Consider the following 71,062-nt stretch of genomic DNA (forward strand, 5'->3'; position numbering starts at 1 on the left):
CTACAAGTTTGACTATTAAGACTATCTATTAATCTGTAATTTTAAATTATACATTACAATTTTTAATGAGTTGCACAACCACAATACCTTAAACAAAGCAGAAATACATATATATAGTGTAACAAAAATTGTCCTTAAATTTGTATCAATAGACCAAGATCCGTACCAATGCAAAGTAGTCATCTCTATATCATATCCCCCTTTACATGAAAACAAACATTTATAAACAATCATTTTGGGGATTTGGGCATAGTTTTCTCCCAACTGTTTCCTGCTGTTTGTTGGTCAAAGTATTTTTAGGGTTCATGGATACCTTTTGGGGGGTCTTGTTCCATCAAACCACATTAGCCTGGAAGGAATTCACAGTCTCTTATCCTCTATGGAAACAAAAGCAGAACATCTTTTCCAAAGCAACTTATTCTTAAACCCAAATTTTGAAGTTAAGATGCCTTTATGTTGGTTTAACTTAGCAGCCCCTGGAATCAATGTCTCTCTGCAGTCAAAAAATTCAAAGAAAACACAATAATATACATAATCCAGACTCTCTGTGTATATTCCATCTTTATGTGGCTTATTTTCCTTTACTCCTTTAATCTATGGCTGTCTGTACTTTTTTTTTTATATTATTTCTCTCTCCCAAGCCTATGCACACTTTTTTGGGGGGGGATTTTTTGAGACAGGGTTTCTCTGTAGCTTTTGGTTCCTGTCCTGGAACTAGCTCTTGTAGACCAGGCTGGCCTCGAACTCACAGAGATCCGCCTGCCTCTGCCTCCCGAGTTCTGGGATTAAAGGCGTGTGCCACCACCGCCCAGCCTATGCACATTTTTAAAAACACATTGTAACCCATTCAGAGGTTTATTTTGTCTGAATCTGTTTTTACTGCATATCTGTAATCATTTTCTGACCAGGAGCACTGTTTTTTTTTAATGCTAAGTGGGCATGGCTAGGACCAACTCCATGGCTCTGCCTGTTGGCTCCACCCCATCCAACATGGCGGAGATATGTTCACCACCTCTGCTAGCCATGCACACTGCCCCAGTTCTGGGAATGCATGGGTTTATGTCACTGTTAAGCAACTAGTAGCATGCTGCTCACAAACCCCATTTAAGTTCAGGATCTCCCAAAAGAGCCAGAGAGTTCATGCTGCCTGCACAAATCAAGAAGCCATCTCTTAAAGAAGCCATGAAGTTTTTGCTACTAATGCTGAGTCAGGATGCCTTCTCTTAAAGGAGCTTCGTCTCTCTTTGCTGCCAGCAAACAGTCTATCTGAAAAAGTGCAACTACCAAGAAGCTGTGCTTAACTCTGTTCTTTTGTGTCTAGAATTTCTTCCTAAGCTCTCTCTGATTTTATGTGGATGTAGTTGACCCTCGTTGGTGCCATTTTGTAAACAGACACTGATTTTTAATTTCCTGGCTGCCCTGACCCAAATAGTCACACATAAACTATATTAATTACAACACTACAACACTGTTTGACCAATAGCTTGAGTGTATTCCTAGCTTTCTTTCTTTCTTTCTTTCTTTCTTTCTTTCTTTCTTTCTTTCTTTCTTTCTTTCTTCCTTCCTTCCTTCCTTCCTTCCTTCCTTCTTTCTTTCTTTTGATTTTGTTTTTGTTTTTCGAGACAGTGTTTCTCTGTAGCTTTTGAGCCTATCCTGGAACTAGTTCTTGTAGACCAGGCTGGACTTGAACTCACAGAGATCCACCTGCCTCTGCCTCCCAAGTGCTAGGATTATAGGCATGTGCCACCACTGCCTGACTGGTTCCTAGCTAGTTCTTACATCTTAAATGAACCCATTTCTACTAATCTGTGTATCACCATGTGGCTGTGGCCTACTGGTATGGTTCTGGCATCCTTCTCCTTCAGCAGCTACATGGCATCTCCCTGACTCCACCTACTCTTTCCATGTATCTCTGTTCAGATTTCCTGCCTGACTATATTCTGTCCTGACATAGGCCAAGGCAGCTTCTTTATTAACCAATGGTAGTAAAACATATTCACAGCATACAGAGGAGAATCCCACATCAACTACCCACTCCAATCAGTAGGAAGTAGCTTAGAAAGTTACACCCACATTCCCCTCAAATGAATTATGGATGTTTGTCTTTGTTTAGAGATAATGGTCAGGAAAAAAGCTAAACAAAGGAGATTAGATTCAGAGTTCTTGTTTTGAAAAAGAAAAAAAGGGAAAATGCTGTGGGATAATGCTCTTGTACATTGTAAAGATTTGTCACTCATAGTAGTTTGATAAAATACTGATTTGCCAGTAACCAGGCAGGAAGTATAGGTGGGGTGACCAGACTAGGAGAATTCTGGGAAGAGGAAAGGCAGAGGTACAGTTACCAGCTAGACACAGAGAAAGCAAGACAAGAATGCATCACTGAGAAAAGGTATCAAACTACATGGCTAAACATCAACAAGAATTTTGGGTTAATTTAAGAGCTAGTTAACAATAAGCCTGAGTTAATAGGCCAGACAGTTAATAATTAATAAAAAAACTTCTATGTATTTCTTTGGGACTAAATTACTATGGGGCCAGGTAGGACAGAAAATTCTGCTTCCATATTTGGGAAGAGTATAAGAGTAAAATCAACTAACAACAGAGCTTCTTCTCCATTCCCTCCTTGAGCTACAATGGGTGAAGTCTGGTCAATTCCTGTAATGAGGCCAAGGTATCTTTCTTATTTTCCCAATGCAAATACTTAATTTCTTTTTAATGGCCCCAACCTCTTCAGCCATCACACATTTCTTTGGTACCAACTTTACATCTCTCTTTCTTTCATTAGGTTTTTGTTCAAATAGGCTGTCTCCATTTGCTCTTTATGGAATGAAGTAGGTTCTAAAAGTTAATGAAGCAGGCTTTTTTTCTTCTGTGGCATGTTCCTTTTCTGGCTTCTTTTCAGTTGCTAGTTTCTCAGAGGCTGTAACCTTTCCCTCTCTGCTTATTGACATGCGCCCATACCTTTCCCCTTTTGCTCTCTGAAGGCTTCCAGCTGAAGGCCCCTTCTCTGCTCCTTCTGCTGCTGCCACTTCCACCCTCATCACCAGAGTCTGTGATTTCTGACCTGGTGAAAAATGGCGTCCTGTTGTAGTCTTTGTGCCCAGGTCCAGCTTCAATGTGATTCTCAGGTTTTCAGTGGATTCTTCTTCAGGACTCTACAGTGAATCTTCTCACATGGTACGTAGAGGGCTCCTTGGATCTCTGGGCTTTTCAAGATTCTTCTCAGGTCTGTGTTTGTCATCATATACACAAGGACGTTCCCATAACACTTGAGGAGAGCCACTTTGTACGAAATGCTAGGAATTCATCTAACTTCTGGAAAGCCCTGTCCAAATGCAGGACACCACACATGCCCACCAACAGGAAGCTTCACATGTCCGGTTTGCTCACATTAAGCAGAGTAACACCAGGGATGCTTCCGAAGACTTGATGATACCACTGCCTTCATTGTAGATGATGCAAGGTCACCTGTGCTGGCCATGACATCAGTTTCTCCTCTACTCTTGCCAGCTGTCATCCGCAGAGAAACATGGACCTTGATGATGTCATCCCAGGCTTTGTGTTTCTTAAGCAGCAACTCAGCCTCCTTGGTCTTCTTGTAACTTTCAAGCTTTTCTCCAAACACAGAAGACAGTTCAGGGACTTTCTCAACATGACAAACTTTAGCCATCACTGGAAGCTAGGGAGGTTGAGGCAGCCAAGGCAGAGAGTGCATATCATTCTGGGGTTGCATTCACTCTGCAGTGCCAATGAGGCTAGGTTTTGGTTAGTGCAAACATGTGACCTTTGTTCCAAAGGTACCCTGGCCAGAGTGGTGGTTCCCAGAACCTCAACTTCTAGGAATGTGAACCATAGCTCTGCCAGTACTGCCCTAAAGCTTAGTGCTGGTCTTCACAACCTGCCAGTTCATCCATGGCATAGGGCTGTTGTTTTTGCACAAATTGGTGTGAACAATGTTTACAATATGTGTGAAATGGGAGCATGAAACACAGCTGGCAAAGTGACTCACCTTCTCAGACATGGCAGTGAGAGTAAAGGCTATGCCCCACACTTCTTTTTTAAAAAGATTTATTCATTTATTATTTTATGTGTGAGTGCCTGGGTATATGTATGTGCACTGTGTATGTGTGTATACTGTGTATGTGTGTGCACTGTGTATATGTGAGTACCCGGGTGTATGTGTGTGCACTGTGTATGTGTGAGTGCCCGGTGTATGTGTGTGCACTGTATATGTGTGAGTTCCTGGGTGTATGCGTGTGCACTGTGTATGTGTGTATACTGTGTATGTGTGTGCACTGTGTATATGTGAGTGCCGAGGTGTATGTGTGTGCACTGTGTATGTGTGAGTTCCCAGGTGTATGTGGGTACACTGTATACATGTGGGTGCCCAGGTATATGTGTGTGCACTGTGTATGTGTGTGCATTGTGTATGTGTGAGTGCCCGCATGTATGTGAGTGCACTGTGTATGTGTGAGTACCCGGGTGTATGTGTGTGCACTGTGTATGTGTGAGTGCCCGGGTGTATGCGTGTGCACTGTGTATGTACTTGTGTACACGTGTGTGTACTATGTACACGTGAGCGCCTGTGGAAATCAGCAGAAGGTGTCGGATCCTCTGGAACTGGAGTCACAGCTGGCGGTGAGCCAACTGTGCAGTCCTGGGAACTGAACCCGGATCCTCTGCAAGAGCAGCAAATTCTCTTAACAACTGGGCCTTCTCTCAAGCCCCTATATGTGCTTCTTTTCAGGAAATACTGCAAAAAACCTTTCCCCCCTCCTATTTGCTCATAATTCTCACCACTGTAAATGCGTCTAAAAGCAGCTAGTAATATCCATATCTCACCCTGAGGGTTGGGTTGCCTTGAAATTTCCTCCTCCATATTAATTAGACATTTTAATTCAGCCTATTTCAAAATCTCAGAGAACAGATAAAATGTAGACAAACTCATTGCCAAAATGTCACAGGAATGGTCTCTAGTCTAATTCCTAAGCAAGTTGCAATTTCTCACATGCATAGTCTTTTCCGTCTATGTCCTTGTCCACATTCTGGACTTTTGAGCTCCCAGGATCACCCAGCAAACCTGATCACAGCATTCTAAGCCTTTTCTTGCAGACAGGGATGCAGATGGAAAAGACGTGAGAAGTTAGAACTTGTTGGGAATTATACAAGAGGCCATTCCTGTTACATTCAAGCAACGTACCCCCAAGTACCTACTTCCTGCTTCTAGACCTGACCTCAAAGCCTGCTGCGCACCCCAGACTTTAGCACCAACACAGGAGCCTGTGAAGGCATTTCCTACTCAAACTGTAAAGTGTCGTGTAAATGTTTACTCGTTTCGTCACTTTTTGTGGCTGTTGAATATTTACTAGAATGTGCGGCACAATCTGGTGAACAGCCCTTTATTATTTAATATTTACCTGTCCCAACGTTTACTCCTATGAATGCTATTCCTGCAAACAACCCTGTTCCTCCTTAGGAATTATTTATTTAGGATAAACATCTAGAAATGTGGTTTCTAGCCAGAGAATAAGTTGTCTTTCAGAGTTGTTTCTCAAGCACTGATCCAACTTTATTACACCTCTGCTTACCTGTTTTGAGTGCCTCCTGTCTGCAGAACTGAGCTCCCTTCCTTGGCAGTCAGGGCAGGTCCTCCATAATTGCCTGTTCTGTAGGTCTAGGTCATCTCTTCTCATGTGTTCCAACTATATCAGGCAGCTAGCCATCCGTGTGTGTGCATGTGTGTGTGCACACACAGATTGAGAACCGCTGCTCTGTATCTTTCTACTGTATTACCTTGAGACAAGATCTCTCACTGAACTGGAAGTTTACCATTTCTGCTAGCCTGGCCAGTCAGTGAGCTTCCAGCGTCTTCTTGTCTCCACCCTCAGTTCTGGTGTTTCAGGCCTGCACAGCCATGTACTTCCTGGCTACTAGGGGCAATATATAACTCACAGACAACTGAAGCAACACCTTCTATCCCAGCTGAAATTACCTGGAGCAAGTGAGAAGGAACATGGAACACACAACACACCTGCTTAGGAGTTTATTAGAGAGACATGTACAGAACTGGGGAAGTCAGTGTGCAGAGACAGAGAGAGAGAGAGGAAGATGGCGCATCCAGCTTTTAAATGCTGCCTAGCATATGCGCACAGGGGGTTGACTGACTTCGTCATATGCAGATGACGGAGCTCACGCATGCACACAAGGGCTTAGCTGAGTCATATGTGAATGATGCAACCACGCATGCACACAGGGGGTTGACCTGACTACTTCATATGCAGATGACGGAGCTCACACACACAAGACCTTAGCTGAGTCACACTTGGATGATGCAACCATGCATGCATTGTGGGTCATGCAGGGCCCTTTAAGATCCCCAGGGCCATTAGGCACTTCTGCCTGAGGGCTTGTCCGCACATGCGTGGCCCTAGAACCCAGAAGTGTCAGCCTTATTGTGACTGAATCATTATATTCCACCCTTTTATTTATTATAAAAATTTGGGAGCTTGGGGTCTTTAATGGGTGGGAATGGGGTGTCATAAGGTCTCTCATGACTGCTTCCTGCTGGTTTTGTGGGTGTCAGAGAGTTGAGATGCTTGACCATGTCCTGGGGTGGCTGATTACTTTTGTGTTTTTTCCAGGCTCTGTGGAACTGGCTGGCTAGCAGCTTGGACCTTGTAAGATGCTGGAAAGGCAGAAAATTATGACTAGAAAAAAATTAGATCTTGGTGATTAAGGGAGGAGAGTCCCAAGATGGTAGATAGAGGGGTTTTGTGGGGGGGTGAAGGAGGGAATTTCCCAGGTGTTCCTGAGACCAGGAATGATAACGGAAGAATTAAATGATACTTATTCTGGGCGAGTCTGGTCTGTTTAGATATGTCCAATTGGTTCCCTGGAGCTTATGAAAAAAACGTTTGAAAAGAAATAAATTTTAGACATATTAAAAGCTGATGATTATGATGATATAGTATTGGAGTGGAAGACAGTAGGGGGAAGGAAGGAAGAGAAGAGGGAATTATTGAAAAGGGGAATTATTAGACACCCTCAATGTTTTACCTGAAGCAGATCTTAAGGCGCTTGTTCTCTTTAGCATCATGGTATTACCTTAACATCAGGAGACACTGCTGCAGTCAGTGATAAACCTGTTATGTTAAAGTCTGTTTTGTGAGTTTTTGGAGTCTGGGGCTGTGAATGTCTCTAAACTCATTATTATTTCTTACCGCTTGGGCTTTTGACAGTCCTTGTACCTCCGGCTCTGTGTTTAATGATGGTTCCTGTAATAACAGCTTATACAGAGTTTTTGGCACAGGAGAGTTGAGTACGGTGATGAAACTTTATTTTTCTGGAACTGGAGAAAGAGTGGCTGATCTTGGTGCCCTCTGGAACTTAAGGGAACAGGGCCCTGTTTGAGTTACCGTCTATGAGGGGGTATGTTGAGCTGGAAGAGTAAAAGGTTTAAGGTGGGACAGGTGGATCCAATGAGAGTCCCTCGAGCTTGGCAGCTGTGGAAGTTACAAGAATTACTTTAAAGGAGCCCTGCCATTTAGGGGAAGGGGTGAAGGGTGTTGGTCTGGGGGAGAGAATAGTACCTGATCCCCTATTTTAATCGGCGGTGGGCATGAATTGGCACATGGTTGAGGTAATGAGTAGTCGGTAAAATCCCATAATAGGGAGTGAAGATGGGATAACAGTGGAGTAAGCAGGTGATCAGGAATGGGAGAGGTTTTGGGTGAGAGGCTGGGGGTTAAAACCGGCTGCCCATATATGAGTTCAAAGGGCAAGGTGCAGAGGGCTTTTGGGGAGAGCCCTAAGCCTAAGAAGGGCCAGAGGCAAAAGTTTTACCCAGTCAAGATGAAGCTCCTGTGACATTTTAACAAGGACATTCTTTAAGGAACAGTTAGTTCAGTCTACATTCCCTGAAGACTGAGGGTGGTATGGGATATGAAAATGTCAGGGAATATTAAGAACCTTAGATAAAGTTTGAGAGATATGGGAGGTAAACTCTGGGCCATTATCCAATGGAAGAGAAGTTAGGATTCCAAACCGGGGGATAATTTCTCAGAGAAGAACATTGGAAACTGTCTGGGCCCTCCTATTAGTGGTGGGAAACACTTCATTCCACCCAGACATGTCCACCAAAACCAGGAGATATTTAGCTCATCTGACTGTGGGCATATGAGTAAAATGAAGCTGCCAGTCAGTTCCTGGAAGGGAGCCACCTGAGAGACTGGCAGAGGAAAAGACACATTGGAGCTGGGAGGTTGGGAAGCTAGAGGAGGAGGAGGGGAGCTGTTGGCAAGTCTGAGGTAAGGTGAATGGAAGGAGAAAATGAAATGGAAGCTCCGACTTTTGATAAAACATCTCTTCCCATAAGAGGTACTGGGCAGGTTGGCATGACTAAAAATGAATGAATGAGATAAACACCCCTAAAAACACAGTTAAGTGGTGGGGTCTGCTGAGGTAGATAAGGCTGTTCCCCTACCCCAACAACAGGGAAACTAGAAGGAGAGGTAGCCCCCAGAATTCCCTCAGTACCGAGTATGTGGCTCCAGTGTCCAAGAGAAAGGAGATGGGTCATCCTGATTCCATGACGTTTACCCAGGCTCCTCATTACAGATGACAGTTGTGGTCAGGTCAAAAGAGCCCGGGCAGCCTCACTCGTCCATGGCCAGACCTAGAAGGTCAACTTGGGAATTGTCTAGATTCGATGTCTCCATGCCACGATGTTCACGAGGACAATCCACTGCCCAATGTCCTTCCCTATGGCATCTTGGACAAGGTCTTGTGGGACCAAGATGAGGATTAGGGCAGGCTCGGGCCCAGTGACAAGCTCTACCACATTTGAAACATGGGCCTGGTGGTTCTCAAGCCCCAGGGGGCAAGGGAGCAGCACGGACAGCACGGATCAGGTGGTCTGTCACCTCGGCCGGTCAGAGGGCCATGGTTAGCACGTGACAGTGATGATTATGAGCTTTGTCATTCCTCACATGGTACACCTTAAAAGCCAACTCTAAGACTTCTGCCTGTAGGGTCAAAAGGCCTTTCTCCAAACGTCTAAGTTTAGCCTTAATGTCAGGGTAGCACTGAGAAAAAAAATGAGTCACGAGTAACTGTCTGCCTTCCGTGGTTTCTGAATCTAAGTTAGTATATTGTAACAGGGCTTTAGTGAGGCATTTAAAAAATGCAGAAGGATTTTCCTTCGTATCTTGAATGACCTCTGAGAGCTTATTATAGTTTATTGGCTTGAGGGCAGCCTCACAGAGACCTGCCAGAAGGCAAGTCAAAAACTGGTCCCTAGCTAAAATTCCACCTGGGGTGTTATAATCCCAGTGTGGTTCTTACTTGGGGACCACATCTGCCCCCAGGTGGTGTGTTGTATGTGTTTGGTGAACCTCGCCTGCATGTAGTCTGGCCTGTTCCCAAACTCGCCTGTGCTCTCCAGGAAGTAGGTTATTAGATAGGATCATATAGATATCATGAAAGGTTATAAGACTGGGACTTAGAGCTTGGACATAAGGAAACTCCTTCCATTGCCTGTGCGCTGACAGTAGTGAGAGAGCTCCTGTAGAATATCGGGATCAAAGGTGCCGTTAGGTGGCCACTTTAAATGGTTATCTAAATTGTAACAAGGCCATTTTTTGAACAAAGATGGACGAGTGTGGGAATCTGTAAGTAGGGCATTAAGGCCTGGGGTTTCAGGGCCTCTAAAAGGCATCCCAGGAGGAGGCTGGATTGATAGTCTTGGATGGCTCGCTACCATCCAAGAAACTGTGAAAACTCGTGAAAATGACACCACAAGGCTTATAAGGGGGGCATCTCCCCTTTATAGGTGGGGTGTGATGGCAACAAACACTGCAGGACTCATAGATGAGCCTCCTCTATCTACAGGCGGGTGTTAAAGCCTGACTGGCTCCAGCCCGGGCGACTGGGAAGTCAGAGAGGCCAAAGACTGAGCGGTCTCTCATAGTGGTCCAAAGGAAAAGAAAGGAAAAAGAAAAAAGAGAAAGAAAAATCTGAGGGACCCTGGGCTCCCGGTTGTGGGAGGACTAACCCCAGGTCGTCCAAACACGATTTCAACTAAGGGAAGCAATCCAGAGATGAATGTCAGCGAAGGGCTCAACCATAGCCATGAAGGCTGTGGGTTGGGGCTGTCCCCCTACTTCTAGGAACACCAGAAGATTTCCAGGAGCTCAACGGTCAATTCCTCCAGTTCAGAGAAACAGTTAAGCTGACCAGAATGGGGGACTCACCAACTGAAGAGGTGGTGAGCATAGAAGTCACGCTCAGGCAGATGGAACACGTGCTTGTTGTGGAAAAATTACCTTGTTTCAGATCATGATCCTAGGAGAAGGGAGAGCCTCCCAACGAGGAACAACAAACCTGCTTAGGAGTTTATCAGAGGGGAGTGTACAGGCCTAGGAAGTCAGTGTGCAGAGAGAGAGAAAGAGAAGGAGAAGGCCCGTCCAGTTTTTAATGCAGGTGCACAGGGGGTTGACATGACTACGTCATATGCAGATGACGGGGCTCACGCATGCACGCAAGGGCTTAACTGAGTCGTACGTGGATGATGCAACCACGCATGCACACAAGGGCTTAGCTGAGTCACACGTGGATGATGCAACCATGCATGCATGCAAGGGCTTAGCTGAGTCACACCTGGTTGATGCAACCATGCAGGCACATGGGTCATGTGGGGGCCCTTTAACATCCCTGGGGCCATTAGGCACTTCTGCCTGAGGGCTTGTCCGCACATGCATGGCCCTAGAACCCGGAAGTGTCAGCCTTATTGTGGCTGAACCATTACACCAGTGCCATGGTGACTTGCTCTAGGGAAAGCTTATGAATCAAGGAGGGACAGTCAGAACTTCTTAGAACTTCTGCTAAAATCAATGGGCCAGAGAACTCTCGAGATTCACATATATCACTTCCAGCACACTCCATTGAGCAAAGAATTTGGAGCCATTGTTTTAAGTGCTCCGGTTTACCTTCCAGCTCCAACAAAACACACTCATCCTCTCCCAAGACCTCCCCAGATCTCATTCCATTATAGCATTGGCCTCAGGCCTGAGGCCTAGAATTATACCAAATCAGCTCTGCTCCGGGTTGGTTTGGGAAAGATTGCTCTGTCTGAAGCAGGAAGACACATTTTAGTGTCCCTCATATGCTGTTCCACTCAGCACATGATTTTGGGTATCCGCTGCCTGGCAAAAAAAAAAAAAAAAAAAAAAAAAAAAAAGACTTCAGACTTAATGGTCCCAAACCATACCATTAACTGTGCTCATGGGGTCTGTGGTTAGGAAGTTGGGCAGGACATAGATATGTCCATGTGCCATGAAATCTTGGACCTCAGCCTTGAGGACTCAAATGCTTGAGGCCAGGAGCAGCTGAAGTTAGCGTGGCCACGTAAAAGTTGACTTCTTCCTTACGTGGCTGCCACCTTGGTGGGCGTGGCAGGAAGGCTGAACTGCCATTCTTGGTAGAGAATCTGCCGTGGTCTCTCCAACATGGTAGCCCAGGGCACTTGGGCTACTTATAGAATAGATCAAGAGATAAAAGGAAGCAAACAGAAGGTACTAGAGGTATTTTAGTAAGAGAAAGCAAGGGCTGGCTTCTTTTGGAGGAGTTTTTCCCAGAAAAGAGAATGGAGAGGGCTGGGGTGGTGAGCTGGGAAGGAAGCGTCTGATCTGCCTGTGCAGTGTAGGAGGACAGTCCAGGAGTCAGCAAACAGGTTTTCTGGGAGTAGACACTCTTGGGTAGAGATGGATAGTGTATGTGAGCTGGGTCAGGCTGAGGAATGGGCAATGGGAATGAAGGTTCTCTCTGCCATGGGGAGAGGGCTGTGTGGAGTTAGCAGCTGAGAGTGGTCTGGACAGTGGTCCACTCGGCTATGTCCAGCTCCTAAACTCCCTATGCCCATTAAAGGGAGGAGGAGGAGAGGCAGGGGAGAGCCCACGTGATGAAGCTGGAAGGTACCACCGGACGCTGAAGAAAATTAGCAGCATCATTACCTCCCAAGGACATGAGCATGCTTCAGGTCTCTGTAACAAAGCATTCTGTTGTTCTAAGCTACCCAGTTCACGATCACTTGTTAGAGCAGCCTCAGGAAACTGATGAAGACAGCCTGGGCATGAGATGGGGAGGTGGTGGAGGAGCATGACAGACAGTCCAGTGTGCCCTTCCTCCCCACCCGTTCCTGCTCTGTCAGAGGCCTGAGTCAGAGGTCCCCTGGTCCCCTGTACTGTATCTCAGCACTGGTTCTTCCTGGGGTTCCATGCAATCCCTGCTCAACGAAGCAAGGCTGTGAGTTGGAGGCCAGGCTACATGTTCAGACTCTGTACCAAATAGAAAACAAACAAACAAACAAATAGGAAGGAAAGAAGGAGGGGGAGGAGTGTAAGCTGTGTGGCTCTGGGGTGCACAAAACAGCACACACACACACACACACACCGGCAGCTCGAGTTTTATAAATTCAAAACTACTGCTTTGGGGGATGTCTGGATACTCATATTTATTTATTTATTTGTTTTTTTTGAGACAGGGTTTCTCTGTATAACAGCCTTAGCTGTCCTGGAACTAGCTCTCGTAGACCAGGCTGGCCTTGAACTCACAGAGAGACCCCTGCTTCTGCCTCCTGAGTGCTGGGATTAAAGGTGTGTGCCACCACCGCCCGGCTAGAATACTCCATTTTAAGGAAATACTTTTGCTCAAAAAAGGAAGCTGACTCAGCTAGAAGGAAAAGGGCAGGCTCCCCCCGGACCAGGCAAGTTGGGTCGATCTGCAGAAGGCTTCTGGGAAAGGGTGTACTGAGCAGAAGGATTCCTCTCCTTTCCGCATGAAAATAAAGACGGGAATGAAGGGAGCTTCTGCACATCCCGCTGCCGAGTGACGCCACGCAAGCTACAAAGCCAGCTGAGACCACAAGCAAACAGTTCAGGTGTCTTAGTAAATGCTTTTATTATTTCCAATCAGTCACAGGTCCCGAGCAGGTGAGGTCACAGAAGGGCACATGGGAGGGGCCCGGGGGAGCTCGTGGAAGCTGAGGCCCAAAGGGCAGCAGCGTCTGGGTGTGTGGCAGATGTGTCGGGAAAAGCTTAAGGCAGGGGTCCGAGTCCTGCCCCTCGCCACTGTCCCCAGGGACCAATTCCCTCCCTGCCAAGCCGGACTCTGCTTTTCCCCTAACAGCCAGAAGGGGGCAGCAAGGTCCTTGTGTAAAATTTCCAACTTGATTTCCACCCCCCACACACCCCGCACCCCACTCCCACCCCGCCTTTTGAAACTAGGGTGCTTGAGGGATCCTGACTCCTACAGGAGAAAGGGTATGGAATGAAAGAACCAAGATTCTTAATCTCGTGGCTTCCTCGAGCTATATCGAAAGAGCTGCCGTACACGAACCCAGGAATTGGTGTGGGGGAGTGAGGGACTTCACGTGACTATCCTTCCAGGACCTTCTGATCGGTCACGCTGCCTCTCTGTGCCTCTCATCGCAGATGGATTCCTGGCTCCCTCTAACTTTATGAAATCCAACCCACCCCGTCACAGGTCTGGCCCCACCCGAACTAAAAATGTGAGGGGCCAGCGGAGTCCTTCCTCCTTCACAGTTTGCCGCACCTGCCCAGCTTCGATTTCTCATAATCCCGCATTCCTCATAATCCTGCATTCTTGTTCCCGCCCTTCCTCCTGCCAAGACCCACCCAGGTGTTCCTGGGACCCTTCACTGTTCTGTCAGGGGTCAACACCAAGGCTTTCTCTGGCCTTGCTGCCATGGCAGTTCAGCTGCGGGCTGGGTATCAGACTGAAGCTAACCCTGCTGGCAGGCCTCTCTACCTCCATGGCCGAGCCATCTTTGAGATCACTGTGACTCGTGCCTGGGTCACATTATTTATGGCTGAGGGCTTACCCCTCCCCCAGGTGTTTGGAACTTAGCCTTGGAAAAATTTCTCAGTCCTCAAAGTCTCTGCATAGATTATCTCAGAAGAAGAGGGCGTGGACAAGTGGATTCTGGGAAACTGGCCAGTGTGATGTTGGCAGGTCAGTGGGGGAGGGGCTTTGAACCTTTCTAGGACTGAAGCGAGAGATAAGGAGAGGCCCTCAAGGTGAACAACTAGATGACGTCAGTGGAAGTGTCTTGGTGCCTCTCCCTGCCCATCATTGGCACTGGTTGGGGACTTATAGCTAGGGAAACAGAGTCACAGACAAAACACAAGTCTGTGGGCAGTGAGGCCCAATCAGAAGCCAGGAATCCTGCCTCCCAGCTGACTTCCAGGGAGTGAGAACCTCATTTTGGCATCTCAGAGTCAAGGATGGGAGATGGGGGGGGGGCACGACAACAACACCCCCCCCAGAGATGCCAGGCCTTGACAACCCACGTCTATAGTTTACACAAGTCTCAGTCCAGCCCGTCTGAATGGAGCAGCTGTGGCTGACCCCAGGATTACTAGATGACGATGGATTTATCACCAACCCCCTGGCTTTGCCTCTGCAGTGGGGATGTGCTGATCACCATTGCAGGGCCCCTTTCTGGACCCCAGCAGTGGGCACTCATGTCAACTGCCCCACCCCCACCCCATTCTTGGTTCCTTCCTTTCTCAAGGAGTCAAGGAAGAACAAAATTTCAAAGGCTTCTGTAATGTTTCTCAAAGGTGGGGAGGGGCAGGGACAGGAATGGATAGGCTACCTAGTCCCCTTTCTTGGGGGGAAAACAGAGTCCCCTACATCCACAGAGCCTCCTAGCCTCCACCCAGTAACTTTCCACTGGCCTGGAGCTGGCCATGTGCACATGTGGGCTGCATGCTGCCCCAGGTGTGGCCCCTGGTCCCCTCTCCAGCGGGCACTCAGCCAGGACAGGGTGGCTGACGCACACTCTGCCTGAGATCCCAGCCGCCTGAAGGCCGATAAGGGGTTCTGGCCTCATCACATGGGATAGGCTCAAGGGATTGGCCCTGGCTGTGACCATGAGCTGGGCAGCTTCCAAATTACAGAGATATGAAGATAAGGGGGCAAGGGCCCAGGGACTCTGGGCTGAGTGGCCAGGGAAGCTGGGGGAAGGGACATGGAGGCCTCAACTCCTAGGGCCTCAGGAGGCCTGACTGGAGGGACATAAGGCAGGACATAGCAGAAGACAGGGGAAGGCTTAGGAAATGGGTGTGGAAGGGACAGAAAGACAGCCCCTGGTAAGGGCTGGTCCGCAGCTAGAACTACTTTCACCCCACTTCCCCCTCAGGCCTGTGGAAACAAAGATGGGGTGTCAGTCCTGCATTCACACATGCCTGCCCAGTGACTGCAGTTTGACCGATTACCCCGTTCAGTCCTCGCAGCTGGCTGCCTGGGAGCTCAGGACAGGCCCACATTTAGGCACATTCCCCTGTCTGTCCTATGACCCGGGAGGGCAAACTGAGGCAAGCAATGGAAGCATTCCTACTCCTTTTATATTGTCCAGGTCTCTAGAACAAGCCACTGGTCCTAACAGCCGAGAGAGGGACAGCCTGGGACAGCTTCACCCCCACACCCGGTGTCCTGTCCTTACGTTCCAGTCATGTCCCCTCAGTCTTTGCCCTTACAATACGTGGTTGTCCAACCTGAGAGAAGAAGTAAAATCCTAGAGCAGGTTTGGTGGGGTCACAGTTGCAGCCAGGTTTCTGGGGTCTCCTTCCCACCTCTGGGGGAGGGGGGCTTCCTCCCATTCATTCCCTGGGTCTGCAAATCCAGAGGTGCCCTCAACCTTGACTGTCCCATTTGGAGGACGTAATTGGGTGCCAGGGGCACCGTGGGGGAAGGTGTGGCCTCAGGTCTGTAGAGCCCCAAGGATGGCATATGTACAAGCTGCAGAGGGCTGGCTGCAGGAGAGAGCGACCGCTCACAAGCTGGCTGCAGCACGTTTATGTCTGGACTTGCAGGAGCACAGAGGGGTCACAGAACAGGGAAGGGACGTTCTCTGGAGGAACGTAGGGATGGGGAGGCCTCCTCATTCCCTGCTGGTGCCGAAAAGCTGCAGGAAGAAGGTGAAGATATAGATAATGTCTAAATAAATGTTGAGGGCTCCAAAAATATACTCCTCGGGACTCAGCGAGTGGCGACGGTTACCCATTAGCAACTGGGTATCAAATGCCAGGAACTGGAAGAGAGGAAAGAATGAGAAGTCAGATATTCAATCAGGGTGGACACTAAGGGGGCTAAGCTGCTAGTTTTAGGACCTGGTGGTTTAGTAACAGCCCAGAGCTTGGAATCTTCCCAACACCTTCTGCCCCTAATTATATCTAACACCTATTTACTGAGCACCAGTTTTCTTCCAGGCAGAGCTATAGCAGAGGGCACGGTCCCTGCCGGCTGAAGCTAAAGTCTGGGGGTGGGGGGATATTAGAGAGATGAGAGTAACCCCACAGTAATACAAAGTGTTTTCTGGCAGTGCTGAGGGTTAACGGGAGTCTGTCCTTCGGGCAGTTAACCAGGAGTCTGTCCTGGGTGAGTGTGGCTGCCTATGAGGGCTTCCTGAAGCAGGGAGCTTTCTGTTGAGACAGGTTTCATGCGGCTCTCCAGGTCCTGCTCCGTGTCTGAGGATAATGCACAGTACTCCGGGAGCTTGCTGTATGCTTTATGGACATCAGCTCCTTCCAGTCGAAGTGCCCTTACTAGAGGAAACTGAGGCCAGAGATGTTAAATATTTACCCTGCTCCACTCACGTGGGGAAATGGCAAACCTGGGGTTTGAGCAGGCTGGCCCCAGCGCCCACAAACCCAACCATTCCGCTCTGTTGCATTCTGCAGCACGCAGGATTAACATGTCTCTCGATCTTCCAGGGGAACCTTCTGGGCCTAGTGGATGATTCTGCACCAACTGCCTTAGCCACAGCTTTTCTCTGTCCCCAACTACCCCTGCCAGCCCTTTCCACTGCCCGCAGAGATTCTGCCCCTCCCTCAGAGCTTTCCTCTGGCCGCAGAAACCCCTTGCAAGCTGCATATGAAATTAGGCAGGCAGGGACATCTTTTGGAGGATAGAGTCCCCAAAGTCTCCCAGTGTCTAAAAGGGGAAGAACTGAATCCACACGGGCTGAGGTTTTTTTTAAGATTCATTCATGTTCGGCACCTAGCTCCTTCATCACTGAATGCGGAAGGCCTGGGTTCCTCATCCACCATCCCACACACACGTGCACAAATGCACCGGGTGACAAATGCATGCCAGGGACTAAGAGTGGAAACCACAAGGGAGACAAATCTGTGTGCTTTGGCTAGGCTCACTGCCTAATGATGTGGGGGAGAACTAGATAATTACATGGAAGCTGGGGCCCTGCTATAATTAGGGCTGTGGAGTGAGAGCTCCTGACTGCTCAAGAGGACGGTGTCCTGGGAGGGCGACACGTTACCTGGGGTGTGAAGGAGCCGTGGGCATCTCCTAGGCTGGACAAACTTAGGAAGCCCTGGGGACCTGAGGGACCTGTTGTGAACGGTGAGGAAGTACAGTGGGGGCATTGTGGGAAGGCAGGTGACAAGAGGGAGGTCACCTGACCTTGGAGCTTGGATTTGCCCACAGGGAGGCTGAAAGATGTCCGGATCCATTCCCTTCACCCCATCCAAGAACTCCACTCCCAGGACCCAGACTCCTTGGAGTTGTTTTAGATGCAGCCCCCAGGGAGCCCTGGGAGGATTCTTGCCCGCCATGCTAATGCCACACAATACAGGAAGGAAGCAGAGACTCCAGCACATGGTACATGAGATGGGTCATCCCCCCCTGGAAGGTGTGGTGGGCAAGGGTGACTCTGAGCTCTGTCTTGAAGGTCATCTGGCTTGGAGACTGTTCTACCACTTACTCAGTCTGGAGAACAAACACGATGCCGACCCTCTCCTTGGCCTGTGAATCCCTAGCTGTGAGGGAAGATGGGGTGTTTGCCTCCTGAGGCTGTTGTGAGCCTGCGATAACCATGCTGTGTCCCAGACACCTGACCCCCAGCCGGTGCCTAACGAACCGTAGCTGTTACTGGGGCTCTGCTGCCGCGTCTGCAGGAACAGCATCCTCCCAAGATGAGGCGGGTGCTGCTAATGAGACTCAGGTGGCTCCGGCATCACGTCAGGGAGGCAGAGAGATCTGAGGGGACTCTGCACAGTTTCAACAGAAGGAAAATGGGGAGCCGCAGTGAGGGTTGAGGGGGCCCTCTATGCAAGGATCAGGCCTCCGAGCACGGCAGCATTAAGGGTAGGGCCTCCCCGGAACACAGACTGAAGTTGGAAGGCTGAGGTTTGAGTCCTTGCTCCAGGTTTCAAGAGTCAGTTTGGCCATGTGACCTCAGTGCCTTCATTTTACAAAGCAGTATGGCATCGAGGGTCACATCACCCTGACTGTACAGAGGCCTCGACTGCCATTATCCCTCACTATCTTTTTTACTCCAGTCTCCTTGGCAGAATGAGGTTTGGCTTCCTAAGTGAAGTTTCCTCTGCAAAGAGAACAAGCAGGGGGTGGCGGAGGGGGGCTCAGATGCTGCGGGCTGTTTAGTGGGCACAGCTGCCAAGCAGAAGTTAATAAATCGCTGAGCTGGCTTATCAATCAGCAGCGCTTGGTTGATTTCCCAGAGCCTGGTCACCCCTGGGTGAGCTCATGAAATAGAATCTTTCAACCTAGAAGGCTTGGACCTGATCAGATTTGGGGGTGCCCCTCCAAGGAACACCCACGCAGAACAGCTAGCTGGCTGCGGAGAAGGGTGGAATAATAACCGCTCCACCTGCGCCAGGCCCTGGCCCTGGGTGCTCATCTGAATGGTGCTAACCAGGGTGGCTGCCCCAAAGGAGTTACCATCCACTGCTGCAGCCTCATGCAGAGAGCCAACCGGGAGCCTTTTACTTACTTGTGCTTGCTCATATTTACTGAGCACCTACTACGTCCCAGGGAACTTAGAACTGACAGTTTAATGAGAGCAACAAACATCATCCAGAATTCCATTATAAGGGCCAGATAAGGGTACTTGCTATCAAGCCTGGTGGCCTGGACTTGATCCCTAGAACCCACACAGCGGAGAGAAATGACTTCTATGAGTTTTCCTCTAATTTCCACACACACACTGTGGCACACATGTGTACAAACACACACACACAAATAAATATAAAATGATTTTTTAAAAAAACCCCATTATAAGCACACATCGGCTAGCTTCTCCATGGTGACTGAAGCATTGCCAACCTTCTGAGCTGGCAGTGGGTGGCCTTGTTTACAGTTAACATACTAGTTGCAAACTAAGATCAGCTGCTGACACCTGGAAATGTAACTGTTCCTCCTGGAAAGGTTAACTTGTAGCTGAACACGGGGCTCTGCAGGAGCGGTGGAATGGGGCCAGAGGCAGTGCAGAGTTAGAATACGAGTGATGAGTCTGGAATATATGACGGTCCTTGGACATGCTATTACGTTATCTCAGCTCACTGTCCCTGTGTGCACAGGCAGGTGGGCATTCTCACCAGTCAGCCTATGAGGTTAGGGGTCTTAGAGAGAAATTTGGCTTGCTGATGGCCACTTGTCTGGTGCTGGAACCTGATCACACCCCTGTTCTGGTGGAGCTGGGGCAGAGTGGGCTTGGGGGAGGGGAGCCGGACCCTGTCCTAATTCTCCCACTCAGTAGGGCTGCATCTAAACCAGTAGTTCTCACCCTTCTTGATGCTCGACCCTTTAATCCAGTTCCTCATATTCTGGTGACCCCAACCATAACATTATTTTCATTGCTACTTCATAATGTGATTTTGATACATTTAAAGAATCATAATATAAATGTCTGATATGCAGCCCCTTCCAAAGGGATCACAACCCACAGGTTGAGAAACACTGATCTACAGAGACTCTGGCCACATAACTGACTTGACCCTGCTACACTGGGAATTAAGCTTTTATCTGTTGTTTGTCCCTCCCTCAAACATGGCTCAGAGGTGAGGCTGAGGCACTCTGGGAGAGCCACACCATGGTGAGACCATCAGCAGACAAGGGATGAATACAAAAACCTGGGGTTGCAATGTGTTGAGCCAGCAGGTCGGTCCTACAGAAAAGGCACACAGTGCAGGAGCAGAGAGTCCTGGCCATTCTTGGAGGGCGGATTCTCACAGAGCTTTACTGGAAACCACCCAGTCTTGACAGGAGCCAGTTAATGAAACTGACGCCGGAGCCACTTAACAAAGCTGACGCAGCACGGTGGAAATGTTTCTGTTATCTGCTACCATGAGAAGAAAGCAAGCCGCAGAAAAGTCCTTACCACACGGTGCACAAAAGTACACTTGTGACCCAAGAGCCCATAAGCAAGCACGTCTGTAGAATAGTCTAGGAAGAGAGCAACTGCCCATCATGGTCACCACTGGGGAAGACAAGGAGCGTGGTCAAAATGCTTGCTTCATCCATATTTAAGATTTTCAAAAGCCGAAACCCAGGAGTAGAGGTATTCGTTTATTGTGAAGTATAACATATACAGAAAGATTAAAATAGCACAAGATGGGCCTGTGACTGTTTTAAATACTCATGTAAGCCTCTGTGACGAATGTCACATTTCTGTCCCCACTGTTGGGTGACATGCCTGAAGCACAGGGAATATAACCAACTTGCCCTCATCACACAGCCAAGAAGACAGCTCAAGTCTGCTGATACCAAAGTGCCAAGAGAAGCAATGGGGGGTACACTCATGCTGGTGTGTGTGTGCACACGTGCGTGTGTGTGTACTCATGCTGGTGTGTACATAAACATATGTGTGCTATAAGAATGAAGTAAGAGATGCACACAGATCCTTTGCTCAGAGAAGCACGGGCTTCCTAGTTGAATGGCACCGAGGACTGAGCTCCTCTGGTGCTCTGTCTGCTCTTTTAGAATGGGAGGGTGACTTTGGCCTTTGCGATGCCCCCCTACCCACCCACTTTCTCTTTAAGACAGGCTCTTGATATGTAGGCCAGGCTGGCCTCCAAATCTCAGTTCTCCTGCCTCCCAACTCCTGGGTGCTGGCATTAGAAGTGCACCCAGCCGCAGCTGGAGGGCTTTGGATTTGTAAGGAAAGGAGCCGCCGGGGCTTTGGCTCAGCTAATAAAAGAGAGAGAGCTTGAGAACCCGAGTTTGGATCCCCAGCACAAACAGAGAAGCTGCATACGTCATGCATTTGGAATACCAAGTGCCGGGGAGGAAGAGATAGGCAGATTCTCCAGAGTCAGCCTAGCGGGACTTGTGATGATAATTTGTTTGCGATCTAACAAATAAAGCTTGCCTGAAGATCAGAGTGCAGAGCTAAGCCACTAGTTAGCCATAGCGGCCAGGCCGTGGTGGCACACACCTTTAGTCCCAGCACTAGGGAGGTGGAGATGGGAAGGGATATGGCTGGGCGAAGAGAGGAATATAAGACAGGAGCTCAGGATTCAGTCTGAGGTCTTGAAAAGACAGAATTTTGACCCTTTTTGGTCTGAGGAGTCAGTAGAAGTAAAAGGTCTCTCTAATGTCTGGCTCCTTTACTTCTCGGATCTGTCAGCATTTACTCCCATATCTGACTCTGGTTTTTTATTATTAAGACCAATTATAGGAACTGGTGAGCTAGTTCCAAGTTCAGTGAGAGATAGAGAGCAATTAAGATTGTTGTCTGCACTGACTTCTGGTTCCACACTCATGGGAATACACAGACATGCACATGCTCACACGAACACATACAGACATGCACACACACACAGACACACACAGATAAGCACACACTCATACAAACACACACACACAAACACACACAGTCATGCACACACACATACAGACATGCACACACTCACACAAGCACACACAGATAAGCACACACTCATACAAACACACACAGTCACACACAGTCATGCATGAACACACACACACTGCAGACACTCACACAAACACACACAAATAAGCACACACTCATACAAACACACACACAGATATACACACACACAAACACGCACAGTCATGCACACACACATACAGACATGCACACACTCACATAAACACACAGATAAGCACACACTCATACAAACACACACACAGTCATGCACGCACACACACACACACACACACACACATACACTGCATACACACAGAAAAGAAAGAGGCTGTCCTGTCAAGACCTCAGAGCTTCCTGCCTGGCTGCAGGCAGTATGGGGCAGCAGGGGAGTGGGGACAGGCTGCTGAGTGGAGGCCTGGGCTCCATTGGTTGCCTGACACCAAAGGAAAGTCTCTTCTCTGGCTAAGGTTACAGAAGTATCAAAGCCACAAGCTTCGCACCTCCAAGCAAGCCCTTGGAGGAGTAGAGTCTGGCAGGAATTGCAGTCAGTGAGTCTGGCTCAGGAAGCCAGGGAAGCATGGTATGAGTAACCACGGCAGAGGAGGCGAGACTAGAAAGTCGTGCTGGAGAGCACAGGCGGGGAGACCTCAAAGCGTGGCCCTGACCTTGGACAGCCCACTGCTCCTCTCAGGTAACTGGCCACATGCCCTGCCCTTCCTAAGCACTAGACACAGTCAACTCATTTTAAAGTCACAACCCCTAAGGGGTGTGAGGTAGGATTCCCCTCTGCATGAATGTTTTATTACCATTGATTAATAAAGAAGACTTTTGGCCTATGGCAGGGCAGAATATAGCTAAGAGGGAAAACTATCTGAATGCATGGAGAAGGAAGGCAGAATCAGGCAGATGCCAACCTTCCAAGAGGCAAGATGTGAAGTAACAAATCATGAGCCTTGTGATAAAATATAAAATAAAAGAATGGGTTAATTTAATATGTAAGAGCTAGCTAGGAATATGCCTGAGCCGTTGACCAAATAGTGTTATAATAATACAGTTTTGTGTGGTTATTCCTGTCTGAGTGTCTGGGAAATGAAAGCACAGTCTTCATTTACACGGGTGGGTTCTATCACTGATCCCACTTAGAGAAACCAAAGCAGAAAGATGTTTCCTGATGGGAGTGGCTTGCACAGCTAGAACTTGATATAGAAGCATTCCAAACATGATGCCCTGGCTCCCAAGCCCTGCCCTAACATGAGAACGACAGTAAAGGCCGCCATGTACCAAGTGCTAAGATTCTCTTTATCTCCATTGCAAATGACCTTCACAATAGACTTGTGAACGTATGGGAAATTAGTTCCATTGTATAGATGAAGCAAGTGAGGCCCAGAAAGATCCAAGGGACAAGCCTGCCAAAGGTCACACTAGGGTAAAGATGAATAAGGCCCGGATGTGATTTGGTGGGGATGTCCTAGCCAGCAGAAGGGCTTCCTCTCTGCATTCCTGTTGTCCCTGCCCATTATGTTTCTGCTTGGTTCTGCGGTGGACAGCCGCATGCTGGACCAAAAGTTGGAATTCCTCTCTCCGTGCCCTGCCCTGCATAGCTGGTGGGTGTAGTGAGTTCTCTTGCCTGCTTCTGCACAGTCTCCGAGTCACCCTGATCCCTCCCCTTGGGGACAGGGTTTCCTTTCTCCTCTGCCTGGCAGGCTGCCTCCTGACCACTCAGGTGTCAGGAGGTGTTGGTGGGAGGATTAGAGTCTTAGGAGGGGAGACTGTGGCATCAGTGACCAGGAAGTAGATCTTAGGATGACCAGTTCACCACACCCTCCCCCTGCCTCAGACCCAGCCACCAGCTTCACATGGCTTGGGGGAAACAGCATCTCCTGTGGCAGAGGAAGGGTTACAGAATGGAAAGTCCTCACGTAGTCTTGAGGCTCATATGACCCCTAGGAACAAGAGAATGTGTTTGACAACCGTGGCCCGTGGGGCTGGTTTTCACTGTGCATTGTTGCCTTGGTTTGAGGAAGACTTGGCCTATACTATGGCCCTCACTAGATGACAACCAAGTGAGAGGCAGAGCAGGGACAGGGGACTAGAAGATTCCCTTAAACTTCCAAGGTGCTCGGGGTTCCTTAAACTGTGTCAGAGAGCCCAGAATCTCTGTAGGGCTGGATGGAATTAGAACTTCCTCCAGGGGCGACAGGCTAAGAGGGTCACTCTAGGTCTGTAGCCCTCAGTTCTGTTTCCCTGCCTTGTAATGGGCAGGGCTGAATCAGGAGGACTGTGATACTTAGGCTGTGTGTGCATATGTGTGTGTGTGTATGAGTGTGCGCACATGTGTCATGTGTGTGAATGAATGTGTACATGTGTGAGTGTGAACACATGAGAGAGTATGAGTATGTGTGAGTGTGTGTGCAAGTGTGTGCATGTGTGTGTGAATATGCATGTGTATGTGGTGTGTATGAATGTGTGAGAGTCGTGTGTGTGTGTGTGTGTGTGTGTGTGTACATATCCTCTCTCTGGGCCTCAGGAGGGACTAAGAACAGATGACTTAGCATAATAGTCAGGGGTCAGCACCCAGACCTGGGGGCCTAGCACCCCATCAGAAAACTTCCCTCCACTCTGTCAGGCCTCACAGCCTGCAGTCTTGACACAGCACCAGTGTCAACTGGTCTCCCAACCTCTGGCCCATCCACCTGACTATTTGCTGATTTTTCCGAAGTGTGTGGCCTGCCATTTTTCAAGTCTGCTCTCAGTGGCTCCCAAGGTCCTTGAGCAGGCTGCACTGGGTCAGAAGGCAAAGTTCTCTTCCTAGTGCTCCCGAGTTCTTATGGCCCTCGTCTAATTTCTTCCCTGGATTTCTGGGACTTGGCTTCCTGCTTTGGGTGGCTGGGACGTCTAAGCTACCCCAAAGACGGTCGGGTAATGTTAAAGCAGCTTTTTCGGGTGTGGGACCCTGGAGGAGCAGCTGTTGTGTGGGACAGACTAGCCAGACCTCTGGCCCCGCCCTACACAGTTTCTGTCCAGCCCCACAGCCCTGCCCCATCACCCCAGCCTGGCCCATGAGTTTACCTCTCCAGAGGGTACTAGTGGAGAAAAAATGGCAGAGCCACTCAGAGCCAACACCTTTCCTCTGACTCATCCACTTCTACAGGCATTTCAGCCCCGGCATCCAGAAAGGGGCAGAGGTAGGGGTCAAGAGGCAAGCTCGAGGCTTCCTGACAATGCACCACAGCTGGACATGGGAGAGACCTAGAAAGGCCTGCTTCTCGAGGCTGGACCAGAGCCCCGTGAGGCCGTGGCTTCCAAGCTGGGTGGCCCTAGTCTGAAAGATGGATTTCTCAGAGTGGGATCTGAGGATTTTGGGAGACTCATTGTGGTCTCAGTCTCTGTAAGGCCCAGGCTGGTGGGAATAGGGAGGGAAGGCCCTGCCAAGGGTTCAGGGCCTCATCTGACTCTTTTCTTTATCCCTCTCTCATATATCCTTCATCAGGCCAGGGGGTGCTGTGTGCCCCTTGTCTTGCCTGACTGCAGAGCAGAGAAAGCATCCATTGTGTGCTCCAGCTAGAGGGGCACAGATCCCACAACAGGTGATTCTGGAAGAAGTCGGCAGGTGCCAGCACTGGATGCCAGGCAGGGTCAGTCCTGGACGCCAGGCAGGGGCCAGCACTGGACACTAGGCAGGGTCCAGCCCTGGACGCTAGGCAGGGGCTTAATGAGAAGGCACAAGATCTCCTTCAGGGGCAGCTGCTGATTTTGGAATGCATCGTGGCATCCAAAGGCCTGTCTTCCCTTCCCTTCCCTAAGCAGAAGGGCCGACCCACATCCTCTCTCAACTACTCTTTATGTAACCTTCAAGATGATCACAGCCGAGGCTTTGGATGAGTTGATTGAATGAGACATTGTGGGGGTCACTGGGCACCAAAGTTCCTCCTCCTCTCTGTGACTCAGGGAGACACCCAGGCCAGCTATGCAACTGGGCCACCCCAGCACCTCAGACGTGCCCCGCCCCCACCTCGGTCCCCAGGCACCCATTCGCCCCACAAACATCTGTGGGTGTCTGCTGTATATTATACCACCCCAGGTACCAGGGCTACATCAATGAACAAACCAGAGTGGTGGGTGAACCCCACTCTCAAGGAGTTTAAATTTCCCTTGAGTCAGAAAACTATAAAATTAGAAAAACAAATCAGAAAAATCCAGAATGTGTCCGAGGAAGACATGGACGGGCTAGCGAGGGTTAGGCATCCAGGGGGAGGGAGCAGAGCGTGAGTATGGGGGTGCACTGTGCTGTGAAGGGGACAAAATATGGGAGGAGTGGAAACTGGGAGTCTCAGGGGACAGAGGAGCAGGTCAGGTGTGGAGCCCCGGGTGTGGAAGGAGCCTGCTGTGCCTAGGCAGCAAGGGACCCAATGGATGCAGCAAAGTGGGGGAGGAGGAGGTCCAAGGTGGGGGGGGACCTGTGGGAAGCATCTGGCTGCTGGATGCCAAGGGTGGGGTGTGTGTGGAGGTTCCCACCCTGCCTGCTAGCTGGACCACCGATGTGGGCACAGGCGGGGATGCTGCAGGGGCATTGCATTGAGCCTGGTGGGAAGCAATTGTGTCTCTGCTGGGAAAAAAGGGCACTGGGGCTTGGCAGAGGACTTGAGCTCTAGATAAGGGATTCAGCCATGAGACCTGGAGCTGAGTCTGATGTGTAAGGGAAAGGAGTAGAGTTGTCAAGGAGTTTGTCCTGAGTGAGACAATGAGAGAGGATGCGGGAAGAACCTAGAGGCAGGGGCACCCAGGAAAAAGAAGCCGCTTGCACATGTTATAGGATGAAGGGTCTGTTAGATTGCGAAGGGCATGCTGTGGCGGCAACTGAACATTCCAGTCCGGAACTCAGACACTAGGGCTGACAGGTGCAAATTTACAGTCGTCAGCATAAAGCACAATATTCAAAGCACGGAGGTTGACTGGGCTCCTGAGGGAAGGAGGCAGAAAGAGAAGACTCAGAGACCCAGCACAGGACGTGGTGGGGCCTGCTAAACAAAAACCGGAAGCAGGAGGCGTGGAGGATGCTTCTGGGGGACTGAACAATGAGTCAGATTCTGCTGAGCTGGGCCCCGAGGGCTGAGGCTGCTGCTGCTGGCTTTGGCCCCATGGAGTTTGCTGATGAACTGGATGGCAGAGTTCTCCAGAGTGCTCAGTGGGCTAGGGATGAGCTCGGTGGTAGACCTCACACTTAGCATGTACAAAGCCCTGGCTTCAGTCCAAGAGAGAGCGGGAGCAGACAGATAGAGGAAGGGAGGGAGCGGGGTGGGGAGTGTGACGGGCAGCCAGGAGGCATGTTGTAGGAGAGGAGCTTAGATTCTTAAAGAGCTTTTGCTACATGTGAGGAACAGAGAATGATCAAGGGCTTTATGGTGATGGGGGTCAAGAGTATTCTGGGGTTTTTATTTTTCTTTAGATAAGAGAAATTACAGCGTGTTTCCATGCTGACACAACAGTCTAGTAGAGAAATCAGCACATGAATGATACTCATGAAGATGAAGATGATAATGAGGGGAGGGAAAAGGACACCTCTCCCCAGGTGACCACAGAGGCAAGGGACACCAGTTTCAGGATACCTCAGCCCTGGGCCTGGACCTGTCTTTTCCTGGCCATGAGATTCTGCCAGTCCCACAACTTAACCCTCAGGGCCTCCAATGAGCAAGGCAGCTCTTAGAAGACCAGCCTTGTTTCCTCCCCTGGATTGTGGTACAGACACAATGAGGCAATAGGTGTGAAAGTGTTCTACAGGGCACCATGGGTGGGACAGGTGCTGGGATTATTTTTATCATTCTAACAACACAAGAGATTATTAAACAGATTAAAGGCTTAGTACCTTCCACCCAGCCCTATCTGTATGCATAGCCTCCTCATACAGCTTCCACGCTTGCTGCCACCTGATCCTCAGGAAGCAACGTGCATGCCCTGGCCTTCCACAGATGCCCACTATTCTCCAGCTGCGTCAGCTTCCTTGCCCTGGTTTGATTCCTCGCCTGTCCCTAGCCATGGCCGCTCTCCGAGGCCTCCTGATGCTACTGCCTGGGTTTGTGGCCCCGATTTTGCCTTCTTGCCGTCCTCCCATTTCCTTTTCCAGAACTGACCTGGAAGGAGGAATGCTCCTCCAGGTGCTGGAGTGGGCATCACTGGTTACCCTGGGTAACCATTAGCTGGTTACCCAGGGTAACCAGACATCCCACTTTATTTAGGAGTTAGGGTTTCCAAGAAGTAGGATTTCCAGTGGAGGCACTGGGAATGGCACTAACTAGGCACAGCACCCCTGAGTCTTGATCTCAGAGCTGGTCTTTACTGTAGAGGTTAACCCAGAACGTCTGATGTGGAAGTTACTTGACTTCACTTTGCAGTGCTTTCAACCTCAAACTCTCTCTAAAGAACCAAGGATGACTTTAAAGTTCTGATCCTCCTGCCTCGGCTTCCCAAATGCTAGGATTACAGGTGTGTGCCACCATGATGGGTGGATGGAAGAGGAATTTTTTTTTTTTTTTGAGACAGGGATTCTCTATGTAACAGCCCTCGCTGTTCTAGAACTCGCTCTGTAGACCAGGTTGGCTTCGAACTCACAGAGATCCACCTGCCTCTGCCTCTGGGATTAAAAGTGAGCACCAACACCCCCTGGCAGAAGAAGCAATTCAAGGTTGTCTATCTCCCTGGGATGTATTGGAATTCTTGAGTCTTGAATTGGTGACTAAACTGGGAACTCTGGCCATTTAGCAGAGCAGAGAGGGAGGAAGTCTGACTGCCGTGGCACTGGCAACCCATGTCTCTTCAGATGGCTTCCCATGAAGATGTTATGGACACCAGCTTGTCTCTTGGGTGATCCTGGGGCACATGCTCAGGTGCTCAGGGCCTACCTGACCAAAGGGTATGTTGGGTTGTCTTGAGCGGATAGGTTTTGGTCATGTTATCTGGGCACCTGCTTCTAGGCGCGTCCCACCTGGCCGCTGCCTTTCATGGGCCTCTCGAGCCAGATGTCCGAGTTCTCAGCCTTGTCCTACCACTTTCTAGGATGCCGGGATGGCCTTGGGACGTTACCTGACACCACTGAACTTCCTCTCTGTTGTGATTGCAGAGGGGTGAAACCTATCTGCTAGGTGCGGCGTGAGAATCAAGAACGAAAGAGGGGCGGCCGGCTGAAAGTGAGGGCTCCCCTCTTAGCTGAGCCCTGGGCGTGCACGCCCATAATACCAGTGCTCAGCGGGCTGAGAGACAGGAAGACCGCAAGTTCAAGGCCAATTTATTTTGTCTGTATGTTTTTTGGTTTTTCAACACAGGATTTCTGTGTGTAATGGCTTTGATCTGTCTTGGAACTCATTTTGTAGACCAGGCTAGCCTAAAACTCACAGAGATCTCCCTACCTCTGTCTCCCCAGTGCTGGGATTAAAGGCATGCATCACTACCACTTAGTGAGATCAATTTGTTTTAAAAAGGCAAATAGGTGCCGGGTGGTGGTGTCGCATGCCTTTAATCCCAGCACTTGGGAGGCAGAGGCAGGTGGATCTCTGTGATTTCGAGACCAGCCTGGTCTACAAGAGCTAGTTCCAGGACAGGCTCCAAAACCACAGAGAAACCCTGTCTCGAAAAACCAAAAAAAAAAAAAAAAAAAAAGGCAAGTAGGTATATAAATGCACCAATAAATAAATTAGCTATTACTGTGAAGTGACTTTGGTGAGACCAGCAAAGAACAAGTTCCCTCTAATGAAGCCTTTCACCAGGTATGTGAATCTTCCCAGACTGCCCTAGGACCGTACTAACTTAGTCTATATAGTAGGATATCCCCGACAAACAGTAGGCTATCCCCCACATACAGTAGGCTATCCCTGACACACAGTAGGCTATCCCCGACACACAGTAGGCTATCCCCAACACACAGTAGGATATCCCCGACATATAATAGGCTATCCCCGACACACAGTAGGCTATCCCTGACATACAGTAGGCTATCCCCAACACACAGTAGGCTATTCCTGACATACAGTAGGCTATCCCCGACACACAGTAGGCTATCCCCAACACACAGTAGGATGTCCCCTGACACACAGTAGGCTATCCCCGACACACAGTAGGCTATCCCCAACACACAGTAGGCTATCCCCGACACACAGTAGGCTATCCCCAACACACAGTAGGCTATCCCCAACACACAGTAGGCTATCCCCGACACACAGTAGACTATCCCCGACATACAGTAGGCTATCCCCGACACACAGTAGGCTATCCCCGACACACAGTAGACTATCCCCGACACACAGTAGGCTATCCCCGACACACAGTAGGATGTCCCCCGACACACAGTAGGCTATCCCCGACACACAGTAGGCTATCCCCGACACACAGTAGACTACCCCCGACATACAGTAGGCTATCCCCGACACACAGTAGGCTATCCCTGACACACAGTAGGATGTCCCCCGACACACAGTAGGCTATCCCCAAGCTCTGCCCCTCCTCTCAGTCCTGCTCTGGTCAGCAGCTTTGACCCTGCTGCTCTCATTCTACTCAGAAAGCAGGTCTTGGACACCAAACCCACCCTCAGATTCTGCAGAAAGGTTCCAAGACAGACTGTGAGGAAAACATGGAGTGAAAGATTCATAGATCTGAGAAGGTGCCCCAGAAGCTGGGCCAAACTCACCAATGTAAACACGCCTGCTCCTAGCACGGCATAGACGGCGTGGAGCCAGGGGACCTGTAGGCACAGGAAGGACGGGTTTAGCGTGTGGAAAGGGCAACTGGCAGAAGGGCCAGAGGTTGGGGGGAAGGCTCAGTCCTGAGGATGGGACAATGGGGTAACTTCCTCCAGGATCCAGAGGGGCTTGTGATTCTCTGGGTATTCACAGTGTAAAACAGAGAAACCCCTGAGTAATCATGGGGAGACCTGCAGGGAGTCCCCACAGACCTGACATTTTTTCCTTCGCAACAATGCTCCAGGCTCAGGCTGGCCAAAAGTGACTCATCCTATCTGACTGTGGTCCTCTCAGCCTGGGTCTGGCTCTAGGCTTCCCCTACTGTCCCCATCCATCCTTGCTCTATCTGGGGTCTGCCTGTTCCTCTCATGCAGAGTTCTCTGTCCCTGCCCTGGGAGCAAGGGCTCAGGTGGAAAGTCAGCTGAACTCGGCGGGGGCAGGGACAGGTGTGGAGGCACCTGGAGTCTCTGCCAGATGGGCATGAAGGGCCTGGCGGCTGGAATAATACCCTCCCAAGCTTGTGCTCCCCTTGACTGTGCAGGCCAACTCCACATCTATAAGGTGCCGTGTTAGCCCTGCCCTCTGTGGAGCTCATCCAGAAAACTTTCCGGAAGATCCCTGAAAACAAAGGCCTCCCATCAGCTCGGTGTGGGTCAATAAAGGTTCTTTGAAGTTCTGGGCCCCTTCCTGTAGCCCCATCCCCATCTTAGATACATAGAGGCCTCCAGGCCAGCTCCGGTCCCCTCCCTTCGTCAACAGGATCCTGAGAAGAGCCAAAGAAATGCCAAAATCAATCTTAACATCCTAGACTGGGTGCCAACCACCCGGAGGCTAGGGCTGGGTGAGGAAAGCCATCTCAGCTTAGCACACAAGAGGTGATGGGAGGTCGGGTACCAAATGTGGCTGGAGAAACTGCCACTGAGACCCCAATAGACCCAATGCTTTCTTTCCTGTGTTCTCAGGACTCAAACCACCTGCCTTGTCCCCAGTCTGTCCCCTAACATCGATGGCTTCAGCTCCTGCACAGCACACACAGGCCAGATGCCAGCGAAAGGGGGTGGTCTGCGAGCTGGGGGTGGAAAGTCTGTCCCTGCCTCACTCCCCTCCACCTGGTCAGTCAGATTCTGCCTCTTTGGGCTTGCTGGTTCCCCAGGAGGTCCCCTGAGCCTGGTGACCTCTGGAGCCCCAATGTATCTTTCTCAGCTATGGTCCCTCTCCTCCTCCCCTCTACCTGCAGGGGAGGATAGGGAAAGTGAAGCCGGATGCAGCCCGTGGAGCTGGGCAGGTGCCCAGGTCTGCCAAGAAAAGCCTCCTTGTTTGCTTGCGTATGCTGCCAACACACCTAGGGCAGGTGCCAGGAGGGCTGGGCAGGGTGGCAGGCTGTGGGGCTTTGGCCCTGGGTCTTCCCTGAAGGGCTAGAAGAGCATGGCACCCTGGGCATCGGGCCATCCCCACCCTCTCCTTGGGCCCGTAGGTGGGAGACTCACGTATTGGAAGGGCAGGAGGATGGCCAGGAGGAGTCCACTGAAGAAAAGGGTCATGAGCAGCACAAACAGCACACCCTGGCAGGAGGTGAAGTCAAACTGCAGGACACAGGGGGGCGTCAGCACTGACCCGCCAATTCTGCACTCCCCCACAACCCAGTACATCCCTCTTCCAGGAGGCATCCCCAGACCCGGTTCAACCCTCTGCTTCTCCTCAGCCCCACGTGGATCCCTGACCCACGCGCCCTCCCCTGCCCACGCGCCCCAGGGCTGACCTTGGTCTGGAAGCTGAAGATGGTGACCGAGAGGCAGACTAGGGCCGTGATTCCCAGACACAGCAGCACAGAAGTAGTGTTGTAGTAACTGAGGACAGGCACCGGGTCAGTGGGATTCCCGACTCCCTACCCCTCATCAGGACCTCCCACTCTCAACTTTCCCAGGCTTCTCTGTTCATGGGCACCCATCAGTGGACTGAGGGTCGGTGTCTGAGGGCAGTTTACAGGTAATGACAGTACCAGGACCCTGGGGTTTTAAAGTCACAGTGTGGGTATCACCATCTTACCCTCCACCATCCCTCACCCCAACTCTACCCACTTGCTAGGGTCTTAGAGTCACTGGCCGTGTAGTGCCTAAGGCACTCTTGGCCAAAGTGGCCTGTCTGCTCGAGTTCCTCCCCCATCCAATGGTTCCCCAGAAAGATGTTATTGGGGGTGTTCCCTTCAGGTATGGCTGGACTCTGGCTGCATGCCTGCCTAGGACGCCCTTGCCCCTTTTACCTGGATAACATCCCAGTGAGATAGGCCATGGACAGGGTCTGAAAGAGAGCAGGGTGAAGGAGTGCTCCTGCAGGGTGAAGGAGTGCTCCTACAGGGTGAAGGAGTGCTCCTGCGTGGTGAAGGCGTGCTCCTGCAGCATTAAGGAGAGCTCCTGCAGGGTGAAGGAGTGCTCCTGCGTGGTGAAGGAGTGCTCCTGCAGGGTGAAGGAGTGCTCCTGCAGGGTGAAGGAGTGCTCCTGCAGGGTGAAGGAGTGCTCCTACATGGTGAAGGAGTGCTCCTGCAGGGTGAAGGAGAGCTCCTGCAGGGTGAAGGAGTGCTCCTGCAGGGTGAAGGAGTGCTCCTGCAGGGTGAAGGAGTGCTCCTGCAGGGTGAAGGAGTGCTCCTACAGGGTGAAGGAGAGCTCCTACAGGGTGAAGGAGTGCTCCTACAGGGTGAAGGAGAGCTCCTGCAGGGTGAAGGAGTGCTCCTACAGGGTGAAGGAGTGCTCCTGCAGCGTGAAGGAGAGCTCCTGCAGGGTGAAGGAGTGCTCCTGCGTGGTGAAGGAGTGCTCCTGCAGGGTGAAGGAGTGCTCCTGCAGGGTGAAGGAGTGCTCCTACATGGTGAAGGAGAGCTCCTGCAGGGTGAAGGAGTGCTCCTGCAGGGTGAAGGAGTGCTCCTGCAGCGTGAAGGAGAGCTCCTGCAGGGTGAAGGAGTGCTCCTGCGTGGTGAAGGAGTGCTCCTGCAGGGTGAAGGAGAGCTCCTGCAGGGTGAAGGAGTGCTCCTACAGGGTGAAGGAGAGCTCCTGCAGGGTGAAGTGCTCCTACAGGGTGAAGGAGTGCTCCTGCATGTGGACATGGGGTCTGGGCACTCTCAGGCTCCTAGCCAGCTCGCAGGCACTCCAGCCAGCTGTCCCTTTATCTCTTAGGCAGCCTTGTTCTCCCCATGAGAATCCCAACTCTTCATTATCCTAATTCTGGTTGGAAGTCCCACCCAATCTTCCCAGGACAAGAGTCTGGGCACATAAGAGGGAGGGCTTCATTCCATTCGGAAAGGAAGGGTGGAGTGTTCTGGTAGGATAGGGGTTTGACACCTCTGTTCCACCAAGAACCTCATATTGATATCCCCAATCAAGACTCTCTGGCCTTCGCCCCCCATGCTGCCCTTGTCCTTCCTCTGTCCCCACTCAGCATCTGTCCCCAGCTCACCCCAGTCACTTACAAAGATGGCCAGCAGAATCAGGTTCCAAGGGAAATGTCTCCTGCAAGGCAAACCATGGGCCTCAGAGGACATTCCAGCCTGCGGGGCCCTGGGCACACAGTGGAACCTCTCCCTTCATTCAAACCCTCGTAGGCCCCCATTATCCCATCTACCTCAGAGACATGAAGTCAAGGGCAGAGGGCCTATATGACTGCAGTTCAGAGAGGAATGAGGCCCTCTCGGGGACCGCACAGCCCCCTGGTGGAAGGCAGGGCTCAGAGCAGATTTTTAAGGCCCTAAATAACAGTCCCTCAGTTATAATCATACCTGGGTCCAGAGCAGCAAGCCAGAGTAAGGTAGGTTGCAAAGAACACGGCACTATGAGAGAGAGAGAGAGAGAGAGAGAGAGAGAGAGAGAGAGAGAGAGAGAGAGAGAGAGGTGAACAAATCTCTCAGGTCTCTCCTGGGGCCTCTGCCTAGTCCCAGATGATCCTACTCGACCCTCCCTCCCCAAACTGCACCAGGCAGGAGGGCAAGAGCAGAGGGGAGGGCATGGACTTCTCGGACTGTGCAATGGGCAGGACTGTAGCCCACTTCCCAAAGGAGACATGGTAGCTGGTGGGACAAGCAGTCCACTTCCAGCACATTTAAACTTGGGAGCCACAGCCTGCTGTTTCTCACTGCTCAACCCAAGTGGCCTCAGAGACCTTTGCTGCTGTTTGTGTGTTTTCTGAGGCAGAGTCTCACTATGTAGTCCAGGCTAGCCTTGAACTCTCAGCGATCCTCCTACTTTAGCCTTTAGTGTTCTGACACTGCAGACTTGCATCGCCCCACCTGGCTAAGAAACCTTAGAAAGTTCATCCCCAGTCAGGCAGTGGTGGCTCACACCTTTAATCCCAGCACTCGGGAGGCAGAGGCAGGCGGATCTCTGTGAGTTCATGGCCAGCCTGATCTATAAGAGCTAGTTCCAGGACAGGCTCCAAAGCTACAGAGAAACTCTCTGTTTTGTCTTGAAAAACAAAACAAACAACAAAAAAGAAAGTTCATTCTCCAGGGCCTGAATAGATCTCTCAGTCACACACAGGGACTGGGGGGTGGGGGTAACTCAGTGGGAAAAGGGAGTGGCCATGTCTTAAAAGCATGAGAACCTGTCTTGAGTCCCTAGAACCCAGGAGAAAATGCTGGGCATGGTGGCATGCTCTTGGAATCCCAGCGCTTGGAGAGGCAAAGAGAGGAGGCTTTTTGGGGCACAGCTTCATAGCCAGCCAGTCTAGCCTCACTGGGAAGCTCCAGGCCAATGAGACACTCTGTTTCAAAGGAGTTGGATGGCTTTCCTGAGGACGACACCCAAAATTGGCTTCCAGCCTTCATAGGCACATGGACACATGCACACCATACCAATCCATGGACACACATGTGCGCACCCATACGCATTACAAAAAAAAAAGTTCATGCCAGGCATCGTTGTGTGGTGACGCAATCCCAGCTCTCAGGAGGTACGGGCGGGCAAGAGGATCAGGGACTCAGTGTCATCCTGATCTAATTATGGAGTCTGAGGCCATCCCACTCCATGTGAGGTCCTGCTTCCAAAATAGTAGGCAAATATAAACCAAACTAAATTCTACCATAGAATATATTTTGTGTGCTGGGCAGATTTTTATTTGTTATTTGTTTATAGTTTCTGAGACAAGATCTCACTGTGTCCCTCTGGAGCCTGGAACCTACACGTAGGCCAGGGGAACAGGGTTTGATGTTTGTTTGTCTTGACAGTGTTTAGTAATTATTGACATGATCCTTCCTTCTTTATGAACCCCGTTCTCCTTTACAGAGGAGGCCGGCGACTTGTCCAAGGTCACGAAGCTGTCCTGTTGCTGCAGGACTGAGACCTCGGTACTCCAGTCGCAGGTAGCGACCTTCCAACCGCAGCCACACACTGCCTCTCTCATCGCCTGCCACCTGCAGCCATCCTGGTAGCTGCTTCTTATTGCTCTACCCTACCGGGCGGTGGCCTCAGCATGGCTTGGCCTGCCAGCACCTGGCAGAGTGGGAAGTGGGAAGTGGCTAGAGGGGATTGGCTGCTCAGAGTTTTCTGGAAAGCAAGGGGCAAAGACCAGACATGGAAGATAGAGACTAAGTTCTGAAGACAGTTTGCCCATCAGTGCATGGCCTCCACCCTCAGCAGGCCTTCAGTGTGGCCCTGCAGCCCTTTCTTTCCCCATCCCTGAGCATCTCACCCGCCCTCCATAACAGCAATTCCAAACAGCCTCCTCCTTCCTCAGACCTCCCAGGCTGCCTCGCTCTCTGCTATGTTCCAGAAAGATCTGAGATAATGAGGTGCGGCTCCTGTGGCTTCTGGCCCATCACCTGAAAACCTCACGTGGCGCTACCAGACTTCCTGTCCTTCATCCCCACGACCTGGGTTTTGGGTCCCGGGCCCTGAAAAGCCCAGTGACGGCTTACTTTAACACTCCTGGAGGGTCACCTCTTCTCCCACATCAACCTCCTCGGACTCTGTTGCCTTCCTCAGCATCTCCCCTGTTTCTAGCTCCAGCTACTCTGCACCCTCTGTGTCCTCCTCTCAGCGTCTCTTCTCCATCTCCTCAGCTTGCCCAACCACCTGGCCTCGGCCCCACATAATGGGAGCTGGCTTGATCACATCAGGGTGACCTTGTTGAGTTCAGTTGTCACTCGCTGGTCCTTACATTACCTGACTTCTCAAGGTCTGGTCACTCCTATTGCTTCCCTGCTTCCACAGTGACACCCTTCTGGGTTCCCTCCTTCCTTCCTGGCCACTCCTCCTCATTACGGAGCCTGTAAAGGAACTGGTTTCTTCAAGGCAGACTCCTCTCCTGTCCTGCTCTCCCCAGGTAGGCGCGCTCACCCCAAGGATGAGCCCATACCTTAGGATGGGTTCTCACTGCCCCTTCTCAGCACTAGACTGGGCAGCCAAGTAGATGTTCCAGTCGCAGTGGCTCTTCAGAAACGCATCAAGTTCAATGGCCTAGGGCTGAGCTCTGCATTCTCTCTGCCCCTGAACGCCCCCTGCACAGGACATCATGCAACCGGCAAGCCGCCCAGTCAGAGGCTTCGGCATCATTGTTGGCGCTCACCCTGCCACACCCAATTAATTACCTGGATCTGCGTAGCCTCCCACTCAGACCTCACTCTTCGCTCCATCTCTCCCGCCTCCCTTTGAAGTTGGGTCACCTCTTTCTCTTCTCTCCCTGGCTGGGACTGTGCCTTCCTGCCTTCAGCCCAGCCTTCTACCAGGACACTACAGGCTGATCCGGTCACACGTTTTCCCCGGGAGACTTGGCCGCAGCACAGTCTGCCCACCGCTGGCTCCACTCCTCTGCTGTCACCACACTGCCCTTCTCATCACAGCCTGTTCTGCACCCTCAAAACATGCCCACTCTCCGCTGGCAGGATGGAGACTCCCTCTTCCGCCTGGCTTCTTCTGTAGCATAGACACAGCTGACTGTGCCTGTTCCCCTGCACCCTCCCCCGCACCCCCGCATCCCTGCACCCCTGCATCCCCCGCACCCCTGCATCCCTGCACCCCCGCTCCCCTGCACCCCTTCTCCCCTGCACCCCTGCATCCCTGCCTGCAACCCTGCACCCCTGCATCCCTGCCTGCACCCCTGCATCCCTGCCTGCACCCCTGCCTGCACCCCTGCCTGCACCCCTGCTTGCACCCCTGCACCCCTGCTCCCCTGCACCCCTGCCTCAGCTAGCTCAGCTCACAAGGCCCCTATTCCCCTGTAGCACCTGCAGGCCAGCTTGCAATTTACTTCTTTTTCCTGCCATTTAACCTGGAGCCTGACACCCAGTAGACACTCTTAAAATATTTCTGGGTGCCATGGAAAAGCCAAATGGAAGCAATAACCAAAACAGGCAGTGCAGGAATGAAAGCCTACGACCTGCAGATTCCTCTGCAACTGGATGCCAGGTGCCACAGCTGGGCCCACCCCGTACACATGGGACAGGAGAAGCCTCCTATCCCTGGTGAAAAGTGCCCTGCTCTTTATGGTCCCACTGAGTCACTGCTCAGTCACTTCAACAACGATGACAAAAACAGAACATTTGACTGTGTGTCTCCTGTCACTCTGGCCAGACTGGAAGCTTCCCGAGGGCAAGAGGCACATGTCCTTTTCGCAGTGCAACCTAGATCCTCAGCCCTGAAGATGGGCATGAGAGGGAAGGACGGAGAGACTCAGGATTCCAACCATGGTGCAGCTTTGGAGCTGGAGTCTGGTCTGGTACTGGAAGTCCTGTCCTGTCCCTGCTACGAGTCTGTGGCCACGGAGAAGGGTTTAATAGCCAGTCCCAATCCCCGGCCGTGCAGAATAGGAAGACTACTCCCCAGCTCTGGGAGACCTGGTGGGAGGGTGCAGATGACGCACTTAGTGCGGGCTTGGCACCGGGCTGGACTCGTGGATGGGAGCTGCTTACTGTCATTAGAAGCTGGCTGACTGACAGTTTGACTGACAGCTTCCTCGAGCCACCCCCTCCTCAGGCCTAGCCTTACACTTCTCCTCCTCTGCCCGCTCTTCTCTCACCATCTGCTCTGCCACAGACACCATGCTCATGGGAGCAATCAGACAATAAGGCAAGAACCCAGTGAAGAGAGGATAGGGACCTTGAGAAAGCCAATGCGACTGGGGCAGGAGAGGGCGGGGTTGTGTGAGCGAGAACACTGGTTTAGTGTCAGGATTGGCCATCCCAGCTGACTTGCCCTCGCTCGCCCCCGGGGCTAGGGTCAGCGGACTGCAGTGGGCAAGCCATGTGGCCGCTAAGCAGTTCTCACTTTCTACCTGGCTCTGATGCCCAAGAAGCAGCTCCTCTCTGCCTCAATTTCCTCATCTGTGAAATGGAGATTGTAACAGCACCTGCTTGGCAGGGTTATTAAAAGGAGGGTTGAAAACTATATGCCAAACGCTTGGCATGGTGCCTCGTGCATAGAAAAGAGCTGTTTTATTCTCACTGTTATGCAGGTTGTTCTAGCAGGAAGAGATAAACAAGAGAGCCCTCAGGGAGCATTTGATACGCTGGGCTGGTGTGAGAACCAATAGGATGCAGGAGAGTGGAGGGTGTGGAGGGCAGGCCAGATCCTCAGGGAGGCGTATGCAGGAAGAAGAGACATACTGGTGGGGGGGGGCAGCAGCATCAGGGCTTTGCTGCTTCCCAGGAGAGCCCAGTCCATGCCCCTTCCCACCTCTCCCCTGCTCCCACCTCAGGGTATCACAGGAGAGCACAATCCATGCCCTTCCCTCCTCTCCCCTGCTCCCATCTCAGGGTATCACAGGAGAACACAGTCCATGCCCTTCCTTCCTCTCCCCTGCTCCCACCTCAGGGTATCACAGGAGAGCGCAGTCCACGCCCCTTCCCACCTCTCCCCTGCTCCCACCTCAGGGTATCACAGGAGAGCACAATCCATGCCCTTCCCTCCTCTCCCCTGCTCCCACCTCAAGGTATCACAAGAGAGCACAGTCCATGCCCTTCCCTCCTCTCCCCTGCTCCCACCTCAGGGTATCACTACTCTCCACTTGGGACACCATTTCAAGACCAGACACTCACCCTCCCTCCCCACTTCCTCCTCAGTGTGGTGCCATGTACTCCAAGCTGTTCCCGCCACTACACACAGAGTCCCAAAGACTCATAGAAGAGGGGTCCAGCACACAACTCCCAAGGTCTCGGGGTCCCCAAGCCTTCCAGACAATGCTGACGTGCTGGGAGCCATGCCAACCTGCTGTGTGGGCTGGCCAAGGTGGCAGGCCCTGGGGCCTCATTAGCTGTGCGCACAGTGCCTCCCAACGCCTCAGACTCAGCACTCCCTCCTGGGACACCGACTGCCCCTCTGTCCTGTGCCTGAGGAAAGGCTCCGTGTATAAATGTCTTAACCTCCAGAATCCTGAGAAGTTTCCTCACTGAGAGTCCACTGCCCGCTGTGCCAACTCTAAGCCCGACTTTAAGACCACTCTAGGCTCTGGTGGTTCCTAGGGCTTTGCTGAGCTCAGCTCTGCACTTGGTCCCTATGGAAGAACAGGCTGGGCCGGTCAGTGTGCAACTCCTCTGCCATGCTCTCTCTCGACGCTTAGCCCACAAGGGCCACACTGCTCTGAGACGGCCTTCCTCTGTCTGCCAGTCCAGCCCCTAATGTGCGGACACACTCCAGTGCTGTCGCCGTCGTGTTTTCTGCTCCAGCCTCTCCTCACTTGCAGCCGTGGTGCACGGTGGTCTGCCCCCACCGCCTCTGACAGCGCCTCTGCGAGCTCCTTGGCATGGCTTACTACCTTCCCCCACAGGCAGAGGCCTCCTGCCCACGCGTCCCCGTGCAGGGCTGGCTCACACCGAAGGCCAACAGGGACCATGGAGAGAGCAATTCTCTGAGTCTACGGTGGTTCTGGTTCGGTAGTATCCAAAATTATTCCTTAGATATCAGAAAGGAGGGTCCAAACCACCTAAATCCCCAGCCTCCTCCTTAAGGAACACGGTATAGGACCAGCAGAAGCCAAGTAGCTGGAGGGCAGAAGAGAGACTGCCGAGCAGAGGGATTAAGAACGCAAGCCTTAACTTGAACCCAGCTCCATCGCTGACTAGCTGTGTGACCTTGGGCAAATTACCCAACCTCTCTGAGCCTTAAGGTTTTCTGAGGTAATCATACCCAGTAGATTTGAGAATCAAATGCAATACTGTACATCAAGCACACGAAACAATGCCCAGCCCTTAATTAGGTATTCTTTAAGTGGTGGCTCTTATGATTAATAATTTCATAAGCATTAATAACAATGTTACTAAGAGTACCAACATTGTCATTAGAGAAGGTCAAGGTGTTCCGGTCCCTTCCCTCATAGGGTCAAGTTATTGAAGCTCTCCATCCAGGTCCTAGTCCCACCCTAGACAACCTATGTCCTGTCAGATTTGAACACCTCGAAGGTGGCCCCTGAGGGGCTGGGGGTCTTTGAAGGCCTCCCCCTGGGGTATGGATCCATCAATGGAGCACAGCATGCCTAGGAAGATGTCTGGGGGCATACTCACTAGGATGCCCAGTACCAGCCTGGGTTGGCCTGGACATAGTCCTTCACGACGTCACTGTAGAGAAAGGCGAGCGGAGTCAGAGACTGGCCCAGGTCTGTTTGTGTTCAGTGTCTGTATCTGCCCCACATGGACTCAGAGAGAGGAAGGAGGACTGGCTGGGTGACTGTGGAATGCAACCAAGTGACACCTCACAGGGCCCACCCGGCACTGGGGGACTTCTCGCATGGTGTACGCCCAACATTCCTCCCCAGTGTGAGGGTGTCCACCGGCCCTCATCTATCCGGGTGGACATCCCAAGAGAGGCTACATGGGGTCCCCCTGCCCTGAGTCTGCCCATGGTCCTCCTGGAAGGTGTCAGCCCACAGCGCCAACTCACCAGAAGGTAAAGAGAGCCACAACAGCCAAGGTCACCAGCAGCTGGACCAACAGGATGGTATAGACCTGGGGGAGGGGATGATCATGTGGGGGGATCCCGAGAGACCCCAGTTCCCAGGGACTCATTTGAGTCTAGACCTACCTATCAGACACTTTCACCCTCCTTCATAGGGGTCACTGGGCAGATTGAGGCAACTGGGGGACAATAAAGGCACCAGATCCTCAGGTGCAGCTGATCAAGGAGCCCAGGGGACATGGAGCAAGGGCTCTGGGTGAAACCTCGGAAGAGCATGCCAGGAGGAGCCACGGGCTTGAGTGGCATGAGAGAGGGAAAGGTCACCCTACAGACAGAGGCTGGGCCAAGAGCCTTCCAGGGGTCCAGTACAGGGTGCCAAACCCTTCACCCCACCCCACCCCCACCCCAGAGCACGGGAGAGGTGGTTACCTTTCTGATGAAGAGCCGGCGAACTTTCTGGTCATCCCAGCTGAAGGTGGTGAAGAGCTCATGGTTTCCTGTGGGGAAAGCTTCGTAGCTGGAGCTGCTGCCTGGGTAGCGGGGTGGAGGGTGTGAGTTCCCAGCCCGCCCAGCTCAGGCTTCTGATGCCTTTCTCTCCAGCTCCACTGGCCCCCACCCTGCCCACCCCACAGCTGTCTTCCTGATCACTTCTTGCTCTCCCTGCTGTGACCCCAGGAATGAGCTATCGCCTGTCCTCTCCCTCACCGTGGTTGGGGCTCTAGGGAGCTAAGATCAGCCGTATGCACGTCCCTTTCCCTCTAATGTCTCTGTTCCCCTTCCTGGACACTTCAGCTCCTGTGCATCAAAAGGGGACACCCAGTCCTCCTGGCCAGTGTCTGACGATCCCGACTCTGGCTGTTCTAGGACCCACAGGCTGGGATCAAAGGCCTGGTGGAGGAGCTAGGCTTGCTGGCGCTCAATTGCACACCAGAGTCAATGGGGGCTGACTTGTGGGGAAAGAGGCAAAGGAAATGGGCAGGGGTGCAGGCCTAGACCCAAAACTCTGGCTTTTGCAGGAATAAAGATCCGACAGCCAATCAGAGCCACAGGCGGGTCTGCCAATCCATGGGACAATCTGCATCACCCAAGCCATCATCAGCTTGCTCTGAGTCTCCTGGTGTGGGCAACAGGCCCACTTCACAGGGACCAAATTAAATAAAATGGAAAGCTGTGTGTTCTGTGCCTGATGGGGACCACACTGCCTTCACCTTGTCTGCTGTCCCCATCAGGTCTGGCTATCTTTCCCTTTCCCCAGCAACAGCTTCTGCCTTGGTCTCTCAAAGATGGCCACACCGCTGCTCTGTTGGAGCTCTTCAATGGCTCCTCTTCCGCACCTTGCTCAGGTTCGAGGCCTTTTTTTGTTTTGTTTTTTTGTTTTGAGAAGTGGTCTGAAGCAGACCAGGCTGGTCTTGAACTCAAGACGTGGCCGAGGGCGACCTTGAACTTCTAATTCTCCCATTCCCATCTCCTGAGCGCCAGGTACATACACCACCATGTCAGGCAAGCTTAAGTTCCTTTAACAATGCCGGGGTGAGTGGAGTCCGCCAGCCATGCCTCGCCGGCCACGACAGTTCTCCCTTCCTCTCTCTCAGATGAATCTGTTCAGTTACCTGCCTTCGTGCCCTGGACCCTGCCCACTCGGAGCTTTCTGAGTGCCATTCATTGTTCTGTCTCCTCACGTGCTAACTCAGGACCCTCTCTTCCCTGGCTGGCAGGCCAGACATAAGTCACCAACATCTTCACCGACAGTGACAGTTCTGGGATCCCAGCAGAAGTGCCTTGGGTGTCTGGCTGAGCAGACTGCAAGGACATTGTCAGGGGCTGTGAGGAGGGACCCCTACGTCCTCAGCCCCACGCTAGTGACGACTGACTGCCCCTCCTTAGTCATGGGAGCTGAAGTGTCCAGGGAGGGGAATAGGGACACAAGAAGGAAGGGGGATTTGTAGGGTGGAGCTTGGTTCCCCAGAGCCCCAATCATTGTGGAGGGAGAGGATGGGAGATAGATTATTCCTGAGATCAGAGCAGAGAGAGCAAGAAGCGACCAGGGAGTCAGATGAGTGGTGGGCAGGGGTTGGCAAGCATGGGCAGGGGTGGGCCAAAGGCAGTGTTTGACAGTGGGCCTGGAGAGAAAGACTTCAGAAGCCTTGAGAGCCCAAAATAGGTAGGGTAGGGGGCTACCCAACTCTCTTGAGGCAGGCATGAAATGAGGGTCACCGCGGGGAGGTGGAGTCATGGACAGACTGCTTCCTCTGGAAGGAGCGCCCACCTGACATTTCCCAGGATACACTAGGAGATGTTTGTCACCTTCTGACTGCAAGCATGGGCCTCCCTTCCACCATAGCTTCTTAGAGGATTTTCCTTAGTAAAGTGTCCACCCCAGCAACCAGGGCAGGGGAAATGAGAGTAGGGAATCCCCGCCACACCTTCATTGACCTTCCAGTAGGTCACGTTGGAGTGGGGCGGCTGGGCTCTGGACCAAGGGGTATTCTTGGAAGAGGCATGGACCATGGTGGCCACTTGCTCCTTACGAGCAGGGGCTCTGTGGGCAGAGGCTGTGCCAGGGCATTGTTCTCAGAGACCTTCTAGAACTTTGCAAGCAGTGGGGGAGGGGCAGCAGGGGAGCTGCCACAAACCCTGAAAGGTCTGAAAAAGTAAATTAAAAAAAAATGTTATTTATGGGCAGTGGTGGCGCACGCCTTTAATCCCAGCACTTGGGAGGCAGAGGCAGGCGGATCTCTGTGAGTTCGAGACCAGCCTGGTCTACAAGAGCTAGTTTCAGGACAGGCTCCAAAACCACAGAGAAACCCTGTCTCGAAAAACCAAAAAAAAAAAAAAAATGTTATTTATTATTACACGCAAGTGCATGTGTGACTGTATGCATACATGTGTGCATGCGTTTATAATTTGGGTGTACAATGCTATGAAGCATATGTGGAGGTCAGAGGTCAACTTCCAGGCATTAGTTCTCTCCTTCCACCATCTCCCCTGGAATCCTGGGATGGCACTTAGGTCGTGAGTTTTTTGGTGGCATGGTACATTTACCTGGCGAGCCATCTCACTAGCATGGGGCTGAGGACTTAGGGATCCCTCCTCATAGCCCATGGCAAAGCCCTTGCAAACTGCTCAGCCAGACAGCCAAGACGCTACTGCTGGGATCCCAGAACTTATTGGCGAAGATGTTGGTGACTTAGGTCTGGCCAGCCATGTGGGCTAACTCCCACACACCTACCCTTTACTGTGCCTGCCCCCTAGAAAACCTGGAGAAAGGACGGGAAGATAATAACATTGGTTGGGAGGGGAGTCCCCACCCCCTAACCTCTGAGAACCCTAGGCCTTATAGAGGCTTGGCCCCGCTGAGTTTTCAGGCCAGACACAATATGAACACTGTACCCCACTGGGGCACTGGCACCGCCAAGGTCATGGCCGCGGCATGGCCTTACACTACCTTTCTGCCCTCTCCTCTCTCCCAATCCCGGGACCGTGTCCCTTCCTTTACGAGGGTCTATTTAGACAGGAACTTGGCTTTTGCCCCTTATCCATCTACTCCAATTGACTTAGCTCAGTGGTTTGTGGAGCTGAGAGCGCCCCGCCTGGACACTCCTTCTCTTCTCTCTTAGCGTTCTCTTTGACCAACCCTCAGGAGAACGCTCCAAAGCCTCCTACAACAGTGTGCTGCACAACCACACCATAAAAGTGGGGTCTGGGCGACTTCCTCCTACCCAGCACCCAGCACTCCGTCCACCCCTCCAGCCTCTGGTGGCTGAGAGACTTACTGGGGTCCACATAGGCCCAGCTTGGATGGAGGGGCACAGCCGTGGGGGCTTGGGGGAAGGTCCCTGACTTCAGCCCATCTCCAGAGGTGGCCTCCTCATAGGAGGGCGGCGCCGAGGGCACTGCTGGAACCTCCTTCTTCTCGCCATTTGTCTTCTGCTGCCCCTCAGTCCCGGGGGCCTTGTTAGCCACAGAGAGCTGTAGAGTAGACACGGAGAGAGATCATACAGGTGGTACGGTCCCTAGGGACAGTCCCTGGATTCCTGGAATCTGCCTTGGTGTTCTTCCAAACTGTGCTAAGGAGTGGAACAGACGAGACCCACCCTCGAGTTCAGAGCCACAGAACTGAGCTCAGGAGGTGTGGGGAAAGATAAGACAGGAAACAGAAAATTCACGAGAGTGTCATGGCGGTCACAGGGCCACCTGGGGAAAGCACTGGCCTCTATGTCCTACAGTTGCCTTGTGCTCCTGGACGTCCTGACCCACACAGGAGACCTACTACTGAACAAAGGGTTCTCCCATTTTATTGTCTTCCTAATTTGCTCACTCTGTTCAACCAGTTTTATTTTACAGCATCATTGTTTTGATGTTGTTTGCTTGTTTTTGAGACAGGGTCTCCCTATGTAGCCCTGGCTGTCCTAGAACTCACTCTGTGAACAGAGATCCACCCGCTTCCACCTCCCAAGTTCTGGGATTAAAGCTGGATGCCATCATGCCCAGCTCTTTGGCCAATTTCAGAATAAGGAAACCCAGACGCAGAAAGAGAGACATGCAAAGTCCCAGGTGTCAGAGTGGCACCAGGGCTGCGGGGCTCAGGCTCCATCCCAGGGCACAGGTGCTTCCTAGTGGGCTAGAAATACTGGAGGGCGGGGTGGGGGGAGCCTGGGGGAAGAGGGAGAGCAGGCCCCACAGAAACAGCCGTCCCCAGCCAGAACAGAAGAGCAGTGTCATCCTCGCTGGAGGGCTGAAGAAGACATCTGCTTTAGACGCTTCCTTCCTACGAGACAAGCTCAGGGCGATCAGGAACTCCAGGCTTGCTCCCTGCCCACAGTGGACATGATAGATTGGCGTGGCAATGGCAGCTGTGAGGGTGTTTCTCACACTGGGACGGGGGGTGAAGACAGAAACCAACGAAAGGCTTGGCCTCAGGAGGCACCAGTCTGTCTGGCTGCAGAGGCCCCTGCTTATGGATTGCTGAGGTAGACGGGTGGCCCTTGCAGGGAGACAACCGAGGAGGCCCCTGACTTCAGTCCCTCTACAGCCCACTGGGCTTCACCCCAACTCCTAAAATATCCTGTGGTGGTGCTAGGAGCAAGGGGCTGAGGAACGGAGGCACCTGTGCCACCAGAAGAGAAAGCGTAGCCGTGGGGTGTGGTGGAAGAGGCTCCACTTCCCCGTGCTCAGATCAGGGTCTCCTGCCTCAGGAAATGGAACCTGGAGCCCAGGCTCGCTACCCCCTTCAGTACAAAGACTGAAGGGGCCACATCTAATGAAGCTGCCTTAGCCGCTACCCTTCCACTCAGACCCCAGAACCTCTGGGACCCCACCAACTCTCAAATAAGGCATTCCCAAGTGACATCTGGCCAATGGCAGGAAGTGGTATCACTCAATGACATCATTTTGAGGCCTTTGAGAAGCTTGAACACAGGAGGGTCTGTGGGTCCGGGGAGATATGCCATTAGTTCTGAGGCTGGTACCAGAGGAAAAAAGTGGGGTGTAGAAAGGGCCTCCTCCTGTTTTCCCTGACCAATCCTTAGCACCTCTGAACAGAGGGCTAGAGGGATCTCCCCCTTCACCCTTGGCACTGGTGGTTGTGTAATTCCACAGGCTGTTGATGTTACATAAGCCTCCTGCACTACTCAAGGCTCTGCCCAGTCCTTCCCATGTAATTCAGTCCTAAATTTGGTGTATATGTGTGTGTATTGTGCATTCTGTGTGTGTGTGCATGTGTATGCATGTGTGTGAATGTGGGTGGGCAGGGAAGGATACATTTTTATTCTATCTAGTCCCCATGTCTGGCCAAAACAAAAACAAAAATCAGAGCATCCTGCTGTAGGGTTGCCATAGTAACGCCCAACCAAAGGGGATGTATACTGATATCCAGAGTGGAATAATCAAGGGAGCTGAGAGGTGGTGTTGGGGGGGGTGGGTGAAAGATGACCCTAAAGCACTGAAGGTAAACACATAGGCATTGCCCCTCAAGACTCACCCTGGCCGCCAAGCAGAACTGATTCTCTCTCTCTCTCTCTCTCTCTCTCTCTCTCTCTCTCTCTCTCTCTCTCTCTCTCTCTCTCCTTTCCCTTCTTCCTTCCCTCCCTCCCCCCACTCTGACTCCTAACAGGGCCTAGGGCACCTGTGAACGGTTGTGATGCCCCAGCAAGGGGTGGGAGACAGTGAGGAGAACCTGGGCATTGGGAAAAGTCCTAGGCCCATTCTTTGAAATGGGCTGTTTGGTCCTCTGGCATCAGCAAAGACCGCAAGGACCTTTGCACTGGAGCCCGCAGAGGATGCTTAAAGTGGTCCAGAAAGCTTTCTCAGAAGGGCAGGGAGGCAGGGGTCCAGAGAGCAGAGGATGGTGCAGGCGGCAGGGACATGCCCCTACCTTTCCCTGGGTCATGATGTCGTCTCTCAAGGAAGGGGTCCTTGAAGTAGGGGTGGTCGCTTGGGTCACCGCAGCCTGCTTGCGTCTCTTCCTTCCTCCGCGTGGATTCTAGCAACATCCACTGCAGCCCGGCCAGGCTTACCGGAGCGTACCATCCGCACACAGGGGGAGGGGGAGGGCCTGGGAGGATGCTGCTTATGGACGCAGGAGACTGCAGACTTGAGATCCCAGGCGAGACATGCGGTTTTTACCTCCTCTGCTTCCTCCCACATGCTTCAGCCACCCAGGGGACCGGGGATCATTGCAGTGTGGAGCAGCAGGTGGATGGATGGGCCCGCGGGGGTGGGAAGAGGCACCAGGACTCCTGACACCCGACCAGCTGATGCTGTCTACCAATACACAGAGCTAGCAAAGTGCCTCTCTCTGAACAAACAGTCACCAGCCTCAGCCTTGCTCCCCCTCCCTGTCTGGATGGCCTGGATTTGTCCCCGGCTCCAGCACATCTTCTATTTCATCGTTGCCCAGAGAGAGAGAAAGTTTACGTGACTGGTCTACTCTGCTTCCTACCAGGGACCCTGGCCTTTGCCAGCCCCCTGCCAGCTCCCCTTGATCTGATTTTCCCCTCTGTAAAATGGAAGCAATAGCGCCCCCATCCCTTGTATAACAGGCCTGTCGGGGATGCAGTTTTGTCTCTTCCATCCTTGAGACAGGTATTTCTGGAGACTTAGTTCTATATCAAAGCCTCTTTCTGTTCTACTCTGTCCATGCCTTCTCTCAGCCTCCATCCCTCCGATTCCGCCCTCTCCCGGATCCAGAGCCCATCCACTCACCTCCTTCTTCAGATTTGTCTTTTGGGCTCAATCAACACCAATTCCTTTTTTTTTTTCAGTTTCCCCAATGCCCCTGGTGAGATTCACAATCTCAAGTCTCAACTTAGTCACCTAGTCACCTACTGTCTGTGTGACCTTGGCAAAAGCCCTTACCCTCTCTGAGCTGAAGCCCCTCCCTGTGAAACGGAGGCTAAGAGCAGGACCGATCCTCCATTGTCTGTAAGCCCTAGGGTAATGGTGGCAAGAGCCTACTGAACACAGGAAGTTCTGCCAGTGTGGGGGGTGTGAGAAGCTGAGGAATCGTTGACTACACCGGCTCCTGTCTCCCAGAGTCCCAGGCCTGGCATTGAGAGCAGGATGCAGGAAGGATTGGAATCTCGTAGAAGATGGGAAATAAATCTTGGAGAGAAGGCATGGCCAACTGCTTTCTGCTCTCCATCGGCTCACCCCCTGACCCAGCAACCCCAGCCCTCCTCCACCAAGTGGTCCTGGCTCCTAGCACTGCTGCTCAAGGTGACCCGGTACCCTCCCTCTCTGCGTTGGCATTGCCCTCTCCTTGTTACCCAGTTTCTGGGCACCCTAATGCAGCTGCTGTCTCTGTGTGCTGTGGGATTCCTTGTCTGTCTGGTATTAATCGTACTGTAGCAGGTTTTTTGTTTTGTTTTGTTTTGTTTTTGAATCGCAGGTGTGTGAAATGTGGTCCGTGGATTGTTGTTATCAATATTTCTCGGACAGCTGTATGCTGCGGAGCCTGGTTTCATGCGGGTCTTGCTGTGTTCTTGCCTGGGCATCCCACCTGCTCTTCATGCCCCATGCATGCCGCGTCAGCCATGCAGGCTGTGTTCTTTGATCAGAACAAACGCACTGAGCTCAGGGCCTTTGCACTTCCTGGGCCTGCCAACCAGGGCACAGTGAGGTCCGTTCCTCGCTGGTTTCACTGCTGCTGTGGTATGGTCTTAGTGTGGAGGTCGCCCATCTTACAGTCACAAGGTCCCACCAGGCACACTGGGCTGTCCCTTTATTTCTGATCCGCGTTACTTTTTCCAGCGGCAATGGGCACCTCATATTTACATTTTTTTGTTTATTTCTTCCTCCCTCACCTCTGTCTCCCACTAGAATATCTGTTACAGAGAGGAGTAATTTGGAGGTGTTTTATGTTGCTATGTACTTGAGGGTTAAAACAGTGTTGGCACACTTACAGGATGTGAACATTTGGGAACTAGAGCAAGTGGTCCATGAATACTCAAGGCAGTGAGGATTCTTATGCAAAATCCTTATATTCCTCTGATGTTTTGCCATCATCGGTACAAGTGGCACTGGCATTGTGTGCACCCTGGCATCTGATGGCCAGAGCATAGGCCAGACACAGATCCTGCACGCCTACTTCAAAGCCGCATGACAAGCAAGGACTCCTCCCAGAGTCTCAACTTCCTCACTGTTAAGAAAAGGGAGCAGTGTTAGCGTTGCTTTCAGAGCCCACAGGGAGACTGCGCTACGGTGCTTGGAAAGGTTGACGGGACTACCCAGCATGCAATGAGCCCTAGGTGGTAGCTATTGCTATGGCCTTACGGCTCCCACCAGAGGTGTTTAGTGAAGCCATTAGCTTCCACTCTCAGGCAGCTCAACGGCAATCCATCAGACACTCGTTCCTCATGCTTCTGTCCTTTTCAGTGTGAGATACTCTGGAAGGGTCCCCAGCAGCCAGCCTTCCTGCAAGGAGCCTTCCATCCCATTCAGATCCCCAGCCCTCGCTGAGCAGGAAGCCAGTAATGCAACACAAGCAAGACAGGACAGCTAAGAGAAACTAGCCTGGGAAAAACGGGGGTCAGCCAGGGAGGATCTGGGGCCCCATCCTTGAATCCCCAACCTGGTGGATGGTTGTTCTAATACTTGTTGGAGGTGGGAGTGTAGGGGGAATTGCAAGGTTTTTGAGATGGGTAATGACATGTTCAAAGACAGGTTTCACAGAGACGAAACTGGGGTCGTGGTTTATGTTGTTAGAGCATTGTCTTCAACAAGGAAGGGAGCAGGTTTGGTTGGAAACAGTAAGTGGTAGGAGTGAGAAGGGGAAAGATGAAGGCGCAGAGCTGAGTGCAGATGGAGGCTCAGCCTTGAACTAGAGCAGACCATAGCCCTGGGCAAGATACATTTGTTTGGTCTTCCTTTTCCTCATTTGTGCATGGAAGACTGTGAGAACTAAGAAAGTTAGGGTTGGTGAAGCAGTCTTGATGGAGCCGTGTTTCCAACACATCCCTGTAAGGGTTGGGAACGGAAAAGCAGGTTCTCTAAGACTAGAAAGGGTCTGAACAGGGTTGTCGGGACTCGGAAAGAGGCTAAGTATAAAGGGGGAGGGGACTTCAGAGGGATGGAGACCTGGAGGCTGAGGCTCTGGGGACTGGCCCACCGTTAGCTGGAGAAGGAGTTGTTCTCAGGAGATCCACAGACCAGCTGGAGCCTCTCAGAGGCAGGAGAGTGGTCCTGGCAGGATCTCCTCCTATGCAGCCTGGGAGATGCCATGCACTGTGTGTGCCATGGCTTCCTGTCCTGAAGCCCAGTCCTGGGCTGTCAGACTAGGCTGGACCTAAGTAGACTCTGGCTGAATAGCATGTGTATGGTAGCTGCATCTCAGAACATACACGGACGTCCTTGGAGACAGGGACAAGGGAAGAAAAAGGTGAGCAGGCAGAGGCATCAGCTGAGGCAGGAGAGGGGAGACAGAGGCAGGCATTCCCCTTCCCCAAGCCCTCCAGCAGGCTAACTGGGTGAGACAGGACACTGGGCTCTTCCAGGGCAGAAGGTGTGAGCTTGGCCACTTCTCTCCTCCTTCTAGGTTCTGCTCCGCTTTCTGCTCAGGTTGTCAGAGGCCAGTGCTAGAGAAGGGAGGAGATGTAGGTGTGGTCAGAAGCCACTTCTCACTTTACAGACATGGAAGTACCAGGTCAAGAGGTTGAGTGACAAGACTCAATGGGGGACCAGCCAGGGTGAGGAGAGTGAGTTCTCAGCCCTGGGACCCTCAACCCAAGGCACTGGCAGGGGTCCACACATAGCCAGGAACGTATAAAGAGAGGCAGGAAGGCTTCACATTTTGTTGGGTAGTATAACTACCCAGCACCACATCCTTGTCAGGTCTGCACACCGCTGGCTCCCTTCGCCACCCCCGTTGGTGAAGAGAGAGCTTGTGGCCTTCCCTTTCTCTCCTTCTTCTCTTTGTCTTCCTTCTTTCCTTTGCCTTGTTCTTTGAGGCAGAAAGTTTTCTGTGTATTCCAACCCCACCCCTCTGGTTTTTGAGGCCAGAGAGAGGGACCAGGGAACCCCACTGACTCACAGTAACAGGCCACAGGACAGGGATGGTCCAGCAGCTCAGGAAGGATGCTGTGGGGACAGGCCCCCATATGTATGGCTACTCCCCACAAATGCCGAAGCTCGCTATTCCCCGCAACTTCTGCTGGGGACCCCTCCCCAACATCCCTAAGGAAGAACAGATGCTCCCGTGCTATCAGCCAGCCAGGGCTCCTCTTTGGAGAGTGTAGTTCAGCAGTAGAGCAATTGACTATACAGCCCCTCCTGCCGGTGTGTCCATTTCTATCTCCCCACCCCTCGTCTTAAGACACACTGTACCTCCCCAGACACAGTCTGTAAAGCAAGGGATGCTGAACGTCCAGGCCTCAGCAAGCAGTGACACCCTCACTCCACTGCGGGGACTGCTTGCAAGAGGTGGGCCCACACTCCTGTCTCTGACACTCTTTCTGCTCCATGCCTAGGAGTTACTGGGATTTTGGCAGGGGGGAGGTCAACCAGGAGGTGGGGCTGGAGCAGGCCGTCTCTGAAGCAGGAGTGGGGTCTCCAGGCTCTGCCCACAACCTGGTGCCCTGTTCACACTGCTCTACTAGCTCTTAGCCTGGATCACGTCCATTGCAAAGTAGAATAATGGAACATCTGAGAGGTTTCCAGCAACCCGTGTCCTAGTCCAGACTTAGCCACTGGTAAAAGGCTTGACAGCCGCCTCTTTCCTCTGGGTCTTGGCCCAAGCCCTGCCCAGTTCCTGGAATGGTTGAGTTCCCGTTCCATCATGCATGTTGCATTGTGTACCTTCTGCTTGTCTGCCAGATGGAATGTGCTGGAAAGGTACAGTCTCTGCTCTGTCCCTAGTACCTGATGGAGTTCAATAATGAAGAATATAGGTGTTGAAATCAGATCAACATGGGTGTGAATTCTTGTTCCTCACTTACCCAGTGAATGACCTTAGATGACCTCTCTGAGCTTGCTTCCTTCTCTGTAACGTAGATGATCATCAATTAACTTAGGCTAAGCTCAAACTCAAGGCAATCCTCCTGCCTCAGACTCCCAAGTGTTGAGATTGAAGGTAGGTACCACCACACCCAGCTTCCAGAAACTATCAATGGAGACCTAATGCATGTCAGGAACTGAGATATGCACAGGACTCGCTTGGTAGGAAGCTGCATCTCTGTCACAGGTGCTGATTAGGAGGATTCGAGAAGACCTGTGGGTAGGGCTCGATGCAGTGCCTACAACATGGCACGCTTATCAAACATCCATTCATAGCCATTCGTCAAGGACCCTCAATGCTCTGGCACCATGCCATGTGTTGAGGAGAAGGAGGTGTGGGACACCTGCTCACCCCTCCCCAGGGACCCACAGTCAAATGTCCCTTATTATGTGTCAGGGGACCTTCATCGGTGTTTGGAAACTTAGAACCAGCACCTAGCACTTCATGCTACAAATACAATAAAACTCTAGAGCATCAGGCCTAGCAGGGAAGGCTGTCTGCGCATCATTGATGCCGGCCAATGGTGCGATGTCAGGTGATTTGGAAGAAAGAGAGGTCATGACAGGCTGGAAGCTCAGAAAGATTAGTTATCATTATGAGATGATAAGACCTGACTGCTGAAGACACGGTACACTTTGGTCGCAGAACATGGAGAAACCAAGCTGGAACTGGCCTGAGAACTTCCTGCTGTTGAGCTTCATAGTGCCAGAAGAGGGAAAAAGTCACTGGTGACATCACACGGCAGTGAATCCTGTATGCTACATTACTGACCTGCCAGCCAAGACGCGACCCTGGTGTAATAGTGGCATGGAGGCTACTGGAGGAACCATCTCCCTTCTGAGTGGATTTGAGACCGGCTCCACAGGAGAGAATTCGCTTTTGGTACTGTCAACTTGGTCAAAAGCTCAGGAGGTCGTAGGACCCCAGGGGAACCCACTACTAAGGTTTTGCTAAATGGTCCTGTTGTCAAACTACCTTTTAAACATTTATGGTTGCACCTGTAGGTTAGCACTGCTCTCAGCCTTGGCCCCAGAGGCTCCTCTCCACAGTGGGCAGAGACTGACACAGAGATGCTAACTGGTTACAGTGCTGAGAGTGAGTGAGTCCCAGCACTAAATGGGACCCCCGCCACCAGGGCTAGGAAGCACCGTGGAAGGGGGGTGAGAGAATGTCAGAGCTGGAGATGGGGAGACGTGCCGTGAATGAAAGGCTTTCTTCCAGATGTGCCGTGGCCACTGGACTCGTGAGTTCACTGCAGCTATGGTCAACTGCACAAAACTAAACCAGGGAGTGAGAGAGAGAGAGAAGCCATGAGGCAAAGGCCTGATGACAATGACTGGTTTTTGGTCTGCATATCAAAACACGGAGGGAGACTCAACAGACTGAACCAGGTATGGCAGCAGAAGGGAGGGAAGGGAGGGCAGCCTCCCAGGGACCAGAATGGCATTCAATATGGGGAGGGAGGAAGGAAAACACAAGGCACAGCTTCGAGCTGACTTCCAGAAGAAAGAGGGCAGGGGAGGCAGGAGGCTACCCATCTGCTCTGTCCACAGGCACGGACACCTAAGAGGTTCATTTCCTGGGTCAACGAGACAGCTCAGCAGGTAGAGATACTTGCCGTGCAGGCCAGATGACCTGAGTTCGATCCCCAGAATCTACTGTAGCCTGGTTGTTCTTACCCAAAGAAGTCAGGGTGAGTTCTTTATGAATTTGAAGCTTCTATTGAGCCATAGAGACCCAGACAGGAGAGTGTACTCCTGTGACTATAAGTCTAGAGGCCCCGCGCTGAGTGAGAAGGGGGTTTGTAAAGGTAAAACCACAAGTTTGGTCCATCCCATTGAGGTAGCTGTAATGGCTGTTAGCAAGCGTGACAGGATACAAACTTTAATAGAACAGGGCAAGTTGTGTCCCCGCGGTGCTTCTGTTTGATCGTGGAGCAGATAGCCTTGTGGTTACTGAAGCGGAATCACTCAAGTTAGCAGAAGTTCCTTAGATATTGTACACGAGGGTTAGGCTGACCTCAGTTTTAGCCTGAGATCAGATCAGGATTTAGGAAATATGTTTTTCTCTCTTCATGACCTCCTCAGCCTGTATGCACACCACACACACACACACACACACACACACACACGCACGCGCACACACGCACGCACGCACACAATCATCATCATAATAAAAGGCAGGGGAAGAAGAAGAGGAAGAAATTCATTTCTTCGGGTAAGCATTTCGATTCCAAGAGGCATCTACTACAAGAAAAACCACCTTCAGAGAACTACGTGGAAGGTTGGTTCTGGTACAAAAAGGCAGTGCCTAAGAACAACGAAAATCTAGGCTCAAATAGGGGCCAGGGCCTTCCACCTGCCAGACCTGTGCGTGGTCTTGACTGTGAAGAGCATTCATCGTGTATACAGCAACTTGGCTGGGAGGATGGCCTGGTCACTGGGAAGAGGTAGGTAGCTGCTGGTGTGGCCCTCATGCCTGCCCCCCCTTTTAGCAAGTTTTTCAACCCCCCTGCTGTTCCCATGGGAGGTGGGAGATGCCAGGGCCGCCAGGCATACCTTGGCCTAGCATTTTTTGTGGGTTCCCTGGGAGCTTGCATATATTCACTCAACTAAATGTATCCAGCCCATGGGCCTTATGGTGACGGACCTGGACTCATCCTGAGACCTCTGCCTAGAGCAAAAGAACAAGGACAGCTTAGGTGGAAGGGGGTGGTTTAGGAAAGCCTTCAGAGCCCTGTGAGATACACAGACAGTGGGGCGAGTCCGATAGCAGAGGCACCAAGATGAGCGGAGCCCTCTTCATCCTGTAGGCTGGAGAGGACTTTGGAAGTTATAAGGAGGGCCTGAAGCGCAAGGTGGGCTCTCTGGCTGAGGGACAGAGAAGATACTGAGCAAACCACTGATGCCTGCAAGGCAGGGCTGACTGGGGCCTGGGCCTGTAGTGCACAGCGAAGATAAAGGTGCACAACTTATTTCCTAATGGCTAGGACATGGTGACCGAAGGAAGCCCTTCAGTCCCTGAGGAGACAGGAGGAAGGCTGAGGAGACATCCTTGGTGGTGAGGGACCTTGTTTCCTTTCCAGGGCCTCCACTATGCAGTTGTATGATGCAACTAGGTCCACGGAGGTAAGAGCAGCCAACACACACCAAGTGCCCCACGTGAACTCGGCTTACGTCAAGTGCACTGTAACAAACGTCGTCTGCCATCTCCCAATCGTGGGAAGCCTCTGCTAATCTCCATCTTAGACTGGAAGCTCAGCCTTACAGAGGTTTAGTGCCTTTTCAGGGCTTCTGCCTTTGGAAGAGGCTGGAGCAAGTTTTCCAGGCCCAGTACCCAGAAGCAAGGGCTCTGAGGACCACCCACTGCGCAGTCACATCCGGGAGTCTGAGGTTCCTGAGGTTAAGTGGAGCTAATGACAGATCCTTCCCGAGCCAAGAGACTCCCGTGCGGTGTGACAGGCCATAGGCGCGAGCAAGGACAGCATTTCCCCACTTCCGAGTGAAGAGCAGCAGCGAGCGAGCCTCATAAATATTTCATTGGTGTCTTCGTAGTGTGTGACATTTGCTCGCAGTGTGAGGACTGTGAAGTGGGGAGAGAGCTCAGGGCTTGTCTCAAGTGTCTGATCAGAACATTTAAATAAAAAAAAAAAACCTCTGGAACAGCTGACAGTCGCTGGCATGAGACAGATTTATAGGCTTTTTCTGGTTCAAGGCCAGATGCCTCAGTTCAGGGTCCCATTTTACAAATGAGGCCACAGCTAATGTCCTTCATCCCCGGGTTTCCCCACCTGTTAGCTCACGCTCAAGCACTAGGCTGAGTATTTTGTCACTAGGAGCCCCAAGAGGACTATAGTATAGTGTGGTGTGGTGTGGTATGGTGTGGTGTGCTTAGAGAGAGAAGAGAGAGAGAGAGAAACTCTGGTAGAATCGAGGGCAAAATGACCAGAGCATGTGAATCCAGAAAACAGCCTCCCAGAGTAAGCACCAACCAACCCAGGCAGAGCAAGGACGCTCCTGCAGGAAAGGGTGGCTCTCAAGGTGTCTGTCTACCAGTGAAGCCTTGTGGTTTGGCTGTTTCCAAAGGGAAGAGAGTGGCTTAACTTAGTCATCAAGAAACATTTATACATCAGTTAAAAAATAAAATGAAGAGGACAAGGAAAGAGCTCAGCAGGTGACAGCATGAGACCTGAGGTCTGTCCTCTGGCAGGCACGCGGAAAGCCAGGCATTACTGCTCATGCCTGTGACCCCAACATGAAGGGGCAGAGATGAAGACCTGAGATCTGTCCTCTGACAGGCACGTGGAAAGCCAGGCATTGCTGCTCATGCCTGTGACCCCAACATGGAGGGGCAGAGATGAAGACCTGAGGTCAGCCCTCGGGCAGGCACGTGGAAAGCCAGGCATTGCTGCTCATGCCTGTGACCCCAACATGGAGGGGCAGAGATGAAGACCTGAGATCTGTCCTCTGACAGGCACGTGGAAAGCCAGGCATTGCTGCTCATGCCTGTGACCCCAACATGGAGGGGCAGAGATGAAGACCTGAGGTCAGCCCTCGGGCAGGCACGTGGAAAGCCAGGCATTGCTGCTCATGCCTGTGACCCCAACATAGAGGGGCAGAGATGAAGACCTGAGGTCAGCCCTCTGGCAGGCATGCAGAAAGCCAGGCATTGCTGCTCATGCCTGTGACCCCAACATGGAGGGGCAGAGATGAAGACCTGAGGTCTGTCCTCTGGCAGGCACGCGGAAAGCCAGGCATTGCTGCTCATGCCTGTGACCCCAACATGGAGGGGCAGAGATGAAGACCTGAGGTCAGCCCTCTGGCAGGCACGCAGAAAGCCAGGCAATGCTGCTCATGCCTGTGACCCCAACATGGAGGGGCAGAGATGAGCGGATTCTTAGAACTCATTAGCCAGCCAGCCAACAAAAACAGGGGTTTCCACAAGAGACCCCTTCTCAAGGCAGTAAGACTGAGTGTTATGTAGACCAAGACACTTGATATCCTACTCTATATGTGAACCCGTGAGTGCTTACACACGCACATGCACACGCCACACACACACACTAGCCATACAGCACACACAAAAACAAATAAATAAATCTAATTTAATAATTTATAAGGAGGAGACAAGACTACAGAGCCCTAAGGCAGTCAACTCAGTTGGAGCCTGGGCCTGTAGCTGGCCTGTCACCCAGACTTCGGTGACAGACACGGTGCCAAGTCTCAAGTGAATGTCAAAATGCAAACCCACTCTCAAGATGTTGGGTGATGATAAATTGTGATGTGGAAGTACAAGTCAAATAAACCCTCTCCTCCCACCCCACCCCCAAAAAGATGTTGGGGAGGAGCCAGCCGGATGGCTCAGTGGGCAAACGTGCTTGGACACAACGCCGATGACCTGTCTTCAGTCTCAGAACCCACTTAGAAGAGGTGGAGGGTGGCTGGCATCTCTAACCCGGCACTCCTACAGAGATGGGAGACGGAGACAGGAGAATTAACTGGGGCGCTCACCTCCATAGTGCAGTGGCATAAATAATAGGAGTACCTGCCACAAAAAAATGTGGAAGAAGGGAAACTAACTCCCCTGACGTGGTCTTCTGGCCTCAACATACACTGTGACATGGGTGCACACACACACACATACATACACACTCACACACATACACACACATACACATACATACACACACATACACACACACTCTCACACACACTGTCACACACACATACACATACACACACACACACACACAAATTAAACAACATTTAAAAAAATCCCGGGGAGGAGACAAGTAGGTCCATTCAAATTCAGTTCTAGGCAGCTTGGAGCATGCCATAGCAGGACAGAGGAGAAGGCAGGCTAAGCCTTAGGAGCCCTTGGGACTGAGCACTTTGAAGGCAAGGCAGAAATTAAAAACCAAGTATTAATATAGATGACTTTTTCCAATTAGTAAGTAATGAATACATACTCATAATTTTAAGAGTTTTAAATGGGCTGGAGGCGCAGTTCAGCGCCGGGACATTTGTACAGCGTGTACAAGGCCCTGGCCAAGGCGGTGCATTTTTAAAAGAGAAAACGTGAGGCTAGCCCAAAGTGAGGTAGCTGCAGCTGTGACATGTACACTGTGTTAAAGACACTGAAAAGCAAGCACAGATCACTTTATTTATAGCTTTTTATATTGATTGAATGTTGAAGGGGTAATATTTCAGGTATTCTGAGCTAAATCAAATATATTACCAAAATTGATTTTACTTGTTTTTTTTTTTTTTAAGTATTTTCAATGTGGTTATTAAAGCAGTCGAAATCACATGTGTGCATTTGTGTTTCATACTGTGCTTCTCTCTGTGGAGCAGGGTTGATCTAAACGGCACCAATTCCCCGGTTCTCATTCGTTTTAGGGTAAACTCACAGGGAGACACAGGGACACTCGTGGTCTGTCATACGCTAGAATAAATCTGTACAGACCAGGCCAGGGTCAGGGGACGTGGGATGGAAGCTAGCACATAGCCGTGTCTGAGGTGGCCTCTGAAAGAAATGGTAATGCGTCTGGTATGTTCTTTTCTGCCCTCACACTCTCAGTTCATGCGGCTGCCTCCCCGGGGCTCTGAGCAACCCAAAAACCAAGGCTATGTTTCGTTCATTGTAGTATCTGCAGAGCCAAACATGGCTCCTGTCACGGATCTTAGAAACACTCACACAATCAGTGATGAGGTGAGGGATGTGAGGAAAAAGACAGAGAAAATGTGGACAGCAAAGAATGAAGTGCTGCCAGGCTAGGTAGACCCGGGTGGCTCCAAGTTCCCTGTATTTGGAGATTCGAATCCTTGAATCTTTTCAGTTATAATCACCCAGAAGCAAGGAGGCCAAACTCTGCACGCACAAATATACCCCTGATACCGGGCAGCGGCACATGCCTTAATCCCAGCACTCGGGTGACAGAGCAGGTGGATCTCTGTGAATTTGAGACCAACCTGGTCTACAGAGTGAGTTCCAGAACAGCCAGGACTACGTAGAGAAACCCTGTCTCAGAAAACCAAAGTAATAAAAATAAATAAACAAACAAACAAATATACCACTGAAAGACTGAGGGCCAGTAGTGAGAAGGCCTGACCTCACAGCGTCTAGTTCTCCCCTCTCTGCCTTCACCTGTGAAATGAATGTCCTATCCCTGCAGATGGCCTCTGAGCATCACCCTGGGTCTTTTGTGCCTGGCCTTCCATGAATGCACACACACTTTGGAGAATATGAAGCAGGCGTGCCAGGATCAGGTCAGGGTGGTGAAGGCTGTGCCGGCAGAGAAAACCTTCAGGAACCTCAGCCTGGCACACTCAGCATCCTCTCTGAGCCTGGGCCCCACCCTTGGCCAGCTGACAGGCCAGCAGCTCTCAGCAGTGTCCTCGAGTACCTTGACTCTCGAGGTGGGGTCCTACTGGCAAGTTCCCATGGTCCCCACCCTCAGCAAGCCTTTTCTTGTCATCGGCAGAGAGATTGTCCAGCAGCCACCCACAGGCTGAGGAGTTTCCTTCTTAGGGACCTTCACTCAGCTAAAGTCAGACGTTTGACTATGCTGCAGAGAGAATTTCCAGAGAGGCAGACTGAACCAGAGGGGGTGGGCTTATTAAGTATCTAGAGGAATAAAATTTGGGGATGGGAAAGAAGAGCTTGGTAAAATCTCAAGGATACAAGTGTTCTGTCAGTCTGAGAGAGTAGATATCAACAAGGGTCCCTCTTCTTTCTCTTGTCTCTTAATCTCCTGTCTTTTTAATGCTGCTTATTCTTGCCCAGGAGTGGGATGGGCAGGGGTGCCAAGGATCAGGAGGGCATGTGAGCGCAGGTGGCTCGCCAGAGCAACTCCCATGGTGGGAGTACCTCACAGCCTGCTGTGGTATGGTAGCTCAGGACTCCAAAGATGGACCGACCCTGGCTTAAGGTCTCAGCAAAACCACTAGTCAGTCACCGCCTTGGGCAAATCAGCTGACGTCTTCAGACTTTAGTTTCCTTCATTTTAAAATGGGCACGAGTGGCTCGTGGGGTGAAAGTGCTTCCTCTCCAAGCCTGATGCCTGGAACCCTGTAAAGTGGAGGTCAATGGCACACGTCTGTAATCCCAGCGCTCCTACGGGATGTGGGGATGTGGGGCAGAGACAGGAGACTCACCAGGGAAGCCTGGATCCAGTTAGCCTAAACCGCCAAGGACGGCAGAAACAACAGACCCTTCCCCAGTAAGGGGGAAGAGAGAACCAGCTCTCAAAAGATGTCTTCTGACCCACTCTCTCTCAAAAAAAATAAAATAAAACAGGCACCTGCCAATAGGCAAAGTCTTCCGCCCAGGGTGGCTGTGTAAATCGATGACATAAAACAGGTCATATTCTTAGAACAGACCAAGCTTCTGTGACACTCAGAATTGATCATTTTCTCTTAAGAAAATTCTTTTAATTTTTTTTTTTTTTACTAAAAAATTGTATTTTGCCAGGTGTGGTGATGCATATCTTTAACGCCAGCACTCAGGGGGCAGAGCGGTCAGATCTCTACAACTCTGAAGTCAGCCTGGTCTACATAGAATTCCAGGATACCCAGGGTATGTAGAGAGACTTTATCTGCTGGGTGGTGGTGGCACACGTCTTTAATCCCAGCACTCGGGAGGCAGAGGCAGGCGGATCTCTGTGAGTTTAAGGTCAACCTGGTCAACAAGAGCTAGTTCTAGGACAGGCTCCAAAAAACCTGTCTCAAGACAAGAAACCCTGTCTCAAAAACAAAAAACAAACAAACAAACAGAACATCAAAAAAGAGAGACTTTATCACAAATAAGTATATAGAAAATTTCTATGCACACAAACAAATAATGTTTATTTATGTGCTTGTCAGAGTGTATTTGTGTGTGTGAATGCCAAGTGTGTAGAAGTGCTTCCTGAGTCAAGGTTGACTGGCCAATGAGCCCCAGGAGTCTGCCTGTCTTCACCTCCACAGTGCTGGGGTTCCAAGTATGTTCTGTCATGCCTGGCTTATGTGTGGAAGCTAGAAATTCAACCAACGAGTTCACATGGCTGTCTCCCCAGCCCCAAAACAGGACTTCAAAAGGGCGGGCACATTTTGCATCCACTGTCAGACCCTAAATAAACAATAATTTAACACCAAACATCAAACGGCTTTTCTAATTTTCTGTTTCTTAGATAATTTGTTTAAATAATTCAGATAAAGTCTGCACATTGCTAATGTTTGGTGTCTCCCCATCTTTTGTTCATTATACCCCCTTCTTTCTCTTTTGTCCCCTTTACAATGTATCCATTGAGGCTGGAGATCCTCCTGCCTGGATCTCTCTACTGGACCTTTATGGGATTCTCAGCTTTGAGATGAGCTATGGCGTCCTCCATCAGCCAACAAGAAAGTGGCCCAGGACATGACCGGGTCAGGGGACACTCGTCAGTCCTCCAGAGTTTATAGCTGAAATACTTTCTACAACAGAAACTGCTGCTAACCCAGTGGTTCTCACTCAACCTGTGGGTCGCAACCCCTTTGGGATGCCCTAGGAGGGTCACCTAAGACTATCAGAAAACACAGATATTTATATTACAACTCATAGCAGTAACACAATTACAGTTTTTGCTACAGTTGCATACAGTAGCAACGAAGATAATTTTAGGGTTGGGGTCCCCACAGCATGAGGAACTGTTTTAAAGGGTCACAGCGTTGATATGAATTCACTTTTGTAAACAACACACGAAGACAGACTAGGTCCTCACTTCCCTGCGTGCAGTTTCAAACCATGAGCAGATTTTCCACAGCCTCTGGATTCATCCTTGGTTCTTCTCAAGAATTCATGGGCTTAAGTGCTTGAAGTGTTTTAACTCATGGCTGTTAGACTTACGGCATTTAAAAAAGAATTTTTTTCCTAAGAGTCAGACATGATCGTGTAAGCCTGTAATGCCAGGAGGAGGTGGAGGAGGAAAATCAGAAATTCAAGGTCATCCTGGACTCTTAAGGCATTCAAAAGCAGCCTGGGCAGCCCGTTGTTTGGACAGACGGACAGACAGATAGACACCAGACACCTGACATTTAATCCTATTTGTGCTTTAAGATGGGAGCTGGTATCCTCCCAGTGTAGAGATGAGGAAGAAGCAGGGGCTTCAGTGGCGGCATGCTTTATCCCGGTCACACTCACCCCGTGAGCGTGATGAGAGCAGTGGTGGCCACTCGTGTGCCTACTGCATACCCAGCTCCATGCCTGACCCCGCAGCCCACGCTCTGCCAGGGCCCCACGGGCCCAGCTTTGCTGTGTTACTGATGGTTGCAGAAGGGCCCACCAAGAGAACCCGGGATGGGCTCCTCAGAATGGTGCACCGGCAGGCAGCACAAGGCGGAGGCTGCCGGGCTCCTGCGGCTGCAGCCTCTCCTCCTCGCACCCCCTCACTTGCTCCAGTTCCGTCTTCTAGCTTTGACCACCATCACTGCCGAGAACACTGATTCTATTGAGATTCACTACCTCCCGTGACGGCTCACCCTACCGGCTGGTCACTAAAACTGGGATCAAGAGAGTGGACTCTGCTTTCTCAGAGGTACCCGCCAGCCCCTTGGCAGCATCAGCACTGTCAGCCCCGCGGCTCTCCTGTACGTCCGCGCACCTTCGCCTGGGGCCCTGGGAGAGGGGTGGTCATTTTGCTGATGAGGAAATGAACGCAAATGAACAACCTCTCTCCTGAGGTCCCTCAGCCGGAGGTGGCGGCAAGATCTGGCCTGCTGCAGAACGCCACAGCAGGCACAGACAAGGAAACAGGGTGATGCTGGAGTCTCAGGGCAGCAGGGAGGGGGACCCTGCTCAGGAACAATCTGTGCAAAGGTGTGAGATGTGACATGGTGTGAGGCTCAAGCTGGTGACTAACTCTGCCTACAAGGAAGGGTGTGGACAGAGGCGTGGCAGTAGGTACAGGAAGGGACTGGGGTCAAGAGGGAGGAGTTTGGGTTTCCGGCCTAGGAGCTATAGAGCTTTGTCCTTGGGTAGAGGGTGGCACAGGGCTGTCTGGAAAGTAGGCTGATGAGGGCCGTGTGATTCGGGCCTATGGTTTACAAGGAATTTCCAGAGCTCCTTGGTGGAATTCTCTGGCTTCCCTGTGTGGCAGCCTGCTTTATACTCAGGAAACAGACCTCAAGTGGCCACGATACTGGCTTAGCTCAGTAAACAATGCAACCTCAGGACATAACTCCAAAACTCCAAGCTTTGGGAAAGTTGAAGGATATTTGACTTCTCCCTCGCCCAGCCCTGCATGGCTCCTCTTTGTTGGCGGTTGGGAGAGAAGAACAACCCCGGGTTCTCAGCTAAGCAGGGACAAGAAGTGTCAGCAGGGTTCAAGCTCTGTCCTAGGCCCTAGGCTGGGGTGGGTTGGGGTGTGGTGTAAAACAATGGGGTGCTGCCTTTGATAGCTAAGGCTCTGATATAAGGTCCTCCAGGCTGGACCCGCGACGCCTCGGCACCTTCCCCAAGACCTAGAAAGGGCTTCCGGTGCAAAGAACTCAGAATACTGGAGCAGCCCTTCCTTAGACAATGACCTTGCACAGGACAGGCTCACAGGAGCTCCAGCCAGTTCCTGAGTGAGGGGCCTCTGCCTGGAGAGCCTGGAGAATGTCTCAGGTCGATTCCAGAGGAAATGTGGCTGGCAAGAACAGGCTCCAGAGAAAAGTTGAGAACACACTGCCTAGAAATGAGATTAGCAAGACGCTTCTACACTCAGTTCAAGAAGTTCAGTGTTTGTCAAGCACCTACTCGGCCAGGTGCAATGCTACAGGCTGGGGTATGGTCAGCAAACAGAAAGACAAAAACAAATGAAATCTCTAGTGTTAGAGGTGCTGTAGGAAGAAGGAGGTTGGGGCGAGGCGGTGAGGAGTGCGGGTGAGGGCAGCTAAGGAGACAGGGGCTTTGCAGGGCGGGCCTGAGGAGGGAACTGGGAGGAGGACACAGGGGGAGGGGAGGGATGCTCTCAAGGGAGCTGCTACTGCTAACTAACGTCAAGTGTGCCGAGCTGGGGTGAGTGCTCTCGGGTCAGCCTGAGAGCAGGAACCTCCTACCTGCTGCTGTTCCCAGACTGCCCTGAAGAACTTGACCTTGAGCTTGACCCCCACCTTCTTCCTGACCCCTCCCCCACTCATGGGGACCCACCCAGCACAGTACATGTCAGAGCAACCCATGCCAAAACAATGTTATTTGTATAGGTTCACATCTCACTGCCTTAATCCTTGGTGTCTTCCACCTCTCTTTGGCTGTGGTCCCACCCAAGTATCTGCCCGCCCTTCCTGATTCCTTCCTTGGGCCCCAGGTATTTGTAACTTAGAGGAAAGGGAGCACAGCAGCTAGAGAACATGTGACCAGTGTCTGCCCCAGTGCCCCAGGGGAGCGGTAGCTCAGAGTGGGGTCCCAGGAAGACAGCTGTGAGCCACCTTCCCTGGAATAGGGTTCCTCTCTGAACTCTTCCTGGGAATTCGAGGTGAACAAGAGCATCCTTGGCCTAGGGCTCCAGGCCTGGGAGATAGGTGGAAAGAGGAGCAGAGCTCAGTAGGCAGGGAAGTAAATTCAAACCCAGGCAGTTCTACCACAAATACGTGGTCTCATTTGGAATCTTCGGGGCTGGCATTCGGAAGACAAAGAGATGTGTCCCTTCCCCTCACCAAGGTTACAGAGCTCAGATGGCTACTGCGAGCCAGGTGGGGACTCTGCAGATCACTTTAACTGTCTTTGGGATCTTGATTCTACATGCTAAGTGGATGCCTATGGTAAGTGGGGGTCATCATAAGGACACTGTTGACTGGGGGCTCCCTAGAGACAGACGCCACCAGCTTCCTACAAGGCTGCCCCTACTGTCCCTCACCATAGGATGCCCCCTCAACAGCACCCACACAGTCCCTTCTTCTGTGCCACACACACCACCAGGGCACACCGGTCAAGAGCTTGATGCTTCTAGTGTGACGCCATCACAAAGGGCACACACAGCTGGTGTAATGGCCACCTAAAATGCTTCACAAACACACACTGGCACTTTGACTGTGATGGCAATCGAACAAACATCCAGGATACAATTAAACTTGAATTTCAGACAAACAGATTTAAAAACAACAACAACTGCATGTTCTAGTTTAACTCTCTGAAATTTTATCCGGTATCGTATTGATGGCATTATAGATTGGCTGGGGATGGCAGGGCTGTGGGGCTGGAAACGGCTCCTCCGAGGCGACTGTCTATGTTGAACGACCAGAGCATGAGATGTGTCAAGATCCCCGCTGGGGCTGTGGGATCATTAGCACACGTGTTAAGCTGATGTATCCAGCAGACATAAGCCTTCTTCCCTGCAGGGCTCCCGGCCATCACCAGGCTCTACAGCGTGCTGCTGGGAGTCAGTCAGCTCCCAGGAGCACAGCAGATGTTCAGAGGATAATGAGAATCTGCTTCTTGTGTGCTGACTGGGCAAGAGCCATGCTAGGTGCTCTGAGATTATGACCAGTTATATGGCTGGGATGCCAACGCAGGTTGGTTTGATCCCCCAAAACCAAGATCTCTTTTCATTGCATCATGCCACGGCTTGTTCAAATCCCAGGATCGACGACAGTGAGAGCAAACATGGGTGTCTTATTTAGGGTGTTTATTGCTGTGAAGAGACACCAGCAACTCTTATAAAGAAAACGTTTAGTTGAGGTAGTGGCTTACAGATTCAGATGTTTAGTCCATAATCATCACAGTGGGGAGCATGGTGGGAAGCATGGAGGCGTGCAGGCAGACATGATACTGCTTCCTCTTGATCAGAAGGCAACAAGTGTCACACTGAGGGTAGCTTGAGCAAAAGAGACCTCAAAGAGCCCGCTCCCACAGTGACACACTTCCTCCAACAAGGCCACACCTACTTCAACTAGGGCACACCCCCTAATAGTGCCACTCCCTTTGGAGATCATTTTCTTACAAACCACCACAATGGAGTATCCTCAAATGAGCTTCTGCTACTTCCTCAGCATGGCTTCCTTTGTCATGGAAGTCATCCTGCCAGCGCTCACGGGGAGACTGGCAGCTAAGCATCCTGCCAAAGTCACGCAGGTTAAGTGGCAAGACAGAGATTTGAACCCAGGCCCGGCCCACTTCAAAGGCTGATTTTGCCGCCTTTGTACATCCACCTTGTGTGGGTGTGTGGGAGGTGCACACATGCCATGAGCCACAGTCCTCCTCCATCTATGAGGCGGGGCTGCCCAGTGCACAGCTCCCACCCTCCAGGGCTTGCTCTCTTGGGTGGATTTGGGGTTCTGGAGTCTATACTTAGACAGAGTTAGCTTTCTCAGGTGTGGAGTAACCTGCCCACTGTCCCTGTCATCAGCTTCCCTTGGGCTTTAGCTACCCTTCACAGTGTAAGGGCAGGCAGTCTGCAGGTCCCTGGGCCTTGTACAGTGGAGGGTAGCCATGGTTAGTAGGTAGGACAAGGCTGGCAAGGGACTAATAAATATCTTCCCTGCAGATCCCTTGGTCCTACAGATTCTCTGTCATCTCTAGGATTGAACTGTATGCAGCCTGAAGGGCCTGAGATAATACCATCTACTCTTGTCTCCATATACACAGATGAGAAGACCCAGAGACAAAAGGACCAGAATGCTCACTCAGCAGGAGCTGGGACCTTCTCCATCTGTCGCCCCCACCTTCCAGTGGGTGGGCATCAAACCTCACATATCACAGCACAAAGACACTGGAAGAAAGTTAGGGCAAGGGCTGGAGAGCTACACAGAAGGATTCGGATACTTCCGTTTAACTCAGTGGGCAAAGGCAGTGGTCCACAATCTCTGGAGCCAAAACAAAGACTGAAGTGGAATAAAGCCCATACAAGTTCAAAAGGAAGTATAGACAAATTGATTTATAATTTTGGAGCAGGAAGTTTTTAAAAATTATAGATGTATAAGTTAAGCTCTCTCCAAAACTTCCAGTGTTGAGTCCTTATTGGAAGCATTGTAAAATTAGTCCTCTATTGAGTTCTTGTAAGTTTTGTCTGCTTGTTTGGTTTTGCCTTTGTTTTTTTTTTTTTTTTTTTTTAATTTTTTTTATATATTTATTTATTATGTATACAATATTCTGTCTGTGTGTATGACTGCAGGCCAGAAGAGGGCACCAGACCTCATTACAGATGGTTGTGAGCCACCATGTGGTTGCTGGGAATTGAACTCAGGACCTTTGGAAGAGCAGGCAGTGCTCTTAACCTCTGAGCCATCTCTCCAGCCCCCTTGCCTTTGTTTTTTGAGACAGGGTTTCCCAGCCGCTATGGAGCCTGTCCTGGAACTTGTTCTGTAGACCAGGCTGGTCTGGAACTCACAGAGATCCACCTGCCTCCGCCTCCTGAGTGCATGTGCCACCATTGCCTGGCTGGAGCAGGAAATTTTTCTAACCCCGATGGAAAATGCCTTCTCGCTGCTGGGACCAAAGCTCTTTCCACACCCTTGACTCAGATCATTTTGTGTAAATTCACACTAAAGAGCCAGGAGATGGGGCTGTTATTTCCATCTTGTATATAAGGTACTGATTAAGTCTTATTAAAAAAGTCAAAGGTAACATACAAGGAGTTTGCAATAAAATAAATGTTGATAGCCAATCACCACAAAGGAAAATGTTTCCTAAGAAAGGCAAAGTAACCAGGGAGGGGATGCGAGCCCGTCATCTCAGCATTGGAAGGCGGAGACAGGAGGACTATGAGTTCAGTCCCCCGACATAATCCAGTCCTGTCTGGGCTCCTTGACACCTTTCTTAAACATGCACAGGCATACATACACAGAGACAGATAGGGAGGGGGGAAGGGACAGACAGACAGACAGACAGAGAAATGTAAAATAAAACTGGAATGAACACATCACTTTTTAATTTCTGTCCTTGGCAAAATAGAAAAAAAAGGAAAAAGAGAGAGAGAAAAAAAAAAAAAAAAAAAGAAAAGATTTGCCAATACCCAGGACTAGGGATGGGTGGGGTAAGGAAAGAGTCTGTGTATACAGTTGTTCTTTATACAGTCTGAGTTCTGTCTTAGTGTCAGTTCATGATACCAAATAGCTATATATTTGAACACCAACCTAACAGCTATGTTAGCTTTCTGTTGCTGTGACCGAATATCTGAGCTGGATCAACTTAAGAAGATAGGGTTTCTTTTGGCTTGGGGTTTTAGAGGAGAAATATATATATATATAGTGTGTGTGTGTGTGTATGTGTCAGAGTGTGTATTTATAAAAATCACATGATATACATATTATATTATACATATTCCTGGAAAACACTGCCACTAAAGGCTAGAGAGGTGACTTGGGGCTTAAAGAGCACCTGCTGCTCTCCCAGAGGATAGGGGTCTATTACCAACACCCACGTGGCAGCTCACAGTTGCCTATAACTCCAGTTCCAGGGACTCTGACGCCCTCTTCTGGCCCCTGTGAGTACTACAGACAACATGGTGTATATACAAAGAAGGGGAAACACTCCTGCATCAAGAAAAATATTTTTTTAGAAAATAAAAATCACCACACATCACATAGCATTGTTTGATAGAATAATCTATGCTATTTATATAGAAGAGGACCCCTAATGTGGTAATATGTGCCTATAATCCCAAGATTTAGGAGGAAGAGGCAGAAATAGCAGGAGTTCAAGTTCATCCTTGGCTACACAGCAACTTCAAGGTCAACCTGAACTACGGGAGACCCTGTCCCCCTCCAAAAAATAAATGGGACAAACTTTTCTCTGGAAGACCTGACATATTCTATAAACCAGAGGTTCTCAACCTGTGGGTCATGACCCCTTTGGGAGTCAAATGAGCCTTTCCCAGGGGCCACCTAAGACCATTGGAAATATCCGATATTTACAGTACACTTCAGCAACGGTGGCGAAATGGCAGTTATGAAGTAGCAATGAAGATAATGCTAGGGTTGGAGTCACCACAGCATGAGCAGTTGTCCTGAGGGTCACTAAACTGCATTAAAGACACTGATCTAAACCATTCTCTTTCTCTTTCTCCTCGGCTGCCAGGAAGCTCGGAGCCATGTCTGATAATTCACCATAGCAGCTACATAACCAGGATGACGGCGTGGTAGGCATGGTATCTGACTTCAATTGGTTCCTCTGGTTTCCTTTTCTGTTTTTGTTTTTTTTAAGTTCCCTAATTCTACTTTAACAAAAATTATTGTGTTTCTTTTGGAACTCATTATTTTTAAAAATTGGAAGGGAGCTGGAGAGATGGCTCGGCAGTTAAGAGCACTGGCTGCTCTTCCCCAGGATCCAGTTTAAATTCCCAGCGCCCACACGGCAGCTCACAGCCATCTGTAACTCCAGCTCCAGGGAATCTGACACCCTCACACCAGTGCACATAAAATAAATCTTAAAAAAAAAAGATTTTAAAAAATGGAAGTATCAGGACATAAGCTATAGGAAGACTATCAGCCCCCTTCATCTTCTAGTTTAGAAAGCTCAGGTCTTCTGGTAGCTAATGACTGTGTTGCTCTCTTAATTGGTACTGATTAGCGTGCACAAGTGACTCCACACTCCGCTGTAAGCTCTGTAGAACCACGTTTACTTACGAGCCCCTAGTGGCCAGTCCTTTCTGGCCATGCAGTCGGTGCTTAATAAGTGCACATTAGTTGAGAACGTTTTGTATGCTACAAGGTAAGGGGCACTTTTCATGGAACAAGGTCTAGCAGCAGGACAGGACCTCAGCCCCTCCCCCCACACCCTACCACTTGGACTCTCGGGGCCAGGAGTGCAGTCACACTGCCTTGGTCCCCACCCTTCCGCATTGGCCCTCTTAATTTGTCCAATCAGTTTCCAAATATTTTTGAGTTTCACCCTGGGTGGGGACTGCACGCTTGCTTTCTTGAGCCTGTGATGCCTGGGGGTAGGGAATGGTGTTACCTTTTGACCCCTGAACAACACCCAAAAAGAACTACACATTAGTGGTAACTGATACCGGGGCAGACCTCACTTCGGGCTGTCTCCTTGACTGTGCTCCTGACTGGGCCGGGACACCAGAGGCTAAGAGAGCCACCTTCCAACTCTCCATCAACCTTCTGGTTTTTTCACTGTGTAGCCCAAGCAGATGTTAGACTGTAAGGTCCTCCTGTCTGTTTCTGCGCTAGGAAGAGCAGAACAAAGCAAAAGTCAAGCCGGACCCTATAGGGGACTGCCTCTTTCTGCAGCACCGCATAGTGAGTCACTTTCCACAGCCGTCACCCCTGCACTTGGAACCACAGCTTACCTTGCCTCTTACCTGTGAAGC

At 51.1% G+C, this 71,062-nt stretch overlaps 1 protein-coding gene across 2 annotated transcripts; it reads right to left on the reverse strand.

Annotated features, from left to right (window-relative positions):
* Positions 1-12,929: 12,929 nt before the first annotated feature.
* On the reverse strand, positions 12,930-48,087 carry Faim2 (Fas apoptotic inhibitory molecule 2). 2 transcript variants are annotated; one of them, XM_057791601.1, is made up of 12 exons: positions 47,692-48,087; positions 45,092-45,287; positions 41,748-41,815; positions 41,304-41,368; positions 40,928-40,981; positions 34,217-34,267; positions 33,911-33,950; positions 32,714-32,751; positions 32,213-32,300; positions 31,941-32,036; positions 30,402-30,455; positions 12,930-16,111 (listed from the first exon to the last, which is right to left on the reverse strand). In XM_057791601.1, exons 1-12 carry the CDS (start codon positions 47,704-47,706, stop codon positions 15,962-15,964), a joined length of 915 nt encoding a protein of 304 aa, XP_057647584.1. In that variant the 5' UTR covers positions 47,707-48,087; the 3' UTR covers positions 12,930-15,961. The 2 variants fall into 2 exon arrangements, with proteins under 2 accessions (XP_057647584.1, XP_057647583.1); XM_057791600.1 differs by having other exon boundaries at positions 41,748-41,848; positions 47,692-48,081.
* Positions 48,088-71,062: the final 22,975 nt, after the last annotated feature.

Source organism: Chionomys nivalis, chromosome 17, assembly GCF_950005125.1.
Source record: "Chionomys nivalis chromosome 17, mChiNiv1.1, whole genome shotgun sequence".
NCBI classification, from domain to species: domain Eukaryota; kingdom Metazoa; phylum Chordata; class Mammalia; order Rodentia; family Cricetidae; genus Chionomys; species Chionomys nivalis.

Coding starts and splice junctions, on each gene's coding strand:
- Faim2 (XM_057791600.1), bottom strand. Junction 40,982..41,303: donor GTGGCTCTCTTTACCTTCTG/GTGAGTTGGCGC, acceptor CTTTCTCTACAG/TGACGTCGTGAAGGACTATG. Junction 32,752..33,910: donor TGATTCTGCTGGCCATCTTT/GTAAGTGACTGG, acceptor GCTCTCTTTCAG/ACCCTGTCCATGGCCTATCT.